This window comes from Amia ocellicauda, unplaced genomic scaffold (assembly GCF_036373705.1).
Source record: "Amia ocellicauda isolate fAmiCal2 unplaced genomic scaffold, fAmiCal2.hap1 HAP1_SCAFFOLD_137, whole genome shotgun sequence".
Lineage (NCBI taxonomy): Eukaryota > Metazoa > Chordata > Actinopteri > Amiiformes > Amiidae > Amia > Amia ocellicauda.
The window spans coordinates 30,021-99,412 of record NW_027102700.1 but is presented as its reverse complement, the minus strand read 5'-3'; the positions used below and the strand labels follow the sequence as shown (position 1 = coordinate 99,412).

General features: G+C 42.9%; 12 non-coding genes and 30 pseudogenes across 12 annotated transcripts; 41 read left to right on the top strand and 1 right to left on the bottom strand.

Annotated features, from left to right (window-relative positions):
- Positions 1-8,034: 8,034 nt before the first annotated feature.
- LOC136722351 (U5 spliceosomal RNA) lies at positions 8,035-8,149 on the bottom strand. The gene has a single exon (XR_010806292.1). It is a non-coding gene; the product is annotated as a U5 spliceosomal RNA (small nuclear RNA).
- A 27,813-nt stretch (positions 8,150-35,962) lies between these two features.
- On the top strand, positions 35,963-36,081 carry LOC136722343 (uncharacterized; annotated as a pseudogene).
- A 209-nt stretch (positions 36,082-36,290) lies between these two features.
- Positions 36,291-36,409, top strand: LOC136722366 (uncharacterized; annotated as a pseudogene).
- Positions 36,410-36,631: 222 nt separating this feature from the next.
- On the top strand, positions 36,632-36,750 carry LOC136722358 (5S ribosomal RNA). Its single transcript, XR_010806299.1, has one exon. It is a non-coding gene; the product is annotated as a 5S ribosomal RNA (ribosomal RNA).
- A 216-nt stretch (positions 36,751-36,966) lies between these two features.
- LOC136722385 (5S ribosomal RNA) lies at positions 36,967-37,085 on the top strand. Its single transcript, XR_010806303.1, has one exon. It is a non-coding gene; the product is annotated as a 5S ribosomal RNA (ribosomal RNA).
- A 215-nt stretch (positions 37,086-37,300) lies between these two features.
- On the top strand, positions 37,301-37,418 carry LOC136722352 (5S ribosomal RNA). Its single transcript, XR_010806293.1, has one exon. It is a non-coding gene; the product is annotated as a 5S ribosomal RNA (ribosomal RNA).
- Positions 37,419-37,634: 216 nt separating this feature from the next.
- On the top strand, positions 37,635-37,753 carry LOC136722369 (uncharacterized; annotated as a pseudogene).
- A 225-nt stretch (positions 37,754-37,978) lies between these two features.
- Positions 37,979-38,097, top strand: LOC136722380 (uncharacterized; annotated as a pseudogene).
- A 209-nt stretch (positions 38,098-38,306) lies between these two features.
- On the top strand, positions 38,307-38,425 carry LOC136722360 (5S ribosomal RNA). Its single transcript, XR_010806301.1, has one exon. It is a non-coding gene; the product is annotated as a 5S ribosomal RNA (ribosomal RNA).
- Positions 38,426-38,643: 218 nt separating this feature from the next.
- Positions 38,644-38,762, top strand: LOC136722341 (uncharacterized; annotated as a pseudogene).
- Positions 38,763-38,973: 211 nt separating this feature from the next.
- LOC136722367 (uncharacterized) lies at positions 38,974-39,092 on the top strand (annotated as a pseudogene).
- Positions 39,093-39,302: 210 nt separating this feature from the next.
- On the top strand, positions 39,303-39,421 carry LOC136722379 (uncharacterized; annotated as a pseudogene).
- A 216-nt stretch (positions 39,422-39,637) lies between these two features.
- Positions 39,638-39,756, top strand: LOC136722371 (uncharacterized; annotated as a pseudogene).
- Positions 39,757-39,974: 218 nt separating this feature from the next.
- On the top strand, positions 39,975-40,093 carry LOC136722390 (uncharacterized; annotated as a pseudogene).
- A 210-nt stretch (positions 40,094-40,303) lies between these two features.
- LOC136722364 (uncharacterized) lies at positions 40,304-40,422 on the top strand (annotated as a pseudogene).
- A 216-nt stretch (positions 40,423-40,638) lies between these two features.
- LOC136722384 (uncharacterized) lies at positions 40,639-40,757 on the top strand (annotated as a pseudogene).
- A 216-nt stretch (positions 40,758-40,973) lies between these two features.
- On the top strand, positions 40,974-41,092 carry LOC136722386 (uncharacterized; annotated as a pseudogene).
- A 220-nt stretch (positions 41,093-41,312) lies between these two features.
- LOC136722392 (uncharacterized) lies at positions 41,313-41,431 on the top strand (annotated as a pseudogene).
- Positions 41,432-41,653: 222 nt separating this feature from the next.
- LOC136722357 (5S ribosomal RNA) lies at positions 41,654-41,772 on the top strand. The gene has a single exon (XR_010806298.1). It is a non-coding gene; the product is annotated as a 5S ribosomal RNA (ribosomal RNA).
- A 216-nt stretch (positions 41,773-41,988) lies between these two features.
- Positions 41,989-42,107, top strand: LOC136722349 (5S ribosomal RNA). Its single transcript, XR_010806291.1, has one exon. It is a non-coding gene; the product is annotated as a 5S ribosomal RNA (ribosomal RNA).
- A 216-nt stretch (positions 42,108-42,323) lies between these two features.
- Positions 42,324-42,442, top strand: LOC136722342 (uncharacterized; annotated as a pseudogene).
- A 216-nt stretch (positions 42,443-42,658) lies between these two features.
- LOC136722359 (5S ribosomal RNA) lies at positions 42,659-42,777 on the top strand. Its single transcript, XR_010806300.1, has one exon. It is a non-coding gene; the product is annotated as a 5S ribosomal RNA (ribosomal RNA).
- A 225-nt stretch (positions 42,778-43,002) lies between these two features.
- Positions 43,003-43,121, top strand: LOC136722338 (5S ribosomal RNA). Its single transcript, XR_010806287.1, has one exon. It is a non-coding gene; the product is annotated as a 5S ribosomal RNA (ribosomal RNA).
- Positions 43,122-43,337: 216 nt separating this feature from the next.
- On the top strand, positions 43,338-43,456 carry LOC136722376 (uncharacterized; annotated as a pseudogene).
- A 209-nt stretch (positions 43,457-43,665) lies between these two features.
- Positions 43,666-43,784, top strand: LOC136722387 (uncharacterized; annotated as a pseudogene).
- Positions 43,785-43,999: 215 nt separating this feature from the next.
- On the top strand, positions 44,000-44,118 carry LOC136722363 (uncharacterized; annotated as a pseudogene).
- A 216-nt stretch (positions 44,119-44,334) lies between these two features.
- Positions 44,335-44,453, top strand: LOC136722375 (uncharacterized; annotated as a pseudogene).
- A 210-nt stretch (positions 44,454-44,663) lies between these two features.
- LOC136722400 (uncharacterized) lies at positions 44,664-44,782 on the top strand (annotated as a pseudogene).
- Positions 44,783-45,001: 219 nt separating this feature from the next.
- Positions 45,002-45,120, top strand: LOC136722370 (uncharacterized; annotated as a pseudogene).
- Positions 45,121-45,343: 223 nt separating this feature from the next.
- On the top strand, positions 45,344-45,462 carry LOC136722377 (uncharacterized; annotated as a pseudogene).
- A 220-nt stretch (positions 45,463-45,682) lies between these two features.
- Positions 45,683-45,802, top strand: LOC136722398 (uncharacterized; annotated as a pseudogene).
- Positions 45,803-46,015: 213 nt separating this feature from the next.
- On the top strand, positions 46,016-46,134 carry LOC136722336 (uncharacterized; annotated as a pseudogene).
- A 216-nt stretch (positions 46,135-46,350) lies between these two features.
- LOC136722335 (uncharacterized) lies at positions 46,351-46,469 on the top strand (annotated as a pseudogene).
- A 216-nt stretch (positions 46,470-46,685) lies between these two features.
- On the top strand, positions 46,686-46,804 carry LOC136722353 (5S ribosomal RNA). Its single transcript, XR_010806294.1, has one exon. It is a non-coding gene; the product is annotated as a 5S ribosomal RNA (ribosomal RNA).
- A 216-nt stretch (positions 46,805-47,020) lies between these two features.
- Positions 47,021-47,139, top strand: LOC136722340 (uncharacterized; annotated as a pseudogene).
- Positions 47,140-47,687: 548 nt separating this feature from the next.
- LOC136722368 (uncharacterized) lies at positions 47,688-47,806 on the top strand (annotated as a pseudogene).
- Positions 47,807-48,029: 223 nt separating this feature from the next.
- LOC136722373 (5S ribosomal RNA) lies at positions 48,030-48,148 on the top strand. The gene has a single exon (XR_010806302.1). It is a non-coding gene; the product is annotated as a 5S ribosomal RNA (ribosomal RNA).
- A 216-nt stretch (positions 48,149-48,364) lies between these two features.
- LOC136722362 (uncharacterized) lies at positions 48,365-48,483 on the top strand (annotated as a pseudogene).
- A 221-nt stretch (positions 48,484-48,704) lies between these two features.
- On the top strand, positions 48,705-48,823 carry LOC136722365 (uncharacterized; annotated as a pseudogene).
- Positions 48,824-49,038: 215 nt separating this feature from the next.
- LOC136722397 (5S ribosomal RNA) lies at positions 49,039-49,157 on the top strand. The gene has a single exon (XR_010806304.1). It is a non-coding gene; the product is annotated as a 5S ribosomal RNA (ribosomal RNA).
- Positions 49,158-49,366: 209 nt separating this feature from the next.
- LOC136722391 (uncharacterized) lies at positions 49,367-49,485 on the top strand (annotated as a pseudogene).
- A 221-nt stretch (positions 49,486-49,706) lies between these two features.
- On the top strand, positions 49,707-49,825 carry LOC136722382 (uncharacterized; annotated as a pseudogene).
- Positions 49,826-69,392: the final 19,567 nt, after the last annotated feature.

The window sequence follows — 69,392 nt, the reverse complement described above, 5'->3', positions numbered from 1 at the left end:
CAACCACAGGCCCCTTTCTCCAGACATCTCATAGCAGAATAACAAACTATTTGGCCTCTTCTCGGTGCCATCCTCCCCAAAACTGTCACTTTGATGCAAACCAGTTCCAAGCTGATGAGCAAAGGAAATCTGATAACTTTGGGGGGGAGAGGTCTTCTTTAGATCCGTGCTTCAGCTCAGAGCCCAAATACTCTTATCCAAATACACCCAACATAACGCTACACACCCCATCCCAAAGATGCTCTATTGGGTTGAGATCTGGTGACTGTGGGGGCCAGTTTAGTACAGTGAACTCATTGTCATGTTCAAGAAACCAATTTGAAATGATTCGACCTTTGTGACATGGTGCATTATCCTGCTGGAAGTAGCCATCAGAGGATGGGTACATGGTGGTCATAAAGGGATGGACATGGTCAGAAACAATGGGCCGTGGCATTTAAACGATGCCCAATTGGCACTAAGGGGCCTAAAGTGTGCCAAGAAAACATCCCCCACACCATTACACCACCACCACCAGCCTGCACAGTGGTAACAAGGCATGATGGATCCATGTTCTCATTCTGTTTATGCCAAATTCTGACTCTGAAATCGAGACTCATCAGACCAGGCAACATTTTTCCAGTCTTCAACTGTCCAATTTTGGTGAGCTTGTGCAAATTGTAGCCTCTTTTTCCTATTTGTAGTGGAGATGAGTGGTACCCAGTGGGGTCTTCTGCTGTTGTAGCCCATCCGCCTCAAGGTTGTACGTGTTGTGGCATCACAAATGCTTTGCTGCATACCTCGGTTGTAGCGAGTGGTTATTTCAGTCAAAGTTGCTCTTCTATCAGCTTGAATCGAGTCGGCCCATTCTCCTCTGAGCTCTAGCATCAACAAGGCATTTTCGCCCACAGGACTGCCGCATACTGGATGATTTTCCCTTTTCACACCATTCTTTGTAAACCCTAGAAATGGTTGTGCGTGAAAATCCCAGTAACTGAGCAGATTGTGAAATACTCAGACCGGCCCGTCTGGCACCAACAACCATGCCACGCTCAAAATTGCTTAAATCACCTTTCATTCCCATTCAGACATTCAGTTTGGAGTTCAGGAGATTGTCTTGACCAGGACCACACCCCTAAATGCATTGAAGCAACTGCCATGTGATTGGTTGGTTAGATAATTGCATTAATGAGAAATTGAACAGGTGTTCCTAATAATCCTTTAGGTGAGTGTATATGTATGTATGTATGTATGCATGTCCAATTGCTTTGACAATTCAAATGCACTGAATTGAGAGAGAGAGAGAGAGAGAGAGAGAGTTGTAGTCCAGACCACTGCAAAATTCCTGCTGAAGTGATCTGGATCACCACACAATGGCCCAAGGACCACTGCAAACTTGGATTTCAATGTATTTGTGTAATCTGTGTTGCAATAGCACCTACCATGTTCCTTTGTGGTGATCTGGTTAATTCTGATCTGGGAAAACCACAATCCTGCAGGTTTAATAAGTCTCTCTACACATCAGTCCCTGAGTACCTTCAACCAATGGTCATTTTGACCAATTAAGCCCAAGATTTGAGTCAATTAAGTTGTCAAGGACTACCCAGTGAAGACGTGAACTCACGACTAGGTCACACTGTGAGCTCACCAGAGCAGACATTACACTGAGCTCACTGTGAGCTCACTTAGCGCTTTTCCAGCGACATGGTGCCGGTGCTGGAGCCGGAGCTGCTGCTCGGCCTGGGATCCAGCTGATCTTTTTTGAACCGGCCCGCTTTTCCACCGGTTTTGACGTCACTGGATGTGGGCGTTCCCAAGCATGGAGTAGAAGTGGAGAAACACAGCAATAGTAATCAGCACCGAGGCGACTGCGTCTTTAAACCCCATTTAACATCACAATCAAACTCATTCCGCGTCTATGGCAAATCGTAACCCTAATGTTACAAATGTTCCCTAAACACCTATTTTGCAGGATCAATAAAAAATTATTAGGATTTTTTAAACTTTTACTGACACACATAGTTAATAGCAATGTGTTATAACTTTACCGAAAATAATAATCTGTATATCTTTAATTGTTTAGACGTTATTAAGATATAATGCATCTTTCACATAGGGAACATTTGTAACATGTTAGGAAAAACAAACAAATGATTTGAAAATATTCATAATTACAGCATACAATTTGTCAGGCTTCATAACAATGGTATTTATAACATACTCTGTAAAAATCAAGAAAATAGCATTTGTGGTTCACGAGAAAATATGTATATATAATCAAAGCTATCAGACTATAGCAGCCGGTGTATGAAGACACATACGATTATACAGCATTATTTGGCAGCTTCGCAAGACCTAATTTTAAACGTTGTTAGTAAATTAGATAATTAGTGGGGACTCGCTATTTGCAGTTCTTCCCCTCCATAATTGCTAAAATAAAGTTTTACTGACATTTTATTGACCCTACCACTGCATAGGGCACATCTGTAACATGAACGCTACTGAATGGCACATACATTGAAAACTACGGAGAACTGAGACAAATCCACTTTACACTTCATAAATAATCTTAAAACGTTTCCAACCAAGGCAACACCCACTTGAAATACGTTCATTCTCATTTTTGGTAAACAAAAAGAGAGATTGTTACATATGTTCCCTATGATGCATCTACAGAGAGAGAGAGACAGACAGACACTAACACTCTCTCTCTCTCTCTCTCTCTCTCTCTCTCTCTCTCTCTCTCTCAGCTGGGAGTGTGTGGGAGGGGTCTGCAGTGAGCGGGAGTGCTGCTGAGAGCTCTGTCCTTTGGCTGCGTTTTTTTGTTGCTTTACTTTTTTCAGTTTGTTTATTTTGTCTTCTGTTTTCAGTGCTTTTCTTATTGTGGGGGAACAGGGGAGGGGAGGGGGGAGTACCGGTAGTTCTTCCCGGGTCGGGGGGTCGGACCCCCTGAATGCGTCTTTTGAAAAACTGACCCGACGCCATGGAGTCAAGATCGCTCCGGTGCAGTTCTGCCCCCTAGAGCAGTGTGTGTTAGCGGTTGGGGAGGTAGCAGGGTGTGAAAATATCAAGTCTGCTGCCATTGTTATCTTCTTAAAAACCACTGATCTGCTCAATCAGCTAGTGGCTAATGGCACAGTGTTAGACGACACTTTCACCCCGGTGTTGCCGCTCGCTGCTCCTGCCCGGAAGGTAACGCTGTCTAACGTCCCTCCGTTCATCCGCACCGGCTCGGGCAGCTGATGTCTGGCATTAAGAGGGTCCCGCTGGGCTGCAAAGCCCCGCAACTGAAACACGTCGTGTCCTTCCGAAGGCAGCTGTATATGATCCTCAATAACATCAATGAGGATCTTAATGTCTCCGAAGTTGGATCTCTCTTGCTGCCACCACCACGAAGATTGCTCTTTAGTAATGTTGGAAAGTCAAAGACAGCAACCGTCAGGGTTCTTGCATATGACGTATTCGTGCTGCACCTCTCTGCAAGGATCCAGGACAGTTTGTCAATGTAAACTCCAGTGCCTGGGAATATTTCCACCTAAAAGACAATGGTAAATAAAAAACAAGTTTATCCCCAAACTATTCTTATATTATGTTAAGTGGAATACATTATCAGTAAGGCTGTGATTTTGTTACAGAAATGTGTTATTAAAGACCACAGTATGTCTCAATTCTAAGTTTATTAATTTACAGACATAATAAAGTCAGTGAATCTGTGACACCCATAATTCAATTACATTCTTATTATCAACTATAACTATGAATATAACTGATAATGTAGCATCATTAGATTGTTTACAACCAATATTTGTTTTCAATATATATATTTTTACCTTGTCTTTGTAATATTGTAGACCAAGAGTGTTATACCTGTTTTGGTGATTCTTTGTCAGATTCAGAACAATTTGCTGTGGGGCTGTCAGAACCACTTGATGGTGACACACTTTTGTCTTCATTGCTGATAAATGTGGCTTTTGTTACAATTTTTTTCAGATTGTCCAAAAGGTCTGGAATCTCTGGAGAAAAAAACCTTAGTATTAAATGATAATCATTTCTAGTAATATATTTAATGCAAAGTGAAAACAAAACCATCAATGCCTGCAATTATACTTGAGAGACTTGCTCTATGTTATTGGCAAACTGACCTTTTTGTGGGTCATTAACATTAGCTACAAAAAAAATAAAAAAGATAAAATACAAGAATTTCCAGGTCTAATGTAATGCATATAGTCATTAATGTAGGATTATGAAGTTATGTTGAAAAACTTTATTTAATAATCAGTATTATTAAACTATTAGACAGTGCACATTAAGAGTCTGTATTGTGGTTCTAGATTACTTCAGTATGATCAACTATAATACATTACTCTGGAATCTAAATTACTGAAGAATAACATTTATCAAGGTAAGGAATTATTTGCTATAAATAAAAAAACTTACCATCAACCATACGGTTTCGAAGACATTGGTTTTCATTTTTAAGTCTTGTGTTTTCCTTTTCGAGCTGCTTAACGTTTTGCTGTAGCTCAACTTCACTGGACTCTTTAAATGTCTGTAGAATATGACGGGATCTAATTCTTGAAGCTCCATCGGTTTTCTTTCTTATTTTGTGCTGTATTCAGAGAGGAAAAGAGTTTAAAATGAAAATATATATATATATGAATATGATTAAAAAAAAACAATCCTGCAATACATTTATTTAATATTTGCAGTAATTATCTCACCGGTAACTGTGGTTCATCAAGGTCACTATCATCTGAAATTTGAAGTTTTTTGTTTGGTTTAGGTACTCTCTTCATTTTAGGACAGGGCATTTTTGTTAGGTCATTAAGTTTTCTTCTTAGTTCGCCTTCTTTTCCTAAAATAAAAATAAAATAAATAAAACCCTGCATTATGTCCACAGATATTTGGGGATTATATTTATTTGTCATAAAAATACTGTGCTTTGACCATACAAATTAAGATGAACAGCCAACACTGAATCAAAACTGAAGTTAAATTATATCTGGTTTAATTTATTTTGTGATTTGGGGGATTTTATTGTAAAGCACAACACACAATAAATCGTTCTTACAAATGCCAGTCATGTATGACGAGTTTTTAGCGCCCTCACCACCACCTACCATGTTATAAGAGTATGTTAGAAGTACAACACATTAATAACTTAAACATTCATTTCAAATATACTGTGATTGTATATATCAAATAGCATGTAAAGACTTTAATGTTTTTTTTTTTTAAATAAACATTGTTACCAGTCATAATGATCTGCGCTTCATGGACAGGCCATCCACCTTTTGGAGGTTTGTTCGTGTCTCTCCACTCTGCTCTGAAGTTTCGAGTCGTCTCTTCGTCATCATCAGCAATGCTGAATAAATCAAAATTGCGAAAGCAAGCAGTGGGAATCACGCTGTAAGAGTCTTTGTCGACCCCGCTTTCCCACTTCACCAACGCGTGCATCACCGCCATACTACCTTCACCTTCTCGTCCGTTTTTTCTGCGCGTTTTTCCCCCGACAAGTCACGGCACAAAAATCAGTCCCGCTCTGCATTCTGGTACTTGGCGTTCTTAATAACACCAACAGGGTGTAATCGCATAGACCACTCGAGTATAAAGTACTACATATCCCATCTGTTACAGTTTTTTTTCTTCTTCTGAAACTGCAAGCGCACTACATAAAGTTTGGCAAATGAAGAAATTTGGATGATGAGTTTACAATCTTATAAACAGTATTTAAGTAAACCTAGATATGCAATTCCAAAAAGAACAGCATCGAGATGGAGAAACAGGATAAAAAAATAATAATACAATGTTTATACTTTTTGTATTTTAATTACAGTATGTAATTATTGCCTTTTGATTTACATTTACAGAAAAAGAACGGCGGCAAACGTGGACTACCCAACAAGAAGCAACAAAGTTACTAAAATATCAGATTCTCAGGTAAGCTTCATGCAGCCATACATGTATAATTATAAAATCAATCCAAAAAATAGACCTTGTTTACCCTACAACTGATTTGAGTGTTAATTCTATTTAAGATATAAAAAAAAAATTTGTTTTCTGAACTAATAATCTGTGAACATTCTATTATCTCTATAATTTTAATTAATACATTTATTTTATTATTGGTGGAACATTATATTTTTCAGCTCAGATGATTTCACATACCATCAATTTTTCTGTTAATAAATGTGCAAAAACAAATCAGATGGATAGGCCCCTACATATGAACATTAAGTTAAAGGCCTAGAGTGAGTGTTCTTCACTTCCAGTCATGGCGGGCCACAATCCAGCTCTTTGTAACTCATCAACAACCAAAGACCTGGGAAAAGGGTTAAATGGTTTCAGTTAAGCCAATTAGGTAATTAAGAGCTCAACTGGAAAAAAAACAGCAGGCATAGGGGTACTTTAGGACCACAGTCACTGATATAACCTACAATGTTGTTGTAATGAAAATCAGCAGACAGTGGGCCTCCTCCAGGACTAAGGTTGAGAAGCACTGGTCTTGAAGACCACAATAACAATCGACCTCAAGGGCTAGGGATATTCGAGGTGATGCTAAACCAGTCCTGAATGTTTAAATATAATGTTATTTTCTTGTAGTGTGCCGTTGCTGTTAATGCAACCAGTTATATTGAGCCATCAAATACAGAAGCTGACGAAAGACATCAACATGTGAATTTAGTTGTAAATTTAAAGTGTGTGTGAAAAGTATTTTGTATATGGAGATTAACCCATAGTTTTACAGATAAATTGTGGACCAGTGATATTCAGGATCTTCAAAACAAGTCCTGAATGCTCAAACTTAACACTTATTTTTTTAGAGTGTCGTTGCTGTCAATCCAGCCAGTGATGTGGAGCCATCAGATACAGAAGCTGATGAAAAACAACATGTAAATTTCCTAAATTAATATGGTGCATCAAAATACTTATTTAGCACTTTCAACTGTTTCTTTGTGATTCCTAAAATTACTTTACAGGCTGGGGCTGGGGGAAGACACTGCGCCCGCCTGGAGAAGCCTGTACAAGCCCCCCTCAATAAGAGAGCTGGCAATCTGCAGTGGAGGGTGTTACACACCATTATTGCTGTCAATTCTTTTATTACTGTTCTTAACCCTGCTGTGTCCGACGCCTGCCCATTCTGTGCTCAGAGAGAGACCGTGTTTCACTGTTTCAGCACTTGCTCTCGGTTGTCACCCATTTTTAGTCTTTTAACTCGTCTTTTTACTGATCTTAACCTGATTTTTAACACAAAGGTTTTTATTTTAGGGGCGCGATACACCAGAAAGACCAAACATGTGGACCAGCTGGTAAACTTCTTGCTGGGCCAGGCTAAAATGGCCGTCTATAAGACTAGGAAGAACAGAGTGTGTGGGGAGGGCAGTGAGGATGCAGTGAGAGTGTTTGCCATGCTGGTCAAGTGCAGAGTCAGACTAGAGTTTAACTATTACAGGCTGATGAATGATTTGGAGAGTTTTGAACAGGTCTGGTGTATTAATGATGCCCTTTGTGAATTGTATGACGGGGAGCTGGTTTTTATTATGTAATTCATTTATAGGGTTTAGTATTTGATGGTTGTTTTGTTGTGTGTATTGGGTTGCTTTCTTTAAAAGTGTACAGATCAGTGGCGGAGTTAATGCTTGTTGGGGGGAGACAAACAAAGGGGAACACTATTTTTTATTTATTTATTTATTTTCTTTTGTATGAATTATTGCGTGTTGCAAACAGGCAATGAAGTCTGATAAAAGTCAAAAAGTCTCTCTCTCTCTCACACATACACACACAGCCAGCAAGACACACAGAGCCAGCCAGCTCAGCGATGACATCACAAACATCTCTCTCAGGTGACTCCTATGACATCACAGAGCACGTACATTCCATTGCTTGCCGTCTGTCAACCACTCAGTCACTGCCAGCCAGACTGGCTGGCTGACTGGATGGTGGGGCTGCTTGCTGCTGCTGCGTACCTTAGCAAGCTTATTTGCTTGACCGGCCTTCCTCCTCCGCCCACATGCCCACCTATGTCCGATCTGCTGTTCACCTGGATCACAGCTCCGCCCCAACAAGGCAGAGCCTCCCAAGAATGGTACAAACTCACCCACGATCCCCTCCACGGTAAGCTATAGCAAAAGGCAAAAGCATTATACGTAATGAAGAGGAACCCGAGTCCAAGACGCATCCGACCAGCCATACATATTTGTGTGTATTAAAGATCACATTTTATTACATTTAGATTTTCTGTACTTTATTACATTTTTTTGTGATTTTTAAATGTATTGTTTCTTTTCCTTATATATGTATGTATGTATGTGTGTGTGTGTCTGTGTGAAAGTGTATGTGTTTGTGTGTCTCTGTGTGAAAGTGAGTGTGTGTGTGTGTGTCTGTAAGTGTGTGTGTCTGTCTCTGTGTTTGTGTGTCTGTCTCTGTGTGAAAGTGAGTGTGTGTGCGTGTGTCTGTCTGTGAAAGTGTGTGTGTGTGTGTGGGTGTGACAGTGTGTATGAGTGTCTGTCTGTCATGTAACTCGCACATCTGTGAGGGCACCATTTTTGCAGAAAGAGATGTACACATTTTGGAGCAACATATGCTGCCATCCAGACATCGTCTTTTCCAGGGACGTCCCTGCATTTTTCAGCAGGATAACGCCAAACCACATTCTGCCCAGATTTCAAGCGCATGGTTGCGTAGGCAGAGAGTGCGGGTGCTAGCATGGCCTGCCTGCAGTCCTGACCTGTCTCCGAATTGAGAATGTGTGGCGCACTATGAAGTGCAAATTAAGACAACGAAGGCCCTGTGCAGTTGCGCAGCTGAGGAAATGCATAATGGATGAATGGGGGGAAATCCCGCTTGCTAAACTTAACCAAGTGGTGCCTTCAGTGCCCAAGTGCTTAATAAGTGTTATTAAAAGAAAAGGTGATGTTACATAGTGGTAAACAGTCGACTGTCCCAACTTTCTTGGTTTCTTTTCACTGCTAATGAGATGCTGTAGAGTGAGTTAGTTATATTGCTTTCAGGAGCTCTAATCGTATTGATGAGTTCATGCAGCATTTGTAATTGAATTTCAAAAAGAAATCCTTGCTGTCTGGCCTGTGTGTATGAGATGTACTCTGTCAATCTTTGGCTAACAACTGAAACATTGGTAGAACAGAAATGGCAACATAAAAAAGAAAAGTACATTTTAAAAGAGCACATTAAATAGGATGAATATACAGTTTTTTACAATCACTTTGTCACTAATTTCAGAACCTTGATGTCATTTTTCAAAACTCTAGACACAAAACTCAAAACGGTCATCACTTGTAACACAGGCTGTCCAATGTTCAAAACATTGCATTGTGCATTCATATCTTTAAAGAAACCTTGCACTTGCAGACTTGTTGGTTCAAATAATTCATTTATCATGAAATACCATAGTAACATTTATTTAGATCACCCACACAGAAGATACCGATAGTTTCACTGTGTAGTTGTTCGTACAATCATTAAATATTGTAGTACAAAATATACATACATGTTTCATTATGGTACTACACATAAATACATCACTGTAAAAGGACTAGTAGAGAGAATACTACAGACACAGTGGAATCATTGAACAAAATCTGAAATGTATTGATGCAATACAATCAAATCACACCATAGGTTTCTTTGAATCCATGCAACAATAATTAGCTACAAAAAAGAACAAAACTACAGTAAAATGTCAACTGCAGTGTTCCTCACCTGGCTTAGTGTAAAAAGCAAAACAAAGGATTGATTACTGTACTTCTAAATTTCCATCAGCCCTGTGTTCAGGTTCAGGTTCTCACAACCATTTTTCACAAGAGGCATCTTGAAACTGAACATACCTGAACATACTCAGTCATCAGCTGCTTCACTCTGTCTGCATTTCTTTCAAAAGGCACACTATACTCTGTGCTACACATTGGTATGCAGTATACAGTCATTTGACAATTGAGAGTAGCCTAATGTTTAGTGCATGCTGAAGACTTGCCGCTTCTCAGTACGGAAATTTCTGATGATTGAGGCCACAGTTGATCCTGAGTTGATTCTGAGGTTTGATTGAATCATTGTAGCTGCCTCAGTCATGGTCATGCCATGATTTACAACATGCTCTACAACTATTTCTCGGATTTCACTGGACACTATTTGCTGTTGCTGCCGCTGTCTGGTCCGTGGCCTTGTCCTCTACCACGTTCCCCCAACACCTCTCAAATGAGGCCCATGGCTGCCTCTCTGGTGAGGCCTAAGCCCTCCTCTATGACGAGGCCCACGACCACCTCTCAGAAGGGGTGCATGTCCCCTTCCATTCCTTTGACCACCACGTCTTCCTCCTCCCACTGCTTGACCTCTATTGTGACCTGGATGACTTGCCGGCTCCATGTTATCACTGTGTTGCTGGGGTGGATAGCACTCATTTCACTCGATACTCGTACCACAATGTGAAATCAATCATCAATAACCAGTTGGCAGTATTGGAAAAGCAATTACAAGGGCCTGCATACATACAGTAATGTCAAATCTGATGTGGAAGAACAATCATCTTCAACCAGGTTGGAGCGTTAGTTGCAATGCCTTTAATACACGCAGCGTGGAGAGGAACAGTGACTCAAGTAGATCCCAAAGTCGCTCTGCCTTCATTTTAACAGTCAGAGCTTTTATACACAAAAATCAAAGAGCTGGTTATAATCAGAAAGTCATTACTATGTTATCTTAAAAGTTAGCTAAGCAGAATTTATATCATTATAGGACAGAGTTCATAGATCAACACATGGATTAGGGAGCAGGCACTTCAATCATACTGTTTGACATTGTCTCCAAGATTCTCATCGTAAATAACAAACAGAAATCAAACTACCTTCTGGCCTGACCTTCTAGCTTGACCTTATCTTTCTTAAGTATACAAGAGAGAAAAACAGGTATTAGAGAAAAAAATTCTAACTTTCCTTCCACACTGCAAACATGGTGTGGAAAAGTGCTACATGATGATGAATGATGATGAAATATTACATCCATAGATAATGTAGTCCAACTGGTTCATGCTCCTCGTTTATTGATGTCAATGGATCTCATTATCCTGAAACTTTCATGATCGAAACATGGAATATTGTTTGTCAGTTTCCATAAAATTATGCATTAAGAGTAATGCAACAGTCACTTATCATTTTGAGCAGCTGTATCAATTGATAGTTAGATCTTTGTAATGAAATGAATAGACAGCGATCTCAGATGTAATGTGTGAATTGCATTTTGAAATGGTAATACTTTGATGTTAAGTTGTGTCATTTTAGTTCAATGAACAAATTATCTGAGGTTGATGTGTATTGTATCCAAGCAATTGTAAAAAAGTGTTAGAGTTTTGAAAAATGTGCATTTTGATCATCGGGTGTGAGTTTAGTGTCTAGAGTTTTGAAAAATGACATCAAGGTTCTGAAATGAGTGCCAAAGTGATTGTAAAAAAGTGTAATATCAGGGGACAGTGGCTATTAGTGATCTGGCCTTCCGTGGCCTCTGTATTAATGTAACAGGTCACATTGTATGTGTACACTGATACTTGATAGTATAATATAGTACAAGTAAAAAACATACATAGGTATCATAGAAGTATTTTGCAGAAATGATTATGGATACTTATCAAAATGGAGAGGAAATGCTAAATCCAGTCTCCCCAGGCTGAGCTTCTATTGCTACACCTGCTAAGTGGCTGCTGGCCCCACTATATGGATAGAGCCACACCAAGTACAAGAGTCTCCCCATTGCTATTTATATCTCCCTATCCAGTCTTCTATACGTGTCAGGTATACAAGTGTGTGTGTGTGTGTGTGTGTGTGTCTGTCTGTCTGTCTGTCTGTGAAAGTGTGTGTGTGTGTGTGTGTGTGAAAGTGTGTGTGAGTGTCTGTCTGTCTGTCTGTCATGTAACTTGCACATCTGTTAGGGCACCATTAATGCAGAGATGTACACATATTGTTTATTTTCCATATATATGTATGTATGTATGTATGCATGTCCAATTGCTTTGACAATACAAATGCACTGAATTGAGACAGAGAGAGAGAGAGAGAGAGAGAGAGAGAGAGGTGCTAAGGCACATTTGTAACATAAATTAGGGAACATTTGAAACATGCTTAGGGAACATTCATAAGAACATAAGAACATAAGAAAGTTTACACACGAGAGGAGGCCATTCGACCCATCATGCTCGTTTGGTGTCCATTAATATCTAAGTGATCCATGGATCCTATCCAGTCTATTTTTAAATGTTCCCAAACTTTCAGCTTCTACCACTTTCCATCTTGAATGCCTTGAAGCCCAATTTCCATTTGTTGTCCCCTGGTGCGTGTGTCCCTGCTGATCTGGAAAAGCTCCTCTGGTTTGAGGAACCTTTCATGATTTTGAAGACTTGGATCAAGTCCCCACGTAATCTCCTCTGTTCCAGGGTGAAAAGGTTCAGTTCCCTCAGTCTCTCCGAGTAGGACTTTCCCTTCAGACCTGGAATAAGTCTGGTTGCTCTCCTCTGAACTGTCTCTAAAGCAGCAATATCCTTCTTGAAGTGTGGTGCCCAGAACTGTACACAGTATTCCAGATGAGGTCTAGCGCATTGTACAGTCTTAACATTACTTAAATTCTACACTTTTGACGATATACCCTAGCATTCTGTATGCCTTTTGTATTGCTTCCCCACATTGTTTGGATGGAGAAAGTGAATCCACATAGATTCCTAGGTCTTTCTCATGCATTACTTCATCTAGATCTGTACCTCCCATAGTGTAATTATAGTGGACATTTTTGTTTTACTGCATGTATTACCTTGCACTTGTCCACATTGAATTTCATTTGCCAGGTGTCAGCCCACAACTGAATTTATCTAAGTTCCTCTGAATAGCATGTGCTGCCAAGATTGTATCTGCTAAGCCACCTATTTTAGTATCATCTGCAAATTTGACAAGGTTGCTAAGTATCCCAGAGTCCAGATCATTAATATAGATTAGAAAAAGCAAAGGCCCTAGTACTGATCCCTGTGGAACTCCACTAACAACCTCACTCCAGTTAGAAGTGACTCCTCTAATCTGTTTCCTATACATCAACCAGTTCATAATCCATCTACTTACATGACCCTGAATGCCTACAGCTTCCAATTTGAGGATCAGTCTTTGGTGTGGAACCTTATCAAAAGCTTTTTGGAAATCTAAGTATATCATATCATATGCTTTCACGTGATCTACAGCTGCAGTTGCATGTTCAAAAAAATGTATTAAGTTAGTAAGACATGATCTGCCTCGTCTAAACCCATGTTGACTATCTCCAAGAATATGGTTTTCATTGAGATGCTCCTCTATTTTCTGTCTAATCATTTTTTCCAACATTTTACAGGTGATGCAGGTGAGACTGATTGGTCTGTAATTTCCTGGCTCAGTTTTGTCCCCTTTCTTGTGGATTGGTATGAAATTTGCTGTCTTCCAGTCAGTGGGAACATCCCCTGTTCTAAGTGTCATTTGAAATAATCGAGTTAACGGCCTATACATAATTTCCCTCATTTCTTTAAGTACTGTTGGAAATATCCCATCTGGCCCAGGTGATTTGTTTGATATTAATTCTGCTAGTCCCTTTAGTACCTCCTCCTCATTTATCCTGATCTCTCTTAGGGTTTGACTGGATTGATTGTCAACCTGTGGCATGTCATCTGTTTTTTCTTTTGTACAAACCTCTGTGAAATACTCATTTAGAATATTTGCCACATCTTGTTCGTTTTCCAAGATACCTCCATTTTTGCCCTTTATCTGTTTCACCTCCTCCTTAATTGACTGCTTGCTGTTGTAATTTTGAAAAAAGCTCATTGCATTGGTTGTAGCTCCAAGAGCTATGTTTCTTTCTATTTCCCTCTTTGCTTTCCTGATCCCTTTCTTAAGATCTCTTTGCAGCTCAACATATTCTATGTATTTTGTTTCATCACCATCCCTTTTGTATGTGCTATACAACATTTTCTTCCTCTTTATATTTTTTTGCATGCCTCTGGTTTGTATGTATGTATGTATGTATGTATGTATGTATGTGTGGAAGGAAAGTTAGAAATTCTTTTCTCACAACTGTTTTTCTCTCTTGTATACTTAAGAAAGATAAGGTCAAGCTAGAAGGTCAGGAGGCCATAAGGTAGTTTGATTTCTCTTTGTTATTTACAATGAGAACCTTGGAGACAATGTCAAACAGAATGACCTACGTGCCTGTTCCCTAATACCATGTATAGACCTATGAACTCTGTTCGATAATGATATATGTTCTGCTTAGTTAGCCTTTAAGATAACATAGTAATGACTTTCTAGCATGTATGTATGTATGTATATATATATATATATATATATATATATATATATGTATGAATGTATGTATGTCCAATTGCTTTTGACAATACAAATGAATTGAGAGGGAGAGAGAGAGAGAGAGAGACAGACAGACAGACTGACAAACAGAAAAACAGACACACACACAAACACACACACACACAGAGCCAGCCAGTCCGCCAGCCAGCCAGCCAGCCAGCCAGCCAGCCAGCCAGCCAGCCAGCCAGCCAGCTCAGCGATGACATCACGAGCCTCTCTCAGCTGACTGCTATGACATCACAGAGCACGTACATTCCGTTGCTTGCCGTCTGTCAACCACTCAGTCACTGCCAGCCAGACTGGCTGGCTGGCTGGATGTGGGGGCTGCTTGCTGCTGCTGCGTACCTTAGCAAGCTTATTTGCTTGACCGGCCTTCCTACTCCTCTGCCCACATGCCCACCTATGCCTCTACTCCAAGATACTTATACAATAGAAAAACTATGGTAATAATAATATAGCCCAAGACAAAAAATATTAATCTTTCTAGACTGTATTAAAGTTCAGCACTTCGGAAAAATAGAATTATTTTGTATTTCAATAAAACAAAAATTATTACTGGTATCCACACACCCAACCAATGTAAATGTCACGGACGGTGTTAATTAGCTCCTTAATCACCATTACTTATTATATTTATATTTCACTTCACTTTATGCAATATGGCTTGTGTATTTTGTTTGGTTCTATATTGCCATTATTTTGTGTGTTGATTATCTTTCACTTTATTGTTTAATTTGTTATTCACTTAGTATTATTTTGATTGTTTGCACGCGTGCCTTATTATTTTTGTTTCTTCTTTCTTACACAACTCACCTGGGTCCACCTGCACTCTTCACACGCGTCCCCACTTAATCACCCTGCCCTGGGAGAGGAGAGGATTATCTGCTGTAGTCCACTTTCCAATGTGGGAGGTCTCTGCGGCTCATATCTCATTCAATTATTTATTCATTTATCCTACATCAAGTTTATTTATTTTCCCACGTTTCATTCAATCACCATCAGAAGCTCTCTGTGCTAAAAGTGGCAGCACATTTGTCTCACACACATCAAACTCGCCTTTTCCTGCTTCCCAAGCCTTATCAACTTACTCAGACCCTCGTCAACTTACTCAAACCCTCTTCAACTTTGGTTAACATTGCTCTGCATTCTAACAGCTATTCTTTCTCCTATTCTTAATTTCTTACAAGAAATGTATTCAGGTTTTTTTATCAATATGTTTTATTTATATTTATACAGATGTCACTCCATTATTCGTTTATTGAAGTCATATATGTACCTAACAAAATATTAGCCAATAGGCCATTGATCTCAATAATGATTCCCATAATCCTAGGACACCTTCTCTTTTACTCTTCCTTTCCATTCTTACTTTTCTCCTGTAAAGCATTTTATATTACTTGAGCTTACTTATTCTATAGTTGTAATCTTATACTTCTGCGGTATCTTACCCTTTTCCTACATCACTCATCTTAAAACCATGGTCTACTTTGACTTTCATTTCAGGTATTATATGCTAGGCACCAATAACCAAACATTTTCTGAAAGACTGTAACATGTCACCAGACTGTTTACATTCTCCTGCTTTCACAGGCTGTCAGGGCTGCACCAGGCTCTCTTCTAGCCTTTCGTTTCCTTGAATTTGACTTTTGACAGAGCTTGTCCATAACATGATGTTTAACAAACAAATTCTGGTTCTTCTTGTGGAGACACCATGACTATTTATGTATTACTATTATTATCCATCTGTTTATTCAATGTATATTTTGGATTACTTTTCTTATAATAGTCTTTCTTTCTGATTTCTGATGCTTGAGGCACTCTGTATAGAGCCAAAGATCCTCATGAATATGATAAATCTGTTGTTACATTTTTAAATATAATTCTAAAATGATTGCCAAAACATAGACATTTACCTTATATCACCTTCAAACTATACATATTCATAAACACACAAAGCACATACACATTGATATCTAAAGATAATTCAGATATCCGATCTGTGGCATGTTTTATTGACCCTGCAGTGTCTCAAACAGCCCTTATAACTTATTATTTAAGCTTATGATTATTTAGAATAAAATGTCAAATAATCCCACTCGATTATTTCATTATTTCACTATCTCAGTTTTCTTGATCCATTGTGAAAAAGTTCTGTTATTTCCTCCTCATCTGTAGAGGCTACATTAGCCCACTCCCCGGTCTGATATTCTCGTAGTAACTGTATCCAAATGTTGGGCGGACATTTAGCCTTCACGATGATGTGTACATCGTGCGGGTGAAGGAGGTGAATAACCATCTTTTCATCTAGAATATCCCAAAAAGTTGTGTTACCCTGGTTTGGTTTTAATTTTGGGAGGGACGCCCATATCATTTCTTTTTCTCCTGGGGAGAAGGGGACATGGGTTTTAGTCGTATAGACTATTGATTGACCTTCCTCTTTACTCTGTCTAGTTTTGACTTGCATGGGTGCAGCTGGGACCGTTTTCAGAGCGGTCAGATCTGGATACAATGTATTATTATAACCAAAATCAGTGATTGATTTATATTCCGGATTATATGGGGGAGGAGCGCTAGCAAAACCTCCTTTTTCATATTCCCATGCTTTGCGATCTTAATCATCCCAATCGGGCCTGTCGTCCTCGGAGTGATCTGTGTCGCGACGCGCTCCTAACACGGCAGCACATCGCGCACCTACACCTTCACCTTTTCTGACCACTTTTCTTGCCCTTCTAATTTGCCTTGTAGTTCTATTAATTCTATCGTATTTTTCACAACTTCTGCTCTCAATTCACATTACTGTTTATGATGATCTTCCATTTCTGTTATTTTCTTTTCTTGATTCTCACCAACCTGACACAATATCACAATTCCTTTCTCTGTCTTATCTGGTTGTTGTTGCTTCCACCAGTCCCGGTGCTCCTTCGGAGACCAGTCTTTCTCCCAACTTCCTTCCAACATTTTCTTCTCTACATTCTGTTTTTTTATTTCTCAAAAAACCAATAATGCTGGTGTCACTCACTGTGACGATTTATCTGAAATATTACATTATTATATATTATATTATGTATATATATTATAATAAAAACAAACACTCCAGTAAGGTACGGACACCCGTACATGACACTGGCTAAGGTAAGGGAACCCATAAACAACCATAAGCACCCCCGGACCTAGGACAGACTGTAACTTGCTAACTTGCTAACTGTTTTGTTTGCTTCACATCGTTTGCTGCTAGTTGCATGCCAAACGAGTTCGTTCTGTCCAAAATATAAGCTTTTTTCTTCTAATAAACTCAATAAAAATACAGTGCACTAGCAACTATTTCCCTTTCAAAAGTTGTAGTCCCGTTTCAGTTAAAACAAAATGTGTTCTTCAAACAAAGAAAATACTTGTGTTTCTTTTCCCTCTTTACCTGCTCTTATCACAAAGCTTCTCAACACAATCTCAGGTGCAGGTGCACTCTGCGCTATCCTTTGCCCGAGCTTTGTCCAGGAAAACTCACTGTAGCCATCTTAGTTCAACACGGGCTCTCCTTACCTGCGAGTCACACGGGTCCAGTTCACTTTGCAAGTGAACAGTCTCTTCTCAGAAACAATAAGGAAACTTGGAAAGAAACACAATCCCAGGTCGGTGTTAAAAAAAAGTTCTTTGTTTTCATATTAAAAGAAAACATTTGTATTTTCTCTGCACACTTCACAGCTCCAATTAGCACACTCAACTAATCCCTGCCCCCCTCAGAACCGTCACTAAAGAAAGGTACTCACAGTCATTTTAAATATGACATCCTGTAGTGTTTGTTTTCAAAATATGATCTTATTATCACTTGAACCAAATAAATCCTTTGACCCACTAATACCAAATTACAGTTATGGGGGCCACAGATGTGATTTGAAAATACGATCTTCCATGTCTTTCTGTTGTGTTTTGACCTGGGGATCTGTAATTGTCCAAGTGGCTACTGCACATGTACTTATTTAATATTAAATGTGTTATTTAATTAGGCTTGGTTCTGGTGAGCATGTACAAGACGTCAGCTTTTTAAATAACTGTGTGTATTGGATCATACACATTTTAGAAATACTCTCTCAAACTTCCCGCATTGGTACCTCACCAGGGAGGTAGAAAACAGCAATAGCATTGAAAAAGTGTGATTGTAGTTCTGCTCTTCTGCAATATATTTCTACAATATCTTTAACATCTTCTTTAACATTGTTTTAAAGGCTGGGACCAATATGGTGGAATATCTCCAACACACGGACATTGAGAGACTCGACCCCTTTGTGCTGCTGCTCAGAGACCAACTCTCAGTTGTCTCTGAGTAGGCTATGGATCAACTTCCTTTCCTAATATGAAGGAGACCATGGATACAAAACCTATGAAAAACAGGTGATTATTGTTATTCTTCTCATTATAAACTACTTAATACATCTCTCCCATAAAGTACAACAGGATAGTGGTGACGTCATTCAGGATTGGATTGCCATTGGTCAAAAGCCCTCTGAGAGAAATTGTGTGGCGACACTCCACACTCTTAGAAGATATTGTTCTGCACAGAACCATAAAGGGTTCCTCGAGTAATCGCTCTGGTGGATCCCTTTATGGTTCTATGTAGAACCCCTTCAAAGGGGTTACATGAAGAACCCCCAAACATAGCGTTCTACACAGAACCATTCGTTTTAAAATGTTATATATAGAACCCATTCAAAAGGGGGACACGTGCTATACCTGAATTTGTTTTCCAAATACAATCTTTAAAAAATGTATGAGTTCATATATACAAACACACATACACAACGTAGAAATCGCACTACTAGTGAAGTAACTTCATTTACATTATATGCCACAACTCCTCAATTTGGAACGCAAAAACAAGACATCTGATGTAAAAGTGTAAACTAATTACGAACAGCACTTTTGATTTTTATCTTCAATTCAGGGGCTACTTATTCGAACAGTAAACTGTATTCTCTCTTCAGAGTGACTGGAATGTTTTTGCCTACATTCAACTTAAATATGAAAGTTTCCAAAAACGGCATAGTTTTCTTTAAGGCTATTCAATGCCAAACACAAAATTCTCTCTGCTTTCAGTGCTTGTCCTTCAGCACAATTACACAGGTTCATGATGTTCTCATTTCAATACATTGTTTTCTTATTTAAACTATTTGACTTTGAGCTTACATTGAGAATAAAATCACTTTTGCAAGTAAAACCTGGCCAAGAAAGGAAGCAGCACTACAATAAAACAATACACAGAATACAAAGCAGTTCCTTCAAAAGTGAAAGTGATAAAGAGTGATGTCTGTCAGTAAATTACGTTGAGATACATATTGGTTATTTTGAATTAGGAGTCCAACTTCAATAATTTCTATTAACAAGCCAAAATACAGATCAGAATTACGGGTAATTGAAAATAATATGTAGCGCCTAGGTAAGCTTGGATGTGTTCAGAGAAACACTAAAAACGGACCTTCCTCACACCCGTCTTGTTGAGGTGGACGTGGTCATACAGGTGATGTGGCTGGATGTCTCAGTGGTGTGCCAGGTGGACGTTGGGGAGGAGGGCACATCTTCGGGATACTTCTGCGTTGATGGCCTGGATGATGTGCAGGGGCACGTCTGTGCGGGGCAGCAGTGTGGAGATGGTGATTTTGGCAGTTTGGAATTCCTCTGTGGCTTTCTTTGCCACCTGTCTCAGGGCTGAGGCCACATCGCCCCTGCGGGCACTCAGGTCGTTAGTGCCGGTGTGGATGAGGATGTGTTTGACCTGGCACAGCCTCCTCTTGGAGAGCAGCTCCAGGGCTCTCTGTGCTGTCGGGCACCAAAGCTTTTTCACTTTTCGCCCAGGGAAGAGGCGCCTCTCATCCAGGAACTTCCCATTGGAGTCGCTCAGAATGACCACCTCTGTGTTGACCTGCCACTCCGGGTTTTGCGTCGGGAGTGGTGGGGGCAGCGGGTGTGTTTTAGGGGAGTGGCGTTTCAGGGGTTTGTGTATTAGTGGCAGGTCTGGTGATAGTGGGGGTGTCAGGAGTGGTGGGGAGTGTGGGTGGATCAGTGGGTGCGTCAGTGGGTGCGTCAGGGGTTGTAGGTGTTGTGGGGTCAGTGCAGTGCAGTCTCTGTGCTCCTCTCTTAGCTTCTCCAGCTGGCTCTGCAGGCTCCTCAGCTGGCTGTGCTGGGGTGTCCTGGTCAGCTCCTCCCTCGCTCTGTGCAGCTCCGTCCTCAGGGTTTGGCTCTGCTCCTCCTGGTCTCTCACTGCTGCTCTCAGCTTATGGATCTCAGCCTTGTGGTGCATCTTTAGTCCCTGAACTCCGCAAACTTCAGCTCCAGCACTGATAGGCATTCCTTTAGTGTTTTAATGTTGCTGGAGAGTTTTGGGGAGACAGGGGGGCAGTCTGTGGGAGATGGGGCACTGTCTGGCTCCGTGTGGCTGGGGGCAGACTGCAGGGTGGCCGGCTCTGGCTCGTGTTTCTCTACCTCAGTCTGCTGCTTTGAGGTGTGGAAGCCGAGAGATAATTGGTCCAGGCTGCTCTCGCTGTCCTGCACCATGATGGTCCCGTTGTGGTATACATTAAAAGTGAGCATCACACTGTCTGTGTCTTTCTCTACCAGCACTGAGATCTGCCTGCCTCTGCTAATGCCCCTCTTGTTGTTATTGGGGTATGTCTGGCACAGGGTTTTGTGAAAGGCGGTGTAGAACAGTAGATTGTTCTTGACCCTGTTTTCTCCTTTACCGGTGTAGTCTAGGATGAGGGTCTCAGGAGATGCTCTCATCACAGCTTGTTTGTAGTCCTTATAGCCTGTGCAGAGCGAATGTCTTCAGGGTATCGGATTTCAAAAGGCAGCTCTGCAGTCAGACTGCTGTTCGATAGATTTGTATCAGTCTCAGTGGCAGTTGGGCTCTCTCCTACTGTCACTCTATTCAAATTGGAGCTCTGCATTTTCATTGGCTGAGTCAACTACTGAGAATGCTTATTTATTTTATTAATACATATTTTTTTGTTTAATTATTTGTCTCTATAGGTGAAAGGTCTTACCTCCAATTCTTGTCTTCAGCTTTTCTTTTCTGACTTTTCTTCCTGAACTGTCTCTCTGCTTTCTTCTTTTTGTGTTTCTCTTAAAATTATTATTTTTTGAATACTTTTTCTTCTGAATTTCTATTCCATGTCTTCTGTGTATGTTTATAGTGCTATATATTCATTTGTAAATGACAAATTAAATCCGCTTATGTATAAAAACAAATGTTTTTTAGGAGCTCATATTCCTCTCTCTCTCTCTCTCTCTCTCTCTCTCTCTCTCTCTCTCTCTCTCTCTCTTTCTCTCTCTCCCTCTCAATTCAATTCATTTGTATTGTCAAAGCAATTGGACATACATACATATACATACATACATACATACATACATACATACATACATACATACATACATACATCTACACGGAAAATAAATAATAGAATTATGAATCACAATAAGATGTAATGAAGTACAGAAAATGAAAATGTAAAAAAATGTGATCTTTAATACATACAAATAAAGAAAATAGGTTTACTATTTCCAGATTCCTTTTTTGAAATACAATGACATGCATAACAAACAAGTATTTACATTATATTTACAGCCGGTGCTCGTGTGTCACTGTGTCCCTCAGGCTGTGGTAGGCGCTGACATATTGGGCAGCCAGGGTGGCTGTGTGTCCCTCCCCCAGGAGGACTGGCGTTTTTCTTTTTTCTCAGTTTTGTCACAGGTTGGGTGGGCATCCATTATGTTGTTACAGAATTTGTCCCTTATTTTGGGCTAAAGCTTTCCGTGGAGGGGAACGTGGATCAGTTTGTACCATTTTTGGGAGAATCTGCCTTGTTGGGGCGGAGCTGTGACCAGGTGAACAGCAGATCGGGCATAGGTGGGCATGTGGGCAGAGGAGTTGGAAGGCCGGTCAAGCAAATAAGCTTGCTAAGGTACGCAGCAGCAGCAAGCATCCCCCACATCCAGCCAGCCAGCCAGTCTGGCTGGCGGTGACTGAGTGGTTGTCAGACGGCAAGCAACGGAATGTACGTGCTCTGTGATGTCATAGCAGTCAGCTGAGAGAGGCTCGTGATGTCATCGCTGAGCTGGCTGGCTGGCTGGCTCTGTGTGTGTGTGTGTATGTCTGTGTGTGTGTGTGTGTGTCTGTTTGTCTGTTTTTCAGTCTGTCTGTCTCTCTCTCTCTCTCTCTCTCTCTCTCTCTCTCTCTCCCTCTCAATTCAATTCATTTGTATTGTCAAAGCAATTGGACATACATACATTCATACATACATATATATATATATATATATATATATACATACATACATGCATACATGCTAGAAAGTCATTACTATGTTATCTTAAAGGCTAACTAAGCAGAACATATATCATTATAGAACAGAGTCCATAGGTCTACACATGGTTTTAGGGAACAGGCACGTAGGTCATACCGTTTGACATTGTTTCCAAGGTTCTCATCGTAAATAACAAACAGAAATCAAACTAGCTTCTGGCCTGACCTTCTAGCTTGACTCTATCTTTCCGCCTTATATACTTGGTGAATAATTGAGGAAGTAGCACCAAGTGACCACATTAGGCTGCCTGAGGGTTTCTGGGGAGTGTAGTTGTCTAGGGTCGGTTTTCTTCCCTAGAGTGCAGACCTTGCAGCAGACCTGGCCTGACATGTCTGCCATGTATGACCCTGCCCCTTGGTTTGTCCCACATCCTCCCCCCCAGCTGCGACCCCATAGGTCGAGCGACAGCCGCAAAAAAGCATGCACCCGGGACAGCCCATCAACATTCCCCATGGCCTTCCCTGGCCTGTGCTGCAGGGTGAAATGAAAATGTTGGAGACTCAAAAACCACCTCATCACACGGGCATTCCTGTCTTTCGAACGATGCATCCAAGTGAGGGGGGCATGGTCAGTGATCAGGGTGAAGTGCCTGCCCAACAAATAGTATCGAAGACTGTCCAAAGCCCACTTCACTGCCAAACATTCTTCTTCAACTACCAAATAATTTATTTCATTGGATTCCAACTTTCTGCTAAGGAACAACACCGGGTGTTCGTGATCACCCATTCTTTGGGACAAAACCACTCCGATCCCCACCTCAGAGGCGTCCGTCTGGACTATAAATTCTTTCTGAAAGTCAGGTACCATTAAAACGGGGTTGCGGCAGAGCGCCTCCTGTAGGCTCCGGAAAGCCCGGTTTGCTGTATCACCCCATCTAACCATATTGGGTTCTGTAGCCTTAGTCATATCAGTCAGAGGGGCCGCTAAGGTAGCATAGTTGGGAATAAACCTCCGGTAATACCCAGTTAACCCTAAAAATGCCCTAACCTGCTTTTTATTGACAGGCCTAGGCCAAGAGTTTATGGCTTCAACCTTGGATATTTGGGGTTTCACCATACCCCTCCCTACTGTATAGCCCAAGTATTTGGCCTCTTCCAACCCCAAATTGCATTTGGTTGGATTAGCCATCAGGCCTGCTGCATGTATTGAATCCAATACCGCTTGGAGCTGAGACAAATGTGATTCCCAATCTGGACTGTGAATGACCACATCATCTAAATATGCTGCCGCATACGTCCTGTGTGGTCTAAGTATGTGGTCCATCAACCTTTGAAAGGTGGCAGGAGCACCATGCAGGCCAAAGGGCATCACTGTGTAGTGAAACAGACCATCTGGGGTTGCAAAGGCTGTTTTTTCTTTGGCACCCGGGGTCAAGGGAATCTGCCAGTAGCCCTTGGCTAAGTCAATAGTTGAAATATAGCGAGCATTCCCAATATTCTCTAACAATTCATCTACTCGGGGCATTGGGTATGCATCAAACTTTGAAATTTCATTAACCTTTCTAAAATCATTACAGAATCTCCAGGAGCCATCAGGTTTGGAAACCATGACTATAGGGCTGGACCACTCACTGTGGGATTCTTCAATAACCCCTGCCTCCAGCATTTCCTTAACCTCATTTCTAATAGTGTTCCTGCGAGCTTCTGGTACCCTGTAAGGCCTCATATTTACCTTCTTTCCTGGGAGAGACACAATGTTGTGAGAGACTAAATGGGTACGCCCCGGTATGCCTGAGAAAACTTCCCTATTACGTATTATCAAGTCGTTCACCTCCTTCAACTGGTCAGGTGACAAGGCAGCTGCAATATTCACCTTCGGTGTCCCTAGTGGCTGAGGGGGGTAAGTCAACATCAACACTTCCCTGTCCTTCCAGGCTTTTATTAAGTTGACATGATATATTTGTTCTGGGGGTCGGCGGCCGGGTTGCTGAACCTTATAGTTCACTTCCCGTATTCGCTCTATAATCTCATAAGGTCCCATCCACGTAGCCAGAAATTTACATTCTACAGTGGGAACCAACACCAACACCCTATCACCAGGCTGGAACACCCTCAGTGTAGCCTGACGATTATAGGCGAATTGTTGGTGTTCCTGTGCCTGCCTTAGGTGCTCTCTCACAATGGGAGTGACTGTGGCTATTCTCTCTTGCATAGCATTGATGTGCTCGACTACACTCCGGAAAGGAGTGGACTCGTGTTCCCACGTTTCACGGGCTATGTCTAATATCCCCCTGGGGTGCCTCCCATATAACAGTTCAAAAGGCGAAAAGCCCAGGGAAGCCTGTGGGACTTCCCTAATGGCAGACATCAAGTAGGGCAGCATGAATTCCCAATTTTTCCCATCCTTATCGATTACCTTTCTTAGCATGGACTTCAGGGTCCTATTAAATCTCTCAACCAACCCATCTGTTTGTGGGTGGTAGACTGATGTTCTCAACTGCTTAACCTGCAACAATTTACACAGATCGGTCATAACCTTAGACATAAAGGGTGTGCCCTGATCTGTTAATATCTCCCTCGGTATCCCCACCCTACTACACATCAACATTAGCTCTTTTGCAATACCTTTTGAAGCCATGGTCCGCAGTGGAATGGCTTCTGGGTACCTGGTGGCATAATCCAAAATAACCAGTATATACTGATGCCCTCTGGCTGATTTCGGGAGAGGTCCCACCACATCCATAGCTATCCTAGCAAAGGGGGTCTCTATGATGGGCAAAGGGACCAGTGGGCTTCTGAAGGCTGGTTTAGGAGCATGTAGTTGACATTCAGGACATGAGCTACAATGTTCTGTCACGTCTGCATGTACGCCTGGCCAGTAAAACCTCCTCAGGAGTCTATCCTTGGTTTTGTCCATCCCCAGATGTCCCCCCAGGATATGCCCATGTGCCAGATTGAGAACTGTTCGTCTGAATGGGGTGGGAACTAGCAATTGCTCCACAATGTCCACCCCTATCTTATTTACACGGTACAATAGGTAATTTTTTACCATAAAATAAGGATAAGCTGTTGGCGGGTCTGCAGTAGTCATAGGGGTCCCATTTACTACCTTCACATTTTCTTTAGCATAGTGTAGAGTGAGATCTCGCACCTGTGCGCTGCCAAAATCAGTGGGGAGTCCCTCTAACACTGACACTTCTACATTGTCAGCTTCAGGGGTCTCTATGAATGGATTCTCACCCACCCTGCTAGTGCTGGGTTCCTCACCCTCCATAGGGTCATCTACGTCACTACATTCCACCCCTATGTTTTCAGTTTAATTTTCCCCAACCAAAACCTTCACTGTCGACTCAACTGGAACCAGGTCTACTTTTAGCTCTAGTTGTGGGATCGAGGCAACTTCTGGCTTACAGTTTTCAGTGTGCATTTCCAATTTACTATGTTTTCTATCTAGTTTTCCAAAATTAGGAAAATATCGTCCCAGTATCACATCATATGGCATGTTGGGTACCACACCGACTTCGTAATCTAGTTTCCCGGCCTCTGTCTGTATGTTTACAAGGGCTGTGGGATAGGGGCGTGTGTCACCATGTGTGCATGTGATACTGAGCTCCTGATGTCTATCCAGCTTGTTGGTCGCTACTAATTTTTCTGTGACCAGTGTAACCATACTGCCAGAGTCGAGTAGAGCAGCCACTTCTTTCTCATCGACTATCACTGTACACATGTGTTTTGGATTAGGTACTCCGCCTATGAAAACATCCGTCCCAACAGGGCAGGCATAAAATACCGGTTTCTCTTTCCCCATATCACACACATTACATTGCATTGGTTCCTCTCTACCTGGGCAGTGGGCCGCAATATGTCCTACTTTGTCACAATTGTAGCAGACAATTGGTTGTGATGGTGACCCCCTATAACCCTTAGTCTCGGCTTTAGGCCCCACCTTTGCCCCCCCCAGTCTTGCTCTTTTCTTCCAATCCAGCGCGTCATGTTTCCCAGAGTACTTTGGAACCATCTTACCCGGTCCGCTGGTTCGTCATGGCCTGGGGAACGAGTTTTTAACCTCCGGTACATGCTCTGCTGCTCCGGCTGTATAGAACCGCTCTACAATGGCCACCAAGGTGTCAGCGGACAGCACCTCATTCTGGCCAACCCAGCGTCGAACGTCCTTGGGCAAACAGCGTTGGTAGTTGTCAAGGACTATGGCCTCCACCACCTCGGCTGATGAATGGACCTCTGGCTGTAGCCATTTCCTGGCCAGATGGATCAGATCAAACATCTGCGTTCGGATTGGTTGTCCTGGTTGGTAGGCCCACTGCTGAAACCGATGTGCCCTCACTGCGGTGGTCACGCCCAATCGGGTCATTATCTCCGCTTTCAATTTATCATAGTCCTGGGCGTCCTTCAGCTCCAGATCAAAGTACGCTTTCTGTGCATCCCCTGCCAGATAAGGTGCCACAAGCCCTGCCCAGGAATCTTTTGGCCATCCCTCTCTCTGCTGTCCTCTCAAAGGTCATAAGGAAGGCCTCAGCATCGTCCTGTTTTGTCATTTTCTGCAGAAAGTGATTGGTGCGGGGAGTGGAATGGGTTGCAGCCCCCTGTGGCCCAATCCTGGTTGCAAGTGCTTCAACACTCTCTTTCAGCTCTTTAGTCACCTTTTCCTGCTCTTCTCTAAACATTTTATTTGTATCATGCTGGACCTGCAGTGCTTCCTGATGCATCCACATAGCATCCTGGTGAGCCACCTGCTGCACCCTGGTCGCTTCCTGTTGGGCTATTACAGCCTGTAGTTTTTTTTTTTTTGGATAAAAAAATTCACTCAGCCAGTCTGGGTTTCATGAGGTGCTGCCCGCATTCTACACCAAATGTGACAAAACGCCTTGGCTGTACACATGTGCGGGTCTTCTCTGTGATCTTCTTAGGAGTAAAAACCAGTCATGACCCAGGGAGGAGGTTGCAAATACAGGGCTGTGCCTGTATGTTTACTTCAAACAAAACAAATCTGAAAACAAAACCTAACTCACACTGGAGTTGTAACTAATCTTACATAATCATTCTATTTTAAACAAAGTCTGGAATAAATAAGTCTTGGCTTTCTCCTTATGAGCTACCTCTGTTTTCCAGATAACTCACCCTATTGTCTCTCACTTCTCTCTCTCTCAGGCCCGCCTTATATACCTGGTGAATAATTGAGGAAGTAACACCAAGTGACCACATTAGGTGCTAGAATGGCTGCCTGAGGGTTTCTGGGGAGTGTAGTTGCCTAGGGTCGGTATTCTACCCTAGAGTACACACCTTGCAGCAGACCTGGCCTGACATATCTGCCATGTATGACCCTGCCCCTTGGTTTGTCACAATACATACATACATACATATACACGAAAAATAAATAATAGAATTATGAATCACAATAAGATGTAATGAAGTACAGAAAAAGAAAATGTAATAAAATGTGATCTTTAATACATACAAATAAAGAAAATAGGTATACCATTTCCAGATTCCTTTTTTGAAATACAATGACATGCATTACAAACGAGTATTTACATTATATTTACAGCCGGTGCTCGTGTGTCACTGTGTCCCTCAGGCTGTGGTTGGCGCTGACATATTGGGCAGAATGTGTCCCTTATTTTGGGCTAAAGCTTTCCGTGGAGGGGAACGTGGATCAGTTTGTACCATTTTTGGGAGGATCTGCCTTGTTGGGGCGGAGCTGTGATCCAGGTGAACAGCAGATCGGGCTTAGGTGGGCATTTGGGCATAGGAGTAGGAAGGCCGGTCAGGCAAATTAGCTTGCTAAGATACGCAGCAGCAGCAAGCAGCCCCCCCATCCAGCCAGCCAGCCAGTCTGGCTGGCAGTGACTGAGTGGTTGACAGACGGCAAGCAACGGAATGTACGTGCTCTGTGATGTCATAGCAGTCAGCTGAGAGAGGCTCGTGATGTCATGGCTGAGCTGGCTTGCTGTCTGGCTGGCTGGCTCTGTGTGTGTGTGTGTGTGTGTGTGTGTGTGTGTGTGCGTGTGTCTGTCTGTCTGTCAATTCATTTCAATTCAATTCAAAGGTGCTTTATTGGCATGATCTATCACAATATTGCCAAAGCAGATACAAATGTTCTATCAATCAAGACAAAACATTGCAATACAAGATTCAGTGGAACAAATATAGTACACATTGAAATAAAATTAAGTAGGATATAAACCATATTTGTTGTTTGTATCAAAATTTGTGTTATGACATCAGAAAAATCACTGTTTTTATTTTGTTTTGCAAATGGAGTGCCACAGGCTGGTGTCTACACACTGTCTCGCAGGCTGTGGCAGGTGGATACATATTGCGCTGCTAAGAAGGCAGTGCGCTCCTCCTCTCCCAGCAGGACGGGGAGTTTGCAGCAATCGGGGATCATGCTGAACTCAGGGATATGCATTTTTAATATTTTAAAGTATGTCTCCCTGATTTTTGTGTATTTAGGGCAGGACAGCAGGAAATGCGCCTGTGTTTCGACCTCCCCTAGGTCACACTGGCTGCACAGCCGCTCTTCTCTGGCAACCCAGAATTTTCTGTAGCGGCCTTTTTCAATGGCGAGGCTGTGGTCACTGAGCCTGTATTTAGTTAGATTTTGTCTCTCTTTTATATTTTGGATTTTTAAGTATTCAGCCAATGTAATGTTTCTATTCAGGGCCCGGTAGCATTCCAATTTGTTTTGTAATTCTAATTCGTGTCTCTAATCTTTTGTGTATTTGCTTTTCAGGTACATGTCAATTTTCCCAATTGTTGTTGTTTTGGTCATTGTGTGTTCGGGCTCTGTGAGCCTCAGAGCCGTGGGGGCGTTTCTGTGTACGTGTAAGATGTTTTTATTAAATTCTAGGTGGAATATTTCCATGGGGCTTTTGTCCCAATTGTTGTTATTGAGGTTCATGAGGGGACCCCACACTTCGCTCCCATATAGCAGGATTGGTTGGATGATGGAGTTTAATATTTTAATCCAAATAGTTATTGGTATTGTTGTTTTCCCAAATTGTGTCTTTATGGCATAAAATGCCCGGCGTGCCTTGTCTTTTAATGCGTTTATAGCCAGGCTGAAGCTCCCTGACGCACTGATGGTCAGGCCAAGGTAGTTGTATCTGGTGCAGTGCTCTAATCCAGTGCTGCCCAGAGTGAAGCGGTACCTGTTTCCCTGAGATGGGGCTTTTTTCTGGAAAACCATAACTCTGGTCTTGTCCAGATTGACTGCCAGGGCCCATTTCTGACAGTACTGCTCTAGCAGCGCCAGGTTCTGCTGAAGCCCCTGCTCTGTGGGCGACAGCAGCACCAGGTCGTCTGCGTAGAGCAGGAACTTGATCTCTGTGTCATGGAGAGTTAGGCTGCGGGCGTCAGACTGCTCCAACACTGTGGCCAACTCGATGATGTAGATGTTGAACAGTGTTGGACTCAGACTGCAGCCCTGTCTCACTCCCCGCCCCTGAGTGAAGAACTCTGTTCTTGAGTTGCCAATTTGAACTCCGCATTTGTTTTCAGAATACATTGATTTAATGATGTCATAAACTTTACCCCCTACACCACTCTGTAGAAGTTTATAAAATAATCCCTTGTGCCAGATTGAGTCAAATGCCTTTCTAAAGTCTACAAAACAGGCAAATATTTTTCCTTTATTGTTTTGGGTATATTTATTTATGAGGGTGTGTAGAGTGTAAATATGATCGGTTGTGCTGTGTTTTGGTAGGAAGCCAATCTGACTCTTATTCAGGACACTGTGCTTGGTAAGGAAGGCCAGTATCTGGGCGTTGATGATACTGCAGAACACCTTCCCCAGGTTACTGCTCACACAGCTGCCCCAGTAGTTATTGGGGTCTAATTTGTCTCCACTTTTAAAAATCGGGGTGATCAATCCTTGATTCCCGACCTCAGGGAAACACCCGGCTCTCAGCACCAGGTTAAAGAGTTTGAGCAGAGCCTCCTGCAGCTGCGGGCTGCTGTGCTTCAGCATCTCAGGGCTGATGCTGTCGGGGCCGCTGGCTTTCCTGGGTTTGAGGATTTTGAGTTGATGTTTTAGTTCCTGTATTGTAAATGGGTTATCTAAGGGATTTTGGTTATTCTTAATGATTTCTTCCAATTTATTTAGGTTTTTTAATATTTTAACCTGTTCTGGCTTTGGATTGTTTTCAACATTTTGGTAAAGTTTTTCAAAGTGTGTTTTCCAGATTTCTCCATTTTGAATTGGTATTTCATTTTTTGTTTTTGGGGTATTTATTCTGCCCATATAGTGGTCTTTTTTCTTACTGAGGAGTTGCTTGTAGTGCCGCAGGGCCTGGCAGTAGCTGAGGCGAGCCTCCTGGTTGTCGGGCTCTCTGTGTTTAGTGTTGGAGAGATGTCTCAGGTGTTTCCTAGAAGTTTCACACTCCTGGTCACACCACTGTTCTTTTTTTCTTTTAGACGATTTCATATTTTGGTTTTTAATTGTTTTAATGTTTGATTTCAAATATTTCATTCAGTGTTTTGGTGGCTGAGTTTATTCCGTTTTGGTTTATTTGATAGTGTGAGGATTGATATCTGTCTAACATGTTTTCAATCTCATCACTATTCAGGGCTCTTGTGTAGTTCTCTGTGCTGGGCTCTGACCATCTCTAACTGGGTGGCAGGGAGACCAGTTTTGTGGGAAGTTTGGCTCTGACTTGTGGCTGCGCTGATCTTTTTAGGTAAAGTGTTATTTGGCTGTGGTCTGATAGTGGAGATTGTTGTCTGACTATAAACGCATTGTTGGCTTGTGGGTCCAGGTCAGTTATGGCGTAGTCCACCACACTGCTGCCCAGAGCCGAGCAGTATGTGAATCTCCCCAGAGAGTACCCCCTGGTCCTGCCATTGATGATATATAGACCCAGGCTTTTACATAGGCGCACTACCTGCTTCCTGCTCTTGTTTACCACGCTGTCGTGGCTGTGTCAGTGTGGAGGTGTGTGTGTGGCACAGCGGGGAGTCTCCGAACAGGTGTGTGTTCCCCTCTGTATTGATGTAGTCCATCTCTCTGCCAGTCCTGGCATTGAGATCGCCACACAGCAGTACAGAGCCCAGGGTCTGGAAGTGGCAGATTTCGTTTTGAAGCTCATGAAAGCCTTCCTCATTATAGTAGGGGGAGTCTGCGGGTGGCATATAAATTGCACATAGGTATATATCTGTGTTATTTTGTAGGGTGTCTTTTCTGATTTTCATCCACAGGTGTGTGTCTCCTCTCTGTACTGGGCATAGGGCTGCTCGGAGCTCCTCCCTGTACCACACGATAATCCCCCACGAGGCCCTGCCACACCTGACTTTGGGTTTTTTATAGGAGGGCACAATCAGCTCCCTGTATCCATTGTATCCATCCAGTGTATAGACATATCTGCACAGCACCAAGTCTCTACAAGAATGAAAACATCTGAACTATTTACAGTGTTGATCAGTTCAGGGCCTGTGCTCTTCATTCCAAAAGTTGAGGAGCGTAAACCCTGCATATTCCAACTGCTTATTTTAAAGGACATGTTAATATATTTTATTATACTTGTCTCTTCTACATAAGAAAGTTTAATTTGTGGTCTACAACTGATATTATATTACTATTAATAATTATATATGGATATACATAATAATCACTCAAAGATTTTATCTTTGCATCAAAATATCAGAATAATTAAATCACATTTTTTCTTACTCTCCATCTCCACAACCATATATATGTGTGTTGAGGCTCAGTTAACTCAGCAGTGTGGAACAGATGACACTGAGGAGTTGCCTTATCTGGGCCAGCTGGGCAGCATCGGGCCTCCAGGCTCTGGAAGCCGCTGCTGCGTGGCTGTGTGGCTGTGCTGGTCCCCGGCTGTCCGCTCTGCTGTGCTGGACGGGCCCTCTGGGGATGGGGGGGTGGGGAATGGAGCCGCGGGGTCTCAGGGGCTGGGGCTGGGGTGGAGCCGGTGGCTGGGGATGTGGCCGGGGGCTGGGGGGTTTGCTCCTGGTCTCGAGGTGGGGGTGTGTGGGGTTTCGGCCCAGGGTTGTGTCCTTGAGGACCTTTGAGATGATCCTCACACCCGTCTTGTTGAGGTGGATGTGGTCATACAGGTGATGTGGCTGGATGTCTCAGTGGTGTGCCAGGTGGACGTTGGGGAGGAGGGCACATCTTCGGGACACTTCTGCGTTGATGGCCTGGATGATGTGCAGGGGCACGTCTGTGCGGGGCAGCAGTGTGGAGATGGAAATTTTGGCAGTTGGGAATTCCTCTGTGGCTTTCGTTGCTACCTGTCTCAGGGCTGAGGCCACATCGCCCCTGCGGGCACTCAGGTCGTTAGTGCCGGTGTGGATGAGGATGTGTTTGACTTGGCAAAGCCTCCTCTTGGAGAGCAGCTCCAGGGCTCTCTGTGCTGTGGAGCACCAAAGCTTTTTCACTTTTCGCCCAGGGAAGAGGCGCCTCTCAACCAGGAACTTCCCATTGGATTCGCTCAGAATGACCACCTCTGCGTTGACCTGCCACTCCGGGTTTGCGTCGGGAGTGGTGGGGGCAGCGGGTGTGTTTTGGGGGAGTGGCGTTTCAGGGGGTTGTGTATTAGTGGCAGGTCTGGTGATAGTGGGTGTGTCAGGAGTGGTGGGGAGTGTGGGTGGATCAGTGGGTGCGTCAGGGGTTGGAGGTGTTGTGGGGTCAGTGCAGTGCAGTCTCTGTGCTCCAGTGATGTGTAGCTCCTCTCTTAGCTCCTCCAGCTGGCTCTGCAGGCTCCTCAGCTAGCTGTGCTGGGGTGTCCAGGTCAGCTCCTCCCTCGCTCTGCGCAGCTCCGTCCTCAGGGTTTGGCTCTGCTCCTCCAGGTCTCTCACTGCTGCTCTCAGCTCATGGATCTCAGCCTTGTGCTGCATCTTTAGTCTGTGCATCTCATCCCGGAGCTGATCACACAAGGAGGTCTGGGCCAGGGTGCTCAAGGTCTGCTCCCTGAACTCCGCAAACTCCAGCTCCAGCACTGATAGGCATTCCTTTAGTGTTTTAATGTTGCTGGAGAGTTTTGGGGAGACAGGGGGGCAGTCTGTGGGAGATGGGGCACTGTCTGGCTCCGTGTGGCTGGGGGCAGACTGCAGGGTGGCCGGCTCTGGCTCTTGTTTCTCTACCTCAGTCTGCTGCTTTGAGGTGTGGAAGCCGAGAGCTAATTGGTCCAGGCTGCTCTCGCTGCCCTGCACCATGATGGTCCCGTTGTGGTATACATTAAAAGTGAGCATCACACTGTCTGTGTCTTTCTCTACCAGCACTGAGATCTGCCTGCCTCTGCTAATGCCCCTCTTGTTGTTATTGGGGTATGTCTGGCACAGGGTTTTGTGAAAGGCGGTGGAATACTGAGTGTAGAACAGTAGATTGTTCTTGACCCTGTTTTCTCCTTTACCGGTGTAGTCTAGGATGAGGGTCTCAGGAGATGCTCTCATCACAGCTTGTTTGTAGTCCTTCTTAGCCTGTGCAGAGCGAATGTCTTCAGGGTATCGGATTTCAAAAGGCAGCTCTGCAGTCAGACTGCTGTTCGATAGATTTCTATCAGTCTCAGTGGCAGTTGGGCTCTCTCCTACTGTCACTCTATTCAAATCGGAGCTCTGCATTTTCATTGGCTGAGTCAACTACTGAGAATGCTTATTTATTTTATTAATACATATTTTTTTGTTTAATTATTTGTCTCTTACCTCCAATTCTTGTCTTCAGCTTTTCTTTTCTGACTTTTCTTCCTGAACTGTCTCTCTGCTTTCTTCTTTTTGTGTTTCTCTTAAAATTATTATTTTTTGAATACTTTTTCTTCTGAATTTCTATTCCATGTCTTCTGTGTATGTTTATAGTGCTATATATTCCTTTGTAAATCACAAATTAAATCCGCTTATGTATAAAAACAAATGTTTTTTAGGAGCTCATATTCCTCTCTCTCTCTCTCTCTCTCTCTCTCAATTCATTTCATTTGTATTGTCAAAGCAATTGGACATACATACACATACATACATATACACTCACCTAAAGGATTATTAGGAACACCTGTTCAATTTCTCATTAATGCAATTATCTAATCAACCAATCACATGGCAGTTGCTTCAATGCATTTAGGGGTGTGGTCCTGGTCAAGACAATCTCCTGAACTCCAAACTGAATGTCTGAATGGGAATGAAAGGTGATTTAAGCAATTTTGAGCGTGGCATGGTTGTTGGTGCCAGACGGGCCGGTCTGAGTATTTCACAATCTGCTCAGTTACTGGGATTTTCACGCACAACCATTTCTAGGGTTTACAAAGAATGGTGTGAAAAGGGAAAAACATCCAGTATGCGGCAGTCCTGTGGGCGAAAATGCCTTGTTGATGCTAGAGGTCAGAGGAGAATGGGCCGACTGATTCAAGCTGATAGAAGAGCAACTTTGACTGAAATAACCACTCGTTACAAACGAGGTATGCAGCAAAGCATTTGTGAAACCACAACACGTACAACCTTGAGGCGGATGGGCTACAACAGCAGAAGACCCCACCGGGTACCACTCATCTCCACTACAAATAGGAAAAAGAGGTGAGACATTCAGATGGTAGAGTCAGAATTTGGCGTAAACAGAATGAGAACATGGATCCATCATGTCTTGTTACCACTGTGCAGGCTGGTGGTGGTGGTGTAATGGTGTGGGGGATGTCTTCTTGGCACACTTTAGGCCCCTTAGTACCAATTGGGCATCGTTTAAATGCTACGGCCTACCTGAGCATTGTTTCTGACCATGTCCATCCCTTTTTGACCACCATGTACCCATCCTCTGATGGCTACTTCCAGCAGGATAATGCACCATGTCACAAAGGTCGAATCATTTCAAATTGGTTTCATGAACATGACAATGAGTTCACTGTACTAAACTGGCCCCCACAGTCACCAGATCTCAACCCAATAGAGCATCTTTGGGATGTGGTGGAACGGGAGCTTCGTGCCCTGGATGTGCATCCCACAAATCTCCATCAACTGCAAGATGCTATCCTATCAATATGGGCCAACATTTCTAAAGAATGCTTTCAGCACCTTGTTGAAGCAATGCCACGTAGAATTAAAGCAGTTCTGAAGGCGAAAGGGGGTCAAACACAGTATTACTATGGTGTTCCTAATAATCCTTTAGGTGAGTTCATCGTAGCTCTTAATACTCTCTTTCTGTCTGGAGGAGATATAATTGAAGTATTGTACACGTACCCGGCTACTTTCAACACCCATTGCTGCACTGATATTTTTCCCTCCATTTTTCTTTATCCATTTTTTTTTTGCTGGAAGTTCCGTCAATAACCGCCAGCCTTAAAGAGACATCATGCAGCCGGGCCTCTCGGCTTTCGGCCACACCGTCCTGAACGCGCATGATATCGTCAGATCTCGGAAGCTAAACGGGGCAGGACCTGGTCAGTACTTGAATGTGAGACCTCCTGGAAATACCAGGTGCTGCAAGCTTTTACGTCTCCTGGGTAACTTTATCGTAGCTCTTAATACTCTCTTTCAGTCTGCAGGAGATATAATTGAAGAATTGTACACGTACCCGGCTACTTTCAACACCCTTTCCAGCACTGATATTTTTCCCTCCATTTTTCTTTTTTTTTTTTGCTGGCAGTTCCGTCAATACCCGCCAGCCTTTAAGAGACATCATGCAGCCAGGCCTTTCGGCTTGTGGCCACACCGTCCTGAATGCGCCCGATATCGTCAGATCTCGGAAGCTAAACGGGGCAGGGCCTGGTCAGTACTTGGATGGGAGACCTCCTAGAAATACCAGGTGCTGCAAGCTGTTTACGTCTCCTGGGTAACTTCATCGTAGCTCTTAATACTCTCTTTCTGTCTGGAGGAGATATAATTGAAGAATTGTACACGTACCCGGCTACTTTCAACACCCTTTGCTGCACTGATATTTTTCCCTCCATTTTTCTATTTTTTTTTTTTTTTTTTTTTTGCTGGAAGTTCCGTCAATACTTGCCAGCCTTTAAGAGACATCATGCAGCCAGGCCTCTTGGCTTGCGGCCACACCGTCCTGAACGCGCCTGATCTCATCATATCTCGGAAGCTAAACGGGGCAGGGCCTGGTCAGTACTTGGATGGGTGACCTCCTGGAAATACCAGGTGCTGCAAGCTTTTTACGTCTCCTGGGTAACTTCATCATAGCTCTTAATACTCTCTTTCAGTATGTAGGAGATATTATTGAAGAATTGTACACGTACCCGGCTACTTTCAAAACCCTTTGCTACACTGATATTTTTCCCTCCATTTTTCTTTTTTCTTTTTTTTTTTGCTGGAAGTTCCGTCAATACCCGCCAACCTTTAAGAGACATCATGCAGCCAGGCCTTTCGGCTTGCGGCCACACCGTTCTGAACGCGCCCGATCTCATCAGATCTCGGAAGCTAAACGGGGCAGGGCCTGGTCAGTACTTGGATGGGAGACCTCCTAGAAATACCAGGTGCTGCAAGCTTTTTACGTCTCCTGGGTAACTTCATTGTAGCTCTTAATACTCTCTTTCTGTCTGGAGGAGATATAATTGAAGTATTGTACACGTACTCAGCTACTGTCAACACCCTTTGCTGCACTGATATTTTTCCATCCACTTTTCTTTTTTTTTTTTTTTTTGCTGGAAGTTCCGTCAATACCCGCCAGCCTTTAAGAGACATCATGCAGCCAGGCCTCTTGGCTTGCTGCCACACCGTCCTGAACGCGCCCGATCTCATCAGATCTCGGAAGCTAACAGGGCAGGGCCTGGTCAGTACTTGGATGGGTGACCTCCTGGAAATACCAGGTGCTGCAAGCTTTTTACGTCTCCTGGGTAACTTCATCATAGCTCTTAATACTCTCTTTCAGTATGTAGGAGATATTATTGAAGAATTGTACACGTACCCGGCTACTTTCAAAACCCTTTGCTACACTGATATTTTTCCCTCCATTTTTCTTTTTTCTTTTTTTTTTTGCTGGAAGTTCCGTCAATACCCGTCAACCTTTAAGAGACATCATGCAGCCAGGCCTTTCGGCTTGTGGCCACACCGTCCTGAATGCGCCCGATCTCGTCAGATCTCGGAAGCTAAACGGGGCAGGGCCTGGTCAGAACTTGGATGGGAGGCCTCCTAGAAATACCAGGTGCTGCAAGCTTTTTACGTCTCCTGGGTAACATCATCGTAGCTCTTAATACTCTCTTTCTGTCTCCAGGAGATATAATTGAAGTATTGTACACATATCCAGCTACTGTCAACACCCTTTGCTGCACTGATATTTTTCCATCCATTTTTCTTTTTTCTTTTTTTCTTTTTTTTTTTTGCTGGAAGTTCCGTCAATACCCGCCAGCCTTTAAGAGACATCATGCAGCCAGGCATCTCGGCTTGCGGCCACACCATCCTGAACGCGCCCGATCTCGTCAGATCTCGGAAGCTAAACGGGGCAGGACCTGGTCAGTACATGAATGTGAGACCTCCTGGAAATACCTGGTGCTGCTAGCTTTTACGTCTCCTGGGTAACTTTATCGTAGCTCTTAATACTCTCTATCTGTCTGGAGGAGATATAATTGAAGTATTGTACACGTACCCGGCTACTTTCAACACCCTTTGCTGCACTGGTATTTTTCCCTCTATTTTTCTTTTTTATTTTCGCTGGAAGTTCCGTCAATACCCGCCAGCCTTTAAGAGACATCATGCAGCCAGGCATCTCGGCTTGCGGCCACACCATCCTGAACGCGCCCGATCTCGTCAGATCTCGGAAGCTAAACGGGGCAGGGCCTGGTCAGTACTTGGATGGGAGACCTCCTAGAAATACCAGGTGCTGCAAGCTTTTTACGTCTCCTGGGTAACTTCATCGTAGCTCTTAATACTCTCTTTCTGTCTCCAGGAGATATAATTGAAGAATTGTACACGTACCCGGCTACTTTCAACACCCTTTCCTGAACTGATATTTTTCCCTCCATTTTTCTTTTTTTTTTTTTTTTTTTTGCTGGAAATTCCGTCAATACCCGCCAGCCTTTAAGAGACATCATGCAGCCAGACATCTCGTCTTGCGGCCACACCGTCCTGAACGCGCCCGATCTTGTCAGATCTTGGAAGCTAAACGGGGCAAGGCCTGGTCAGTACTTGGATGGGTGTCGTCCTGGAAATACCAGACGCTGCAAGCTTTTTACGTCTCCTGGGTAACTTCATCGTAGCTCTTAATACTCTCTTTCAGTCTGGAGGAGATATAATTGAAGAATTGTACACGTACCTGGCTACTTTCAACACCCTTTGCTGCACTGATATTTTTACCACCATTTCTCTTTTTTTTTATTTGCTGGATGTTCCGTCAAAACCCGCCAACCATTAAGAGAAATCATGCAGCCAGGCCTCTTGGCTTGCAGCCACACCGTCCTGAACGCCCCCGATCTCATCAGATCTTGGAATTTAAACGGGGCAGGGCCTGGTCAGTACTTGGATGGGAGACCTCCTAGAAATACCAGGTGCTGCAAGCTTTTTACGTCTCCTGGGTAACTTCATCGTAGCTCTTAATACTCTCTTTCTGTCTCCAGGAGATATAATTGAAGAATTGTACACGTACCCGGCTACTTTCAACACCCTTTGCTGCACTGGTATATTTCCCTCTATTTTTCTTTTTTTTTTTTGCTGGCAGTTCCGTCAATACCCGCCAGCCTTTAAGAGACATCATGCAGCCAGGCATCTCGGCTTGCGGCCACACCATCCTGAACGCGCCCGATCTCGTCAGATCTCGGAAGCTAAACGGGGCAGGACCTGGTCAGTACATGAATGTGAGACCTCCTGGAAATACCTGGTGCTGCTAGCTTTTACGTCTCCTGGGTAACTTTATCGTAGCTCTTAATACTCTCTATCTGTCTGGAGGAGATATAATTGAAGTATTGTACACGTATCCAGCTACTGTCAACACCCTTTGCTGCACTGATATTTTTCCATCCATTTTTCTTTTTTTTTTTTTTTTTTTGCTGGAAGTTCCGTCAATACCCGCCAACCTTTAAGAGACATCATGCAGCCAGGCCTCTTGGCTTGCGGCCACACCGTCCTGAACGCGCCCGAATTCGTAAGATCTCGGAAGCTAAACGGTGCAGGACCTGGTCAGTACTTGGATGGGAGACCTCCTGGAAATACCTGGTGCTGCAAGCTTTTACGTCTCCTGGGTAACTTTATCATAGCTCTTAATTCTCTCTTTCTGTCTGGAGGAGATATAATTGAAGAATTGTACACGTACCCAGCTACTGTCAACACCAATTTGCTGCACTGATATTTTTCCCTCCATTTTTCTCTTTTTTTTTTTTTTTTTTGCTGGAAATTCCGTCAATACCCGCCAGCCTTTAAGAGACATCATGCAGCCAGACATCTCGGCTTGCGGCCACACCGTCCTGAACGCGCCCGATCTTGTCAGATCTCGGAAGCTAAACGGGGCAGGACCTGGTCAGTACTTAAATGTGAGACCTCCTGGAAATACCCGGTGCTGCCAGCTTTTTACGTCTCCTGGGGAACTTCATCGTAGCTCTTAATACTCTCTTTCTGTCTGGAGAAGATATAATTGAAGAATTGTACACGTACCCGGCTACTTTCAACACCCTTTGCTGCACTGATATTTTTCCCTAAGTTTTTTTTTTTTTTTTTTGCTGGAAGTTCCGTCAATACCCACCAGCCTTTAAGAGACATCATGCAGCCAGGATTTTTGGCTTGCAGCCACACCGTCCTGAACGCGCCCGATCTCGTCAGATCTCGGAAGCTAAACGGGGAAGGGTGTGGTCAGTACTTGGATGGGAGACCTCCTGGAAATACCAGGTGCTGCAAGCTTTTTACGTCACTTGGGTAACTTCATCGTAGCTCTTAATACTCTCTTTCTGTGTGGTGGAGATAAATTTGAAGAATTGTACAAGTACCCGACTACTTTCAACTCCCTTTGCTGCACTGATATTTTTCCCTCCATTTTTCTTTTACTTTTTTATTTTTTCTGGAAGTTCCGTCAATACCCGCCAGCCTTTAAGAGATATCATGCAGCCAGGCCTCTCGGCTTGTGGCCACACCGTCCAGAATGCGCCCGTTCTCGTCAGATTTCGGAAGCTAAATGGGGCAGGGCCTGGTCAGTACTTGGATGGGAGACCTCCTAGAAATACCAGGTGCTGCAAGCTTTTTACGTCTCCTGGGTAACTTCATCGTAGCACTTAATACTCTCTTTCTGTCTGGAGGAGATATAATTGAAGTATTGTACACGTACTCAGCTACTGTCAACACCCTTTGCTGCACTGATATTTTTCAATCCACTTTTCTTTTTTTTTTTTTTTTTTGCTGGAAGTTCCGTCAATACCCGCCAACCTTTAAGAGACATCATGCAGCCAGGCCTTGCGGCTTGCGGCCTCACCGTCCTGAACGCGCCCGATCTCGTCAGATCTCAGAAGCTAAACGGGGCAGGACCTGGTCAGTACTTGAATGTGAGACCTCCTGGAAATACCTGGTGCTGCAAGCTTTTACGTCTCCTGGGTAATTTTATCGTAGCTCTTAATACTCTCTTTCTGTCTGGAGGAGATATAATTGAAGTATTGTACACGTACCCAGTTACTTTCAACACCCTTTGCTGCACTGATATTTTTCCCTCCATTTTTCTATTTTTTTTTTTTTTTTTTCTTGCTGGAAGTTCCATCAATTCCCTCCAGCGTTTAAGAGACATCATGCAGCCAGGCCTCTTGGCTTGCAACCACACCGTCCTGAACGCGCCCCATCTCGTCAGATCTCGGAAGCTAAACGGGGCAGGACCTGGTCAGTACTTGAATGTGGGACCTCCTGGAAATACCTGGTGCTGCAAGCTTTTTACGTCTCCTGGGTAACTTTATCGTAGCTCTTAACACTCTCTTTCTGTCTGGAGGAGATATAATTGAAGAATTGTTCACGTAACCGGCTACTTTCAACACCCTTTGCTGCACTGATATTTTTCCCTCCATTTTTCTATTTATTTTTTTCTTTTTTTTTTGCTGGAAGTTCCGTCAATACCCGCCAGTCTTTAAGAGACATCATGCAGCCAGGACTCTCGGCTTGTGGCCACACCGTTCTGAATGCGCCCGATCTCGTCAGATCTCGGAAACTAAACGGGGCAGGGCCTGGTCAGTACTTGGATGGGAGACCTCCTGGAAATACCTGGTGCTGCAAGCTTTTTACGTCTCCTGGGTAACTTCATCGTAGCTCTTAATACTCTCTATCTGTCTGGAGGTGTTATAATTGAGGAATTGTACACGTACCCGGCTATTTTCAACACCCTTTGCTGCACTGATATTTTTCCCTCCATTTTTCTTTTTTCTTTTGTTCTTTGCTGAAAGTTCCGTCAATACCCTCCAGCCTTTAAGAGACATCATGCAGCCAGGACTCTCGGCTTGCGGCCACACCGTTCTGAACGCGCCCGATCTCATCAAATCTCGGAAGCTAAACGGGGCAGGGCCTGGTCAGTACTTGGATGGGAGACCTCCTGGAAATACCTGGTGCTGCAAGCTTTTTACGTCTCCTGGGTAACTTCATTGTAGCTCTTAATACTCTCTTTCTGTCTGGAGTAGATATAATTGAAGAATTGTACACATACCCGGCAACTTTCAACACCCTTTGCTGCACTGATATATTTCCCTCCATTTTTCTTTTTTCTTTTATTTTTTGCTGGAAGTTTCGTCAATACCCGCCAGCCTTAAAGAGACATCATGCAGCCGGGCCTCTTGGCTTTCGGCCACACCGTCCTGAACGCGCATGATATCGTCAGATCTCGGAAGCTAAACGGGGCAGGACCTGGTCAGTACTTGAATGTGAGACCTCCTGGAAATACCAGGTGCTGCAAGCTTTTACGTCTCCTGGGTAACTTTATCGTGGCTCTTAATACTCTCTATCTGTCTGGAGGAGATATAATTGAAGTATTGTACACGTACCCAGCTACTGTCAACACCATTTGCTGCACTGATATTTTTCCATCCATTTTTCTTTTTTTTTTTTTTTTTTTGCTGGAAGTTCCGTCAATACCCGCCAACCTTTAAGAGACATCATGCAACAAGGCCTCTCGGCTTGCGGCCACACCGTCCTAAATGCGCCCGATCTCGTCAGATCTCGGAAGCTAAACGGGGCAGGACCTGGTCAGTACTTGGATGGGAGACCTCCTAGAAATACCAGGTGCTGCAAGCTTTTTACGTCTCCTGGGTAACTTCATCGTAGCTCTTAATACTCTCTCTCTGTCTGGAGGAGATATAATTGAAGTATTGTACACGTATCCAGCTACTGTCAACACCCTTTGCTGCACTGATATTTTTCCAACCATTTTTCTTTTTTCTTTTTTTTCTTTTTTTTTTTTCTGGAAGTTCCGTCAATACCCGCTAACCTTTAAGAGACATCATGCAGCCAGGCCTTTCGGCTTGTGGCCACACCGTCCTGAATGCGCCCGATCTCGTCAGATCTCGGAAGCTAAACGGGGCAGGGCCTGGTCAGTACTTGGATGGGAGACCTCCTAGAAATACCAGGTGCTGCAAGCTTTTTACGTCTCCTGGGTAACTTCATCGTAGCTCTTAATACTCTCTTTCTGTCTCCAGGAGATATAATTGAAGAATTGTCCACTTACTAGGCTACTTTCAACACCCTTTGCTGCACTGATATTTTTCCCTCCATTTTTCTTTTTATTTTATTTTTTTGCTGGAAGTTCCGTCAATATCCGCCAGCCTTTAAGAGACATCATGCAGCCAGGCCTCTTGGCTTGTAGTCACACCGTCCTGAACGCTCCCGATCATATCAGATTTCGGAAGCTAAACGGGGCAGGGCCTGGTCAGTACTTGGATGTGTGACCTCCTGGAAATACCAGGTGCTGCAAGCTTTTTACGTCTCCTGGGTAACTTCATCGTAGCTCTTAATACTCTCTTTCTATCTCCAGGAGATATAATTGAAGAATTGTACACGTACCCGGCTACTTTCAACACCCTTTGCTGCACTGGTATATTTCCCTCTATTTTTCTTTTTTTTTTTGCTGGCAGTTCCGTCAATACCCGCCAGCCTTTAAGAGACATCATGCAGCCAGGCATCTCGGCTTGCGGCCACACCATCCTGAACGCGCCCGATCTCGTCAGATCTCGCAAGCTAAACGGGGCAGGACCTGGTCAGTACATGAATGTGAGACCTCCTGGAAATACCTGGTGCTGCAAGCTTTTACGTCTCCTGGGTAACTTTATCGTAGCTCTTAATACTCTCTATCTGTCTGGAGGAGATATAATTGAAGTATTGTACACGTACCCAGCTACTGTCAACACCCTTTGCTGCACTGATATTTTTCCATCCATTTTTCTTTTTTTTTTTTTTTTTTGCTGGAAGTTCCGTCAATACCCGCCAACCTTTAAGAGACATCATGCAGCCAGGCCTCTCGGCTTGCGGCCACACCATCCTGAATGCGCCCGATCTCGTCAGATCTCGGAAGCTAAACGGGGCAGGGCCTGGTCACTACATGGATGGGAGACCTCCTAGAAATACCAGGTGCTGCAAGCCTTTTACGTCTCCTGGGTAACTTCATCGTAGCTCTTAATACTCTCTTTCTGTCTCCAGGAGATATAATTGAAGAATTGTCCACTTACTAGGCTACTTTCAACACCCTTTGCTGCACTGATATTTTTCCCTCCATTTTTCTTTTTATTTTATTTTTTTGCTGGAAGTTCCGTCAATATCCGCCAGCCTTTAAGAGACATCATGCAGCCAGGCCTCTTGGCTTGTAGTCACACCGTCCTGAACGCTCCCGATCATATCAGATTTCGGAAGCTAAACGGGGCAGGGCCTGGTCAGTACTTGGATGTGTGACCTCCTGGAAATACCAGGTGCTGCAAGCTTTTTACGTCTCCTGGGTAACTTCATCGTAGCTCTTAATACTCTCTTTCTATCTCCAGGAGATATAATTGAAGAATTGTACACGTACCCGGCTACTTTCAACACCCTTTGCTGCACTGGTATATTTCCCTCTATTTTTCTTTTTTTTTTTTGCTGGCAGTTCCGTCAATACCCGCCAGCCTTTAAGAGACATCATGCAGCCAGGCATCTCGGCTTGCGGCCACACCATACTGAACGCGCCCGATCTCGTCAGATCTCGGAAGCTAAACGGGGCAGGACCTGGTTAGTACATGAATGTGAGACCTCCTGGAAATACTTAGTGCTGCAAGCGTTTACGTCTCCTGGGTAACTTTATCGTAGCTCTTAATACTCTCTCTCTGTCAGGAGGAGATATAATTGAAGAATTGTACATGTACCCGGCTACTTTCAACACCCTTTGCTGCACTGATATTTTTCCCTCCCTTTTTCTATTTTTTTTTTTTTTTTTTTTGCTGGAAGTTCCGTCAATACTTGCCAGCCTTTAAGAGACATCATGCAGCCAGGTCTCTTGGCTTGCGGCCACACCGTCCTGAACGCGCCTGATCTCATCATATCTCGGAAGCAAAACGGGGCAGGGCCTGGTCAGTACTTGGTTGGGTGACCTCCTGGAAATGCCAGGTGCTGCAAGCTTTTTACGTCTCCTGGGTAACTTCATCGTAGCTCTTAATACTCTCTTTCTGTCTGGAGGAGATATAATTGAAGAATTGTACACGTATCCGGCTACTTCAAAACCCATTACTGCACTGATATTTTTCCCTCCATTTTTCTTTTTCTTTTTTTTTTTTTTTTTTTTGCTGGAAGTTCCGTCAATACCCGCCAGCCATTAAGAGACATCATGCAGCCAGGCCTCTCGGCTTGCGGCCACACCATCCTGAACGCGCCCGATCTCGTCAGATCTCGGAATTTAAACGGGGCAGGGCCTGGTCAGTACTTTTATGGGTGACCTTCTGGAAATACGAGGTGCTGCAAACTTTTTACGTCTCCTGGGTAACTTCATCGTAGCTCTTAATACTCGCTTTCTGTCTGGAGGAGATATAATTGAAGTATTGTACACGTACCCGGCTACATTCAACACCCTTTCCTGCACTGATATTTTTCCCTCCATTTTTCTATTTTTTTTTTTTTTTTTTTTCTTGGATGTTCCGTCAATACCCGCCAGCCTTTTAGAGACATCATGCAGCCAGGCGTCTTGGCTTGTGTGCCACACCATCCTGAATGCGCCCGATCTCGTCAGGTCTCGGAAGCTAAACGGGGCAGGTCCTGATCAGTACTTGGATGGGTGACCTCCTGGAAATACCATGTAATGCAAGCATTTTACGTATCCTGTGTAACTTCATCGTAGCTCTTAATACTCTTTCTGTCTGGAGGAGATATAATTGAAGTATTGTACACGTACCCTGCTACTTTCAACACCCTTTGCTGCACTGAAATTTTTCCCTCCATTTTTGTTATTTCTTTTTTTTTTGCTGGAAGTTCCGTCAATACCCTCCAGCCTTTTAGAGACATTATGCAGCCAGGCCTCTTGGCTTGCGGCCACACCGTCCTGAACGCGCCCGATCTCGTCAGACCTTGGAAACTAAACGAGCCAGGGCCTGGTTGGTACTTGGATGGGTGACCTCCTGGAAATACCATGTAATGCAAGCTTTTTACGTATCCTGTGTAACTTCATCGTAGCTCTTAATACTCTCTTTCAGTCTGGAGGAGATATAATTGAAGAATTGTACACGTACCCGGCTACTTTCAACACCCTTTGCTGCACTGATATTTTTCCCTCCATTTTTCTTTTTTCTATTGATTTTTGCAGGAAGTTCCATCAATACCCTCCAGCCTTTAAGAGACATCATGCAGCCAGGCATCTTGGCTTGCGGCCACACCGTCCTGAACGCGCCCGATCTCGTCAGACCTTGGAAACTAAACGAGCCAGGGCCTGGTTGGTACTTGGATGGGTGACCTCCTGGAAATACCATGTAATGCAAGCTTTTTACGTATCCTGTGTAACTTCATCGTAGCTCTTAATACTCTCTTTCAGTCTGGAGGAGATATAATTGAAGAATTGTACACGTACCCGGCTACTTTCAACACCCTTTGCTGCACTGATATTTTTCCCTCCATTTTTCTTTTTTCTATTGATTTTTGCAGGAAGTTCCATCAATACCCTCCAGCCTTTAAGAGACATCATGCAGCCAGGACTCTTGGCTTGCGGCCACACCGTCCTGAACGCACCTGATCTCGTCAGATCTTGGAAGCTAAATGGGGCAGGGCCTGGTCAGTACTTGGATGGGAGACCTCCTGGAAATACCAGGTGCTGCAAGCTTTTTTCGTCTGCTGGGTAACTTTATCTTAGCTCTTAATACACTCTTTCTGTCTGGAGGAGATATAATTGAAATATTGTCCACGTACCCGGCTACTTTTAACACCCTTTGCTGCACTGATATTTTTCCCTCCATTTTTCTTTTTCTTTTTTCTTTTTTCTGGAAGTTCCGTCAATATCCGCCAGCCTTTAAGAGACATCATGCAGCAAGGCCTCTTGGCTTGCGGCCACACCGTCCTGAACGCGCCCCATCTCGTCAGCTCTCGGAAGCTAAACTGGGCAGGGCCTGGTCATTACTTGAATGTGAGACCTTCTGGAAATTCCAGGCGCTGCAAGCTTTTTTCGTCACCTGGGGAACTTCGTCGTAGCTTTTAATACTCTCTTTCTGTCTGGAGGAGATTTAATTGAAGAATTGTACACGTACCTGGCTACTTTCAACACCCTTTGCGGCAGTGATATTTTTCCCTCCATTTTTCTTATTTCTTTTTTTTTTTTTATTTGCTGGAAGTTCCGTCAATACCCGCCAGCCTTTAAAAGATATCATGCAGCCAGGTCTCTCGGCTTGCGGCCACACCGTCCTGAATGCGCCCGATCTCGGAAGCTGAACTGGGCAGGGTCCTGGTCAGTACTTGGATGGGTGACCTCCTGGAAATACCAGGTGATGCAAGCTTTTTACGTATCCTGTGTAACTTCATCGTAGCTCTTAATACTCTCTTACAGTCCGGAGGAGATATAATTGAAGAATTGTACACGTACCCGGCTACTTTCAACACCCTTTGCTGCACTGATATTTTTCCCTCCATTTTTCATTTTTCTTTTATTTTTTGCTGTAAGTTCCGTCAATACCCTCCAGCCTTTAAGAGACTTCATGCAGCCAGGCCTCTTGGCTTGCGGCCACACCGTCTTGAACGCGCCTGATCTCGTCAGATCTCGGAAGCTGAACGGGGCAGGGCCTGGTCAGTACTTGGATGGGTGACCTCCTGGAAATAACAGGTGCTGCAAGCTTTTTTCGTCACTTGGGTAACTTCATCATAGCTCTTTATACTCTCTTTCTGTCTGGAGGAGATATAATTGAAGAATTGTACACGTACCCGGCTACTTTCAACACCCTTTCCTGCACTGATATTTTTCCCTCCATTTTTCTATTTTTTTTTTTTTTTTTTTTTTTTCTGGAAATTCCGTCAATACCCGCCAGCCTTTAAGAGACATCATGCAGCCAGGCGTCTCGGCTTGTGGCCACACCGTCCTGAATGCGCCCGATCTCGTCAGATCTCGGAAGCTAAACGGGGCAGGGCCTGGTCAGTACTTAGATGGGAGACCTCCTGGAAATACCAGGTGCTGCAAGCTTTTTACATCACTTGGGTAATTTCATCGTAGCTCTTAATACTCTCTTTCTGTCTGGAGGAGATATAATTGAAGTATTGTACACGTACCCGGCTACTTTTAACACCCTTTGCTGCACTGATATTTTTCCCTCCAGTTCTCTTTTTTCTTCTTCATTTTGCTGGAAGATCCGTCAATACCCACCAGCCTTTAAGAGACATCATGCAGCCAGGCGTCTCGGCTTGTGGCCACACCGTCCTGAACGCGCCCGATCTCGTCAGATCTCGGAAGCTAAACGGGGCAGGGCCTGCTCAGTACTTGGATGGGAGACCTCCTGGAAATACCAGGTGCTGCCAGCTTTTTACTTCTCCTGGGTAACTTTATCGTAGCTCTTAATACTCTCTTTCTGTCTGGAGGAGATATAATTGAAGTATTGTACACGTACCCGGCAACTTTCAACACCCTTTGCTGCACTGATATTCTTGCCTCCGTTTTTTTTTTTTTTTTTTTTTTTTTTTTTGCTGGAAATTCCGTCAATACCCGCCAGCCTTTAAGAGACATCATGCAGCCAGGCATCTCGGCTTGCGGCCACACCATCCTGAACGCGCCCGATCTCGTCAGATCTCGGAAGCTAAACGGGGCAGGACCTGGTCAGTACTTGAATGTGAGACCTCCTGGAAATACCTGGTGCTGCAAGCTTTTACGTCTCCTGGGTAACTTTATCGTAGCTCTTAATACTCTCTTTCAGTCTGGAGGAGATATAATTGAAGAATTGTACACGTACCCGGTTACTTTCAACATCCTTTGCTGCACTGATATTTTTCCCTCCATTTTTCTTTTTTCTTTTTTTTTTTGCTGGAAGGTCCGTCAAAACCCGCCCGCCTTTAAGAGACATCATGCTGCCAGGCCTCTCGGCTTGCGGCCACGCCGTCCTGAACGCGACCGATCTCATCAGATCTCGGAAGCTAAACAGGGCAGGGCCTGGTCAGTACTTGGATGGGTGACCTCCTGGAAATACCAGGTGCTGCAAGCTTTATACGTCTCCTGGGTAACATCATCGTAGATCTTAATACTCTCTTTCTGTCTGGAGGAGATATAATTGAAGAAATGTACACGTACCCGGCTACTTTCAACACCCTTTGCTGAACTGATATTTTTCCCTCCATTTTTCTTTTTTTATTTGCTGGAAGTTCCGTCAACACCCGTCAGCCTTTAAGAGACATCATGCAGCCAGGCCTCTCGGCTTGCGGCTACACCGTCCTGGACGCACCCCGTCTCGTCAGATCTCGGAAGCTAAACGGGGCATGGCCTGGTCAGTACTTGGATGGGAGATCTCCTAGAAATACCAGGTGCTGCAAGCTTCTTACGTCTCCTGGGTAACTTCATCGTAGCTCTTAATACTCTCTTTCTGTCTGGAGGAGATATAATTGAAGAATTGTACACGTTCCCGGCTACTTTCAACACCCTTTCCTGCACTGTTATTTTTCCCTCCATTTTTTTATTTTTTTATTTTTTATTTTTTGCTGGAAATTCCGTCAATACCCGCCAGCCTTTAAGAGACATCATGCAGCCAGGCATCTCGGCTTGCGGCCACACCGTCCTGAACGTGCCCGATCTCGTCAGACCTTTGAAACTAAACGGGCCAGGGCCTGGTTAGTACTTGGATGGGTGACCTCCAGGAAATACCTGGTGATGCAAGCTTTTTACGTCTCCTGGGTAACTTCATCGTAGCTCTTAATACTCTTTATCTGTCTGGAGGAGATATAATTGAAGTATTGTACACTTTGTCTTAGGGACAGTCTGGCTAGCAGTGACTGAGTGGTTGACAGACGACAAGCAACGGAATGTACGTGCTCTGTGATGTCATAACAGTCAGCTGAGAGAGGCTCGTGATGTCATCGCTGAGCTGTCTGTCTGTCTGTCTGTCTCTCTCTCTCTCTTTCTCTCTCTCTCTCTCTCTCTCTTCCTCTCAATTCAATTCATTTGTATTGTCAAAGCAATTGGACATACATACATACATATATATATATATATATACATACATACATACATCCATACATGCTAGAAAGTCATTACTATGTTATCTTAAAGGCTAACTAAGCAGAACATATATCATTATAGAACAGAGTTCATAGGTCAACACATGGTTTTAGGGAACAGGCACGTAGGTCATACCGTTTGACAATGTCTCCAAGGTTCTCATCGTAAATAACAAACAGAAATCAAACTATCTTCTGGGCTGACCTTCTAGCTTGACCGTATCTTTCTTAAGTATACAAGAGAGAAAAACAGGTGTAAGAAAATAATTTCTAATTTTCCTTCTACACATATATACATACATACATACATATGTAGCGTTATGTTGGGTGTATTTGGATAAGAGCATTTGGGCTCTGAGCTGAAGCACTGATCTAAAGAAGACCTCTCCCCCCCCAAAGTTATCAGATTTCCTTAGCTCATCAGCTTGGAACTGGTTTGCATCAAAGTGACAGTTTTGGGGAGGATGGCACCGAGAAGAGGCCAAATAGTTTGGAATTCTGCTATGAGATGTCTGGAGAAAGGGGCCTGTAGGTGATAAAAACTCTTTGAAGTGGATGAGAGCCGAAATCCCGACATAGAGCTACGAACCCAGGCCAACCGGCATTTCCAAAAGATGGCATGGATTGACATCAGTCATAAATAAAGCCTCCCTCCAATAGGACACTGGGGGCTGAAACCGAAATCCAATCTCAAGAACTCAGGGACCAATCACCTACTGATCTGACAGACTATAAGGAACAGCGGACAGTCTTTCTCTCTCTCTCTCTCTCACCTGAACCAGAAACTCGCTGCCACAGCTCAACCTGTAGCTCTGTTGCCAGAACCGGAATCAGAAACCAACCAAGTCTTTGCCGGCAACAGAAGAGTTAAACTGGGAGAAGGAGATTGAGCGAAGAATTATTTTAAAGGACTTTATTAAATAAATAACTTCACAGACCCACCTGATCAGTGGAGTTTTACAGCTGGACAATTGACTAAGTCGACTGAATACGAAAGTGTCAGTCACTTAAATAGCTATTTGAGTCTTAAGAAACTTGACCCTTGGAACAAACAGGGCCCTGCTTTCCTCAAAGACTTTGTCTTCAAGTAACTACGGTGGAACCCTGCTTACAAAGAAGATTTTGTGCACAACCTTGGAGCCTTCAAACCAGTGGAAAATCTGTTTGGAAAAGACTCTACATTCGCGAAACCCCAACTTCCAGGTGCATCGACTGAGTGGAAGTTCTTGGACAAAGCCGAACCGGACTGCCTTTGTTCCAAACCACACGGACCTCGTGCCGTGTGCTGTTATCTGAGCCCGAAGCCAGAGAGGCCTCTCTGTGACGAAGTTCACATAAGTTTAACAGTTTGGAGTTTGTGATTCATGACATTTGAGAAATCAATTAGAAATGTTAATCTGTGATTCATAACTCTAGAATGTGTTATATCATTTAGTTTTCTTAAATATAAATGTGTGTTGCATTCAACTGTTTTGTTGATAATTTTAGAAATAAAATCTGTCAACGCCGAGAAATATCTTCTCATTCCTGTTTAACTGTTTAGTCTGAAATTGACACAAGTTAATAGACACCAGATTATAGGTGGCCCTGCCTATCCTTAATCATTGAATAATAATCAGTTAAGGGAAATTGTGGTAACAAGTAATGATAGGATCTTTCTCTCCACCTAAACGTTAATGAGACTGATATATATATAACGAGAAGTTACCTGACATAAATACTAACCTGCATAGTTATTGAATGTCTGACTAACAATACTAATGAGAGACTCACCTTCGTCTTACTAACCGGTATTGTAGTCAATGTGTTTATAACCTTTTTTGTTTAATGATTTGTGTGTTATCATATGCGATCCCATGGTCTTTGATTTGGTCACGGAAGTGATTTGTCTTTGATTTGTTGATCTAGAGTTGAATTTTAATTAGTTTTTCCCTTTTGTATAATTAGTGTAGTGCTACATTTAGTCTTTGTTTTTGAATAAATTTGACAATTTATATCTTTGGAATTGGTGTCTGCGTCCAATTATTACAGAAATTGAGTTCTACAAGATTCCAGGATTCGTGATAAGGTGATACTATAAATTCACTTCTTTAATTGAATTTTATAAGTGTACCTTACGCTACACCTTTGACCACCACGTCTTCCTCCTCCCACTGCTTGACCTCTATTGTGACCTGGATCACCTGTCGGCTCCATGTTATCGCTGTGTTGTTGAGGTGGATAGCACGCATTTCACTCGATACTCGTACCACAATGTGAAATCAATCATCAATAACCAGTTGGCAGTATTGGAAAAGCAATTACAAGGGCCTGCATACATACAGTAATGTCAAATCTGATGTGGAAGAACAATTCCTTTATCCCTCTGTTCTCCACCAGGGTTGTGCTGATCGCCTCGATTGGCAAGTTTGCAGTGTGAGGAGTGGATCCATGTCGTCGTTCCTAGGCACTTCACAGCTGTGTGGGTGGTCAGGAGCACCTGGTAGGGCCCTGTCCACCTGGGCTGTTGGGAGGACTTTCTCTTGTGTGCTTTGATATACACAGTCACCTTGCTGGAAGGGGTGGTAAACCTGCTGGGATGGTTCAGTCTGGGCGGCTTTCATCTGTGAATGGACAGCTTCGAAAGCACGTGTTAGTCCCATACAAAAAGACAACATAGCATCATCCATCAAGTGGATGTCCATTTCCCTTACAGACAATGGAGGAGTGATGGAGAGTCTCATAAGTCATCCCATAATAATCTCACACGGAGAAAGACCTGTTTTTCTCAATTTGCTGACGATTTCATTGTCATTAGGACTATAGGAAGGGGATCTGGACGTTTGAGTCCTGTTTGTTTGCATATATTAGACAGCTTATTCTTTAATATCCCATTTTGTTTCTCCACTGCTCCAGCTGACTGAGCCTGATGGGGCAGTGAAAATGTTGTTTACCTCGCAGGGCTTTGCATAGTTCCTGCACTATTGTCCCAGTGAAGTGAGTGTTCCTATCACTGGAAATTTCCCTGGAATGCGAAATCTACATATAACATCCCTTAACTGTATTTTTGCTACTTTTACTACTTCAGCCTTCCTACGGGATAGGCTTCAACCCATTTAGAACACCTATATGTTATTACAAGTATATATTCATATCCACAACATTTAAGCTTTTGAACACAATCTATTTGCATATTGCAGGATTATGAGCTTGACAAATGTGGCAAGTTCTACAATATTGCTAAGCTGTTACTATAAAACCTGGGGCAAACCAATTTAAAAGACTGATGCACACATCCCCCCTTTGCCCGTGTGGCCAACACCATGCGCCACATGGGCAAACCAGGGAAAGAGTGCCTGTGAGGCAACCAATGCATTAGCAAATGTTTGAGCTCTCTTATGGAAGGTGCAGTGGCCAGTTGCAATTTCCTGGAGCTTTTACAGTGCATCTCAAATTAAATTTCATCCAGCCCCAGGTCATAAAAGTCAAACCCTAGTTACGACATACATAACACATACATTTTGTTGCTTCAAAGAGAATACAAAAGTCAGCAAAACATTCTTTTTTACAAATTCAGTTTGTAAACTGTATTGTACATATATTTGTTGCGTTTTGATTTATAAACATTATACATTGTACAAATCTTAAGTGAAGGGCAATGGACTGATTCTGACTTCATGGCTGTCATTCTATTCATTTGAATAATGTGACATCTCCACTAATAGTACATTATAAATTAAACTATCAATAGAAGAATATGTGCTACTGCGGACGTCATCTGAGCAGTTTCACAATATATTGTAGATTCCTATAATCTGGAAAACCTTTAATTATAGTATTTTAACTTATTTCTCCACTGAGTCAAGCATCACTTCAGCGTAGTGGACCTCAGCATTGGTCTGTTCAAGTTGCTGTGAGGCTGTCTTTAAAGCCGCGCCCTCGGCCTACTGTGTCTCAACAAGAACACCAGCATCTTCTCCATATGGGTCAGACATCGGTTCCTTCAGGACACGATTCATAATATGCATATCTGCCATGTGGAATAAATCAGTCTGAAGACACAATGTGTGGTTCACACAACATCAGAGATCGTCCTTATAAAAGGCATCTCTATCACATTAGTTGACATTCGCACAATCTATAAGGTTTCTAGTAAAGCGACAATTCAAAATAATAATAATCTTGATTCCAATTTATCTCATTTATCAAATTATTTCAGTACAGCACTCAGCTGTCGTCAGCAGCATCATATCTCCTGTGTTTATTGAATCAGCTTTACTTCCTAGTGTAGATACTCTTTTTGTGTGGAGTTGTCAAAGTTTCAAAACAATGTGCTTATCTTTGTCCTTTTATCTAACTTAAATACCTGAGAACATTACAATAACTATTACAGCAGCTCCTTCAACACCATAGTTAATAGTAGTTGGGTAAATGATGGCAGTTATTAATCTTTGTTTCTCAATTCATTTTTTACCAATAAACCATAATTTGAAATTATTTCCATACTCCTATTATTCCTATTTTCATTATTATTAGTTTTATGCGGTTGTCATCTAGTATGTGATGTATTCGTCTGTATCAACATCAATATTATTATCATTATTAATACAAGCAGTGTAAATTACCATTCATTACACTCTTGCTCTGTTTGTAATAAGTTATGAACCCTTACACGTACTTACAGTCTCTGCCTTGTCTCTGACTTCTCTCTCTCTCTCTCTCTCTCTCTCTCTCTCTCTCTCTCTCTCTCTCTCTCTCTCTCTCTCTCTCTCTCTCTCTCTCTCTCTCTCTCTCTCTCTCTCTCTCCTCAGGCTGCTTGTCTGCTCAGGCGAACAGGGGGAGCAGAGGAGCACATACGGCCCTTGCCCCCTGCCCCCCTCTTCCTAATTGATAGGGTATTTCTGTTTGTGAAAGGACTATTTCCAAACAGTTTTATAACTTGCCATGACTATGTTTCATTAAATTAGTTATGTTACACCTTTAGTTATACCTGTAGTAACTTCATTATTTTCCCTCATATTCCAGTCAATCACCATCAGAGTCTCTCGTGGCAGTACATTTGTCTCACACAGAACAAACTCTCCTTTCTCAACCGCTTTCAATTTTGGATAACATCGCACTGCATCCCAACAGCTGTTCTTTCTCCTATTCCTAATTTCTTACAAGAAAATGCAAGTTATATTTGATCGATTTGTATTATTACTATTTATATACATTTCACTACATTATTGTAGTTAATGAATGTATTTAATCTTTGGAAAATAAGCCTTTTCATTGATCTGAATAATGATGTCCAGGTACTTCAGGAAAGCACATTTTCAAAAAATGTGTCCAGTCAATGATTTCCCCAACTAAGAACCCGCGTGGGCACTAAGACTGTCCTCCTGCGCGGCTCATGTCTTTATTGTGTCACTTCCTCCTATTGAAGTCCAATCTACACCAGTACAGGTTCAGAAGAACTGTTCCCGAATCCAGATTGAACTGATCAATAGTTAATTTCTTACCTACACATTGTATTTAGGGATCTATTTCTAGGGATTTAAAAACTCTTCATTGTGGAACTCATAGCTTCCAAATGAGCACATCGTTAATTTCCTGGAGTATCTGGTTATCTATTTATCAATATGTAAGAAACCTTCACCGAATGTTTGTGGTTGCCTCGGATTCCTATTTCTAAATTTGGCTCTAATTCCATTTCTAACATGTTACTTTTAACTTCTGTATTCGTAAGACCTATTTAAATAACTTAATTTTGTATTATTATTTCTGTTTGCAATAGCATTCTGTGTACAGTTAAATGCTGACTTTCTTGTAGGTCTGTTATTACAACATATTTAACTGGCGTTTTTTAGCTATCATTCTGTAACTATTTGTGACTTATGACTCTCTTAGTCATATTCTGGACTATACAGTACATGAAAAAGTCAAAATATGGACATTTACCTTGCGCAAACTGAAAACGTACAAACATACAAAGAGACACATATTAATTTATATCCATAGTAAATTCAGATACCATGGTTTTGGTTGGCATGTTATATTGACCTGCAGTGTCTCAAACTACCCTTATTTATTACTTATCTAGTAATTTTCCTTCAGTATCTTGAGGACTATCATTTATACTGAAAAACATATATATATATTTTTAATTTGTCTTCGGGGCATTCAGATTGAATTATGCCTGTTGTCTTTTCTTTCTTTTCTCTAACAAATGTTTTAAGATAGCTAGCTTTGGTTTCTCATTTCTTAATGCTTTGTATTCCTATTTTGCAAAACCGTTTTTAGGTGCTCAAGTCTATCTGAATCAAAAGTCCCATCTTCTGGAAACCTTAATTTTCTGTCACCTATTGTCCAGTCAAACGCACCGCTTCACTCCATAGTTATCATACATGTACCTTACATGTGTACCTTTAAGTGGCGGGTCGCCCGTCTTACTAGAGCTGTTCCCACACAGTAACACGTTTTCCCATTTTCTATGTATCGTTTTGTACACAACAACCAAGGCGTGCAAGCCCGCAAAATAACAATAAACGACAGGGGAGAAAACATAGCAAAAAACAAGAAAACACAAATAATACTAAATCCTATATAGGAATAACAACAAACATGCTTTTCAATGTTTGCATTTATAGAACTTGTATATAACTTAATGACTTTTCTTCATTTACCATAAACACTATAAACTTCTATAAACTATAAACACGTTATTTTATATTATCACCGGCGTATCAGATATTGAACAATTAATTAGCGCTCTTTTTTTTTTTTTTTCTAATAGTAGGTCAAACCCACTTAAGCCTGCGGGAACCCAGACAGGAAAACACAGTCCTGTTCCTTCACAAACAAGAAGACACAGTCAAGTCTATGGTAACCCTAAGAAACCATGCTCCTCGGTTATTGGTGTCAATGGATCTCATTATCCTGAAACTTTCATGATCGAAACATGGAATACTGTTTGTCAGTTTCCATAAAACTATGCATTAAGAGTAATGCAACAGTCACTTATCATTTTGAGCAGCTGTATCAATTGATAGTTAGATCTTTGTAATGAAATGAATAGACAGTGATCTCAGATGTAATGTGTGAATTGCATTTTGAAATGGTAATACTTTGATGTTAAGTTGTGTCATTTTAGTTCAATGAACAAATGATCTGAGGTTGATGTGTATTGTATCCAAGCAATTGTAAAAAAGTGTTAGAGTTTTGAAAAATGTGCATTTTGATCATCGGGTGTGAGTTTAGTGTCTAGAGTTTTGAAAAATGACATCAAGGTTCTGAAATGAGTGCCAAAGTGATTGTAAAAAAGTGTAATATCAGGGGACAGTGGCTATTAGTGATCTGGCCTTCTGTGGCCTCTGTATTAATGTAACAGGTCACATTGTATGTGTACACTGATACTTGATAGTATAATATAGTACAAGTAAAAAACATACATAGGTATCATAGAAGTATTTTGCAGAAATGATTATGGATAGTTATCAAAATGGAGAGGAAATGCTAAATCCAGTCTCCCCAGGCTGAGCTTCTATTGCTGCACCTGCTGGCCCCACTATATGGATAGAGCCACACCAAGTACAAGAGTCTCCCCATTGCTATTTATATCTCCCTATCCAATCTTATATACGTGTCAGGGTGGGGTGCCTATTCCCCTGCATGCTTTGAAACCTATAGCACCTGGGACGCACACTTGGGATCCGGTTCCTCTGCCCCTCACATACACATGAGGAATCCCAGGTGCTCAATACGTCATACTGTCTCTTTCATCTCATGTGTAAACTATGGACAAATACATGACTAAACGTGTTTAGTTGCTTTTCCCAGAAAGCTTTGCGCCACGATATGCAAATAACGGGGACTATGATTGGCTCCCTGACATTACCCACACTGCGACTGATGCTACCCATTTCACTACCCAACAAAGACCCATAATATGCATGTGTCTGTCTGTCTGTCTGTCAAAGTATGTGTCTGTGTCTGTTTGTGTGTGTTTGTGTGTCTGTCTCTGTGTGAAAATGTGCCTGTCTCTGTGTGAAAGTGAGTGTGTCTGTGTCTGTGTCTGTCTGTCTGTGAAAGTGAGTGTGTGAAAGTGTGTGTGAGTGTCTGTCTGTCTGTCTGTCTTTGAAAGTGTGTGTGAGTGTCTGTCTGTCATGTAACTTGCACATCTGTTAGGGCACCATATGCAGAGATGTACACATATTGTTCCTTTTCCATATACACTCACCTAAAGGATTATTAGGAACACCATACTAATACTGTGTTTGACCCCCTTTCGCCTTCAGAACTGCCTTAATTCTACGTGGCATTGATTCAACAAGGTGCTGAAAGCATTCTTTAGAAATGTTGGCCCATATTGATAGGATAGCATCTTGCAGTTGATGGAGATTTGTGGGATGCACATCCAGGGCACGAAGCTCCCGTTCCACCTGTAGCGTAAGGTACACTTATAAATTTCAATTAAAGAAGTGAATTTATAGTATCACCTTATCACGAATCCTGGAATCTTGTAGAACTCAATTTCTGTAATAATTGGACGCAGACACCAATTCCAAAGATATAAATTGTCAAATTTATTCAAAACAAAGACTAAATGTAGCACTACACTAATTATACAAAAGGGAAAAACTAATTAGAATTCAACTCTATATCAACAAATCAAAGACAAATCACTTCCGTGACCAAATCAAAGACCATGGGATCGCATATGATAACACAAATCGTTAAACAAAAGAGGTTATAAACACATTGACTACAATACCAGTTAGTAAGATGAAGGTGAGTCTCTTGTTAGTATTATTAGTCAGACATTAAATAACTACGCAGGTTAGTATTTATGTCAGGTAACTTCTCGTTATATATATATCAGTCTCATTAACGTTTAGGTGGAGAGAAAGATCCTATCATTACTTGTTACCACAATTTCCCTTAACTGATTATTATTCAATGATTAAGGATAGGCAGGGCCACCTATAATCTGGTGTCTATTAACTTGTGTCAATTTCAGACTAAACAGTTAAACAGGAATGAGAAGATATTTCTCGGCGTTGACAGATTTTATTTCTAAAATTATCAACAAAACAGTTTAATGCAACACACATTTATATTTAAGAAAACTAAATGATATTACACATTCTAGAGTTATGAATCACAGATTAACATTTCTTATTGATTTCTCAAATGTCATGAATCATGAACTCCAAACTGTTAAACTTATCTGAACTTCGTAGCAGAGAGGCCTCTCTGCCTTCGGGCTCAGATAACAGCACACGGCACGAGGTCCGTGTGGTTTGGAACAAAGGCAGTCCGGTTCGGCTTTGTCCAAGAACTTCCACTCAGTCGATGCACCTGGAAGTTGGGGTTTCGCGAAAGTAGAGTCGTTTCCAAACAGATTTTCCACTGGTTTGAAGGCTCCAAGGTTGTGCACAAAATCTTCTTTGTAAGCAGGTTTCCACCGTAGTTACTTGAAGACAAAGTCTTTGAGGAAAGCAGGGCCCTGTTTGTTCCAAGGGTCAAGTTTCTTAAAACTCAAATAGCTATTTAAATGACTGACACTTTCGTATTCAGTCGACTTAGTCATTTGTCCAGCTGTAAAACTCCACTGATCAGGTGGGCACAGGCGGGCAGCGCAGTCTGTAAAGTTCTTTATTTAATTATTTAAGTCCTTTAAAAGAATTCTTTGTACGGCTCAATCTCCTTCTCCCAGTTTAACTCTTCTGTTGCCGGCAAAGACTTGGTTGGTTTCTGGTTCCGGTTCGGGCAACAGAGCTACAGGTTGAGCTGTGGCAGCGAGTTACTGGTTCAGGTGAGAGAGAGAGAGAAAGAAAGGCCGTGTTTGTCCTTTATAGTCTGTCAGATCAATAGGTGATTGGTTCCTGAGTTCTTGAGATTGGATTTCGGTTTCAGCCCCCAGTGTCCTATTGGAGGGGGGCTTGATTTATGACTGATGTCAATCCATGCCATCTTTTGGAAATGCCGGTTGGCCTGGGTTCGTAGCTCTATGTCGGGATTTCGGCTCTCATCCACTTCAAAGAGTTTTTATCACCTACAGGCCCCTTTCTCCAGACATCTCATAGCAGAATAACAAACTATTTGGCCTCTTCTCGGTGCCATCCTCCCCAAAACTGTCACTTTGATGCAAACCAGTTCCAAGCTGATGAGCTAAGGAAATCTGATAACTTTGGGGGGGAGAGGTCTTCTTTAGATCCGTGCTTCAGCTCAGAGCCCAAATACTCTTATCCAAATACACCCAACATAACGCTACATACCCCCTTTCTTGAATGGGACTGAGGTCGACTAGGACGTTATCCCCTTCAAGACAAAATAAGACGTTAAGCATTTATCTCAAAGTTATGTAACAGAATTCAACAGTGGACTTCACCATTCATGACCCCGAGAAATCAAAGAAAACAAACTAATAGTTCATTATTTAAGCAGAATGTATTCCAATCAAATTGACAATCCTATACTAGCACATATACAGGTTACATATTATAACACAAGTACATTAAAACAAAAAAACAATTGGTATTACTCAGTATTGAGTATGGTTACTGACGGTAACCAATAGGTGGAAGTTGATTAACAGAGGGAGGTGACTGGGAATTCAGGTGTTATTCAGGCACCTGACCTTCACTATGTCTATAATAGTTGGTAGGGACCTGGGTTCGAATGGTTGGCTTACATGGTAAGCCGGTGCCCCCTTTAGGGACATGCACAAAAAATGGTCTCATTGGGAAGTTGTACCTTGGTGGCTGTATCATATCTGTCATTCAATTCCACCGGCTTTGGTGATTCAACTTGAGCCCACAACCAATAGATGTTCAATAGATCCTGACCAATGATCAACTTCTCTGTTTCAAATTTGGAAATATAAACTGGATGAACCAACTTAATCTTCCCAAAGGTGAACTCTAACAATGCCTTTTGAGTGAGCTGTGCCTTAGTCTCTGTGTAACTTGTAATGTTCACACTACAAGCTTCCACTTTCAGTCGTTGGTCTGAGGTTTCCATAATTTGTTTCAGGTTGCCCATTGTGGTGGCAGACATTAAACAAATTTCAGCCCCAGTGTCCAACAAGGCTCCTCACTCCCACACATTCTCAATGGTCACTTCTATGTAAACTTGCTTGGCTCTGCCTCTCTGTGTCAGATCACCCAGTAACATCACCAAAGGTTCAGCTTGCCTGCAGGCAACTTCCCCCACTGGGAGGTCCCAGTGGGCTGATGTGTCAGAGAAACCCCCCTGCTGTTCCTCACATCCAATCAAAAACACAGAGGCGGGGACAGGGGGTGGTTCCAGAGCTAGTCATTCCTTAGGTGGCGAGTCCGGCCCTTTACCCTGGCTACTAACTTCCAGTTTGGGAAGAGGGGGCAAAGGGAGCAGAGCTAAGCGTAGCAGTAGCTCAGAAACTGCAACATTGCTCAGAGACTGAGTTAACCCACCTAGGCTAGGAGCAGATTTCTTTTTTTTATTGTAAGCCTGGGTGTCTTGGATTCCAACCTTGGGAGGTTCTTTCCTTCTTTGAATCTCTGTCCCCTCTAACTCCAGTGGAGAAGTAGGGCTCTCAGAGCGCCTTGCCAGTACTTGGGTGCTTGAATCTTTACGATCAGAAGTGCTATTGTACTTGCTTTCCCAAGCTTTCTGTGCCATTTTTTCGAATTTCAGCTATGTTCATATACGTTGCGTCTGCATGTAATATGATCATTTCCTTAATCGTTGGGAACAAATTAGCAACAAACAACCCTTTAAAGCTCACCTCTTCCTCGGCCCCGGGTCGATCTTGACCCGCAAAATAGGTTTTCCTAAGCTTTTCATAGTCATCACGGGGGGACTCATGCTTACCCTGTTTGATCTGGTGTGCGGCAGTCACTGCTGCCACTGGATCAATGAACCTGGAATAGTCCCTAACTAATGCTCTGCACAAGCGTTGAAACCTATCGCAGACCATGGACCCTTGCCTCTCCATCCAAGAATGGACTTGGCGAGAGGTAGTTTTGCGGATTAGGAGAACCTTTTCCTTCTCCGTAGCCTCAGGATAGAAACTCAAAGCATACTTAATGTCCTTAATATACGCTTCCACATTTCCTTCCTTGTCTGCTGGGTTAAAGGTTTCACAATCTTTAGCTAGTTCTCTCAACTGGCGCATGTTAACCTTTCGGTCTGGACTCTCGGGAGAGGAAGTTCGTCTGTGCGACGAGCTTCTTACCCTGGGTGGAGAAAGACTACAGGGAGGGGTACGATCAGGACGAGGCAACCCGGGGCCTAAATGTGGAGACGGTGTGCGACTCCGTGCATTGGCCGGTTCCGGCTGTTCCTTTATGCTGTCAGGTGTCAGCTTTGCAGCCCACCAAGAGGCAGCTTTCAGGGCCCCTATTTGTTGCTTGAGACGCTCATTTTCAACTTCAGTTGATTTGAGTTCTCCCCTAAGCACCTGATTTACTCTCCTCATTTCTTCACTGTCCCTTTTTAAATGTATGACCTCGCCTTCGAGTATCTCCATTTTTACAGTGCCCAAATCTTTCTCCCTGACTGTTTTGCAAAGACGCATTTCCAAAACATCCCGGTCCTTCAAAACTATCCTTTCATTTTCAACCGCTTTACATCTGTCATTTTGCAGACCTTTTACTTGGATCAGAGTTGTTTCCAATTCAACTTGACATTGTCTTAAATCATTTCCTAATTGCTCTCTCTGTTCAATTAAGTCCTCTTTTTCAGCATTCAACACAATGACTTGTTTTCCACAAGTATCTAGCTTTCCTTCAAATTCTAAAACCATTCCATGCCGTTTGGCTCTTTCTTCTTTCGCTTTAGCATACTTTTCTCCTAGCTTTTTCAGTTTTCAAACTTGCTTATGATCCAGTTCACTACCCTTGAGCTCGCAGGTGCTAAGCTAGCCATAACTTTCATCACCTCTATCGACTCTTTTTCGAGTTGCGTCGTAGTGTCGTTTACCAACTGAGTTCGACGCGACTCTACTTCAAAGTCCAAACTGCCTAGGCGTCCAAGGAATTCAGGAATCTCTGTTCCTGGTACCTTAACAATCAATGCTTCACATGGGGACATTTGGGTAATCATTGTTTTGGCTATTCAGTAACAACCCAACAGAACAGTACTCGATTAATCACCTAATGACTCTAATGCCAACGCTTAGGATATCAACAATTTATCACAAGTAACTAAAACAGACTTAATCTTTTGTGACTTTGGATTTATGACTGATGTCAATCCATGCCATCTTTTGGAAATGCCGGTTGGCCTGGGTTCGTAGCTCTATGTCGGGATTTCGGCTCTCATCCACTTCAAAGAGTTTTTATCACCCACAGGCCCCTTTCTCCAGACATCTCATAGCAGAATAACAAACTATTTGGCCTCTTCTCGGTGCCATCCTCCCCAAAACTGTCACTTTGATGCAAACCAGTTCCAAGCTGATGAGCTAAGGAAATCTGATAACTTTGGGGGGGAGAGGTCTTCTTTAGATCCGTGCTTCAGCTCAGAGCCCAAATACTCTTATCCAAATACACCCAACATAACGCTACACACCACATCCCAAAGATGCTCTATTGGGTTGAGATCTGGTGACTGTGGGGGCCAGTTTAGTACAGTGAACTCATTGTCATGTTCAAGAAACCAATTTGAAATGATTCGACCTTTGTGACATGGTGCATTATCCTGCTGGAAGTAGCCATCAGAGGATGGGTACATGGTGGTCATAAAGGGATGGACATGGTCAGAAACAACGGGCCGTGGCATTTAAACGATGCCCAATTGGCACTAAGGGGCCTAAAGTGTGCCAAGAAAACATCCCCCACACCATTACACCACCACCACCAGCCTGCACAGTGGTAACAAAGCATGATGGATCCATGTTCTCATTCTGTTTACGCCAAATTCTGACTCTGAAATCGAGACTCATCAGACCAGGCAACATTTTTCCAGTCTTCAACTGTCCAATTTTGGTGAGCTTGTGCAAATTGTAGCCTCTTTTTCCTATTTGTAGTGGAGATGAGTGGTACCCAGTGGGGTCTTCTGCTGTTGTAGCCCATCCGCCTCAAGGTTGTACGTGTTGTGGAATCACAAATGCTTTGCTGCATACCTCGGTTGTAGCGAGTGGTTATTTCAGTCAAAGTTGCTCTTCTATCAGCTTGAATCGAGTCGGCCCATTCTCCTCTGAGCTCTAGCATCAACAAGGCATTTTCGCCCACAGGACTGCCGCATACTGGATGTTTTTCCCTTTTCACACCATTCTTTGTAAACCCTAGAAATGGTTGTGCGTGAAAATCCCAGTAATTGAGCAGATTGTGAAATACTCAGACCGGCCCGTCTGGCACCAACAACCATGCCACGCTCAAAATTGCTTAAATCACCTTTCATTCCCATTCAGACATTCAGTTTGGAGTTCAGGAGATTGTCTTGACCAGGACCACACCCCTAAATGCATTGAAGCAACTGCCCTGTGATTGGTTGGTTAGATAATTGCATTAATGAGAAATTGAACAGGTGTTCCTAATAATCCTTTAGGTGAGTGTATATGTATGTATGTATGTATGCATGTCCAATTGCTTTGACAATTCAAATGCACTGAATTGAGAGAGAGAGAGAGAGAGTTGTAGTCCAGACCACTGCAAAATTCCTGCTGAAGTGATCTGGATCACCACACAATGGCCCAAGGACCACTGCAAACTTGGATTTCAATGTATTTGTGTAATCTGTGTTGCAATAGCACCTACCATGTTCCTTTGTGGTGATCTGGTTAATTCTGATCTGGGAAAACCACAATCCTGCAGGTTTAATAAGTCTCTCTACACATCAGTCCCTGAGTACCTTCAACCAATGGTCATTTTGACCAATTAAGCCCAAGATTTGAGTCAATTAAGTTGTCAAGGACTACCCAGTGAAGACGTGAACTCACGACTAGGTCACACTGTGAGCTCACCAGAGCAGACATTACACTGAGCTCACTGTGAGCTCACTTAGCGCTTTTCCAGCGACATGGTGACGGTGCTGGAGCCGGAGCCGCTGCCCTTAGCCGGTGGCTAACCCACCTCTATGTTACAAATGTTCCCTAAACACTTATTTTGCAAGATCAATAAAAATCCTTTAGGAAATTTAAACTTTTACTGACACACATAGTTAATAGCAATGTATTATAACTTCACCAAAAATAATAATCTGTATATCTTTAATTGTTTAGACGTTATTAAGATATAATGCATCTTTCACATAGGGAACATTTGTAACATGTTAGGAAAAACAAACAAATGATTTGAAAATATTCATAATTACAGCATACAATTTGTCAGGCTTCATAAGAATGGTATTTATAACATACTCTGTAAAAATCAAGCAAATAGCATTTGTGGTTCACGAGAAAATATATATATATAATCAAAGCTATCAGACTATAGCAGCCGGTGTATGAAGACACATACGATTATACAGCATTATTTGGCAGCTTCGCAAGACCTAATTTTAAATGTTGGTGGTAAGTTAGATAATTAGTGGGGACCCGCTATCTGCAGTTCTTCCCCTCCATAATTGCTAAAATAAAGTTTTACTGACATTTTATTGACCCTACCACTGCATAGGGCACATCTGTAACATGAACGCTACTGAATGGCACATACATTGAAAACTACGGAGAACTGAGACAAATCCACTTTACACTTCATAAATAATCTTAAAACGTTTCCAACCAAGGCAACACCCACTTGAAATACGTTCATTCTCATTTTTGGTAAACAAAAAGAGAGATTGTTACATATGTTCCCTATGATGCATCTACAGAGAGAGAGAGAGAGACAGACACTAACACTCTCTCTCTCTCTCTCTCTCTCTCTCTCTCTCTCTCTCTCTCTCTCTCTCTCTCTCTCAGCTGGGAGTGTGTGGGAGGGGTCTGCAGTGAGCGGGAGTGCTGCTGAGAGCTCTGTCCTTTGGCTGCGTTTTTTTGTTGCTTTACTTTTTTCAGTTTGTTTATTTTGTCTTCTGTTTTCAGTGCTTTTCTTATTGTGGGGGAACAGGGGAGGGGAGGGGGGAGTACCGGTAGTTCTTCCCGGGTCGGGGGGTCGGACCCCCTGAATGCGTCTTTTGAAAAACTGACCCGACGCCATGGAGTCAAGATCGCTCCGGTGCAGTTCTGCCCCCTAGAGCAGTGTGTGTTAGCGGTTGGGGAGGTAGCAGGGTGTGAAAATATCAAGTCTGCTGCCATTGTTATCTTCTTAAAAACCACTGATCTGCTCAATCAGCTAGTGGCTAATGGCACAGTGTTAGACGACACTTTCACCCCGGTGTTGCCGCTCGCTGCTCCTGCCCGGAAGGTAACGCTGTCTAACGTCCCTCCGTTCATCCGCACCGGCTCGGGCAGCTGATGTCCGGCATTAAGAGGGTCCCGCTGGGCTGCAAAGCCCCGCAACTGAAACACGTCGTGTCCTTCCGAAGGCAGCTGTATATGATCCTCAATAACATCAATGAGGATCTTAATGTCATTTTTAAATTTAAGATCGACAATACCGACTACGTCGTGTTCGCTACTTCGGAGTCCATGAAGTGTTTCAGGTGTGGGAGCGAGGGGCATGTCGTGAGGAACTGTCCCGAGCAGGACAGGGAGCGGGAGGAGGAGCGGGGCGACGCGGGGAGGAATAGAGACACCGGCCCGCAGCCACAGATGCAGCGGGCAGACAGAGATCGAGCCCCGGCGGAGGAGACAGTCGCCGGTCGGACCGATGGTACCACTGATGCCGTGACGGGGGAAGAGCTGCCCGGAGGCGATGACGCACAGCTGGGGGACGGGGTCGAGGCAGCGGGGGATAGTGACGACCGAGACGCCGGGGGGAGATGGTGTTGAGGCGGTGCACGGGGCGCTGGTTAGTGACGAGGAACAACCTCAGCAGCCAGCAGACGGGCGGACAGACACACAGGGTGTAGCCGAGGAGGAGGCAGGGCCAGGCTCGGCGGTACAAGCCGAGGCGCCGGGTGGAAAAAACGCACTAAGAAGGTGCTGGGAGGGAGCACGGACGGTGTTGGTAAATAGTGGCAGTAAAAGAAGTGGTGGCACAGTAGTGAAGCTGGGGTAGCGAGCGGCTTGGTGGGGAAAGGTCCGGCTACACGCTGGAGCATCGCGGCTCGGAGTGACAGTGAGGGCGGCTTCACGGATTCCTCTCTCGCCTCCTCGTCCTCGGTGAGTCAGAGCTGCAGTGAAGGATATCAGGAGGTTTTTAGAGAAAACGAAGGGAAAGAGGTCTGTTGTAGTGGAGCAGTTTTTCCCAGATCGTGCACGCCTGCTGGCCTCTATTAAGTTTTTACAGAAACCCTGACCTATCAATTTGTACAACACTCACTGAAAACCATGGTTGGGGTCAATTCCTGTTTTTCAATTCCAATTCCTCCTACAAATCAATTCAAAATTGCAATTACTTTTTGCATTCACAGAATATTCTTTATTGGAATTGAATTGAAAAGGGAATTAAAAATTGAATTGGAATTGACCCCAACCCTGTTGAAAACAAAACAAAAAATACAGATCTGGTTCTTCAAATCTTCACTCTGGTTTCATTCTGTGTCGTAGTTCATTTATCTTGCTGTTAATTGCACCACCAATTACACTCTTTGGGGTACTGGGCAATTTTTTCAAGGTAGCCCCTAAAAAACATGTATCACATAGATTTAATGACTTGCACATAGATATATAAAAATCTTTTAATAAACATACCACATATCTTTGAGAAGGGTTCATTAGTTACATATTGCCACAGTAAATCAACATTTTTTTGTGTGGGTGTATTTAAACGTTTTGGTGTATGCTCTTAAACTTGTCTTACACTAGTTCATAGTAAAATCTGTACTTGGCGAAGCAGCTATGCAAAGGCAGTCTTTTCTCCATTAATACCTTGCTTAAGCATTACATTGATGTGGCACAACTGGACTGAAATGTGAAGTATTTGCTCAAAAGTCAAATTTAAATGAGACATGAAAGTTTATATTGTCAAGGATCCCATGGCACTATTCATTATTATTATGTATTAATATGTCTGAAGCATTAATCCAAGGTGATTTACAAGGTGTTGTTGAAAGAGTGACGTGGCTGAATTCTAAGTCAGGCTTCCCTCAATCAGGTCTAACAAATTTGTTATGACTCCACCTTTACTGCTGTGTAGTAATCTGCTGGTACAAAATGGCTGCACCCCAGAGGGTGGTGGGTGAAGTGAGTCTGTAGAGCACTTTGGGATCTTTCCAGCTGCTACATGTAAGGTATTATTATTTATTAATAAATTAACTCTAGTCTCTGAAACTAAAACAAAGGCCAAAGGAACATTTCAAATGCTAACCCTTTGTGTTCTATACAGTTAAAAAGGAGAGTTAGAAATTTTGTACAACAGCATTTACATACCATATATGGCTTCCACCTTTAAGCGATCCAGAGGTGTCTTTTTCTCCGAAGTTGGATCTCTCTTGCTGCCACCACCACGAAGATTGCTCTTTAATAATGTTGGAAAGTCAAAGACAGCAACCGTCAGGGTTCTTGCATATGACGTATTCGTGCTGCACCTCTCTGCAAGGATCCAGGACAGTTTGTCAATGTAAACTCCAGTGCCTGGGAATATTTCCACCTAAAAGACAATGGTAAATAAAAAACAAGTTTATCCCCAAACTATTCTTATATTATGTTAAGTGGAATACATTATCAGTAAGGCTGTGATTTTGTTACAGAAATGTGTTATTAAAGACCACAGTATGTCTCAATTCTAAGTTTATTAATTTACAGACATAATAAAGTCAGTGAATCTGTGACACCCATAATTCAATTACATTCTTATTATCAACTATAACTATGAATATAACTGATAATGTAGCATCATTAGATTGTTTACAACCAATATTTGTTTTCAATATATATATTTTTACCTTGTCTTTGTAATATTGTAGACCAAGAGTGTTATACCTGTTTTGGTGATTCTTTGTCAGATTCAGAACAATTTGCTGTGGGGCTGTCAGAACCACTTGATGGTGACACACTTTTGTCTTCATTGCTGATAAATGTGGCTTTTGTTACAATTTTTTTCAGATTGTCCAAAAGGTCTGGAATCTCTGGAGAAAAAAACCTTAGTATTAAATGATAATCATTTCTAGTAATATATTTAATACAAAGTGAAAACAAAACCATCAATGCCTGCAATTATACTTGAGAGACTTGCTCTATGTTATTGGGAAACTGACCTTTTTGTGGGTCATTAACATTAGCTACGAAAAAAATAAAAGAG